General features: G+C 27.9%; 3 protein-coding genes and 1 long non-coding RNA gene across 9 annotated transcripts in view; 3 read left to right on the top strand and 1 right to left on the bottom strand.

The window, feature by feature from the left end:
• The window catches only part of LOC107445188 (AMP deaminase 2), a 35,765-nt gene extending 24,030 nt beyond the window's left edge, over window positions 1-11,735 (top strand). For all 4 annotated transcript variants that reach the window (XM_016059534.4, XM_016059533.4, XM_071180461.2 and 1 more), the window contains 6 exons: window positions 1,788-1,914; window positions 3,109-3,272; window positions 4,274-4,394; window positions 7,546-7,719; window positions 9,305-9,415; window positions 11,495-11,735. In XM_016059534.4, the coding sequence (XP_015915020.3) occupies window positions 1,788-1,914; window positions 3,109-3,272; window positions 4,274-4,394; window positions 7,546-7,719; window positions 9,305-9,415; window positions 11,495-11,650 (853 nt within the window). In that variant the 3' untranslated portion in view covers window positions 11,651-11,735. The remainder of the gene's footprint in view (window positions 1-1,787; window positions 1,915-3,108; window positions 3,273-4,273; window positions 4,395-7,545; window positions 7,720-9,304; window positions 9,416-11,494) is intronic.
• Window positions 11,736-18,488: 6,753 nt separating this feature from the next.
• Window positions 18,489-24,273, top strand: LOC147816647 (uncharacterized). The gene is made up of 2 exons (XR_015428591.1): window positions 18,489-19,498; window positions 24,130-24,273. It is a non-coding gene; the product is annotated as an uncharacterized LOC147816647 (long non-coding RNA).
• A 2,313-nt stretch (window positions 24,274-26,586) lies between these two features.
• mRpL15 (mitochondrial ribosomal protein L15) lies at window positions 26,587-42,096 on the bottom strand. Its single transcript, XM_016059536.4, has 6 exons — window positions 41,802-42,096; window positions 41,010-41,161; window positions 37,483-37,648; window positions 33,834-33,993; window positions 27,848-28,014; window positions 26,587-26,790 (listed from the first exon to the last, which is right to left on the bottom strand). The coding sequence occupies exons 1-6, from the start codon at window positions 41,904-41,906 to the stop codon at window positions 26,656-26,658; spliced, it is 885 nt and encodes a 294-aa protein (XP_015915022.1). The 5' UTR covers window positions 41,907-42,096; the 3' UTR covers window positions 26,587-26,655.
• Window positions 42,097-42,222: 126 nt separating this feature from the next.
• LOC107445191 (uncharacterized) lies at window positions 42,223-70,137 on the top strand. Of its 3 annotated transcripts, none has more exons than XM_016059537.5 (2): window positions 42,223-42,360; window positions 68,191-70,137. In XM_016059537.5, exon 2 carries the CDS (start codon window positions 68,301-68,303, stop codon window positions 69,537-69,539), a length of 1,239 nt encoding a protein of 412 aa, XP_015915023.1. In that variant the 5' UTR covers window positions 42,223-42,360; window positions 68,191-68,300; the 3' UTR covers window positions 69,540-70,137. The 3 variants fall into 3 exon arrangements, with proteins under 3 accessions (XP_015915023.1, XP_015915024.1, XP_087005772.1); XM_016059538.4 differs by having other exon boundaries at window positions 42,312-42,992; XM_087149646.1 differs by lacking the exon at window positions 42,223-42,360 and adding an exon at window positions 45,117-45,275.
• The last annotated feature ends 1,952 nt before the right edge of the window (window positions 70,138-72,089 follow it).

Here is a 72,089-nt window from a genome sequence, read left to right as displayed (position 1 = left end):
AAGTAAAATTATATAATAAAGGGTAAACTCTGGAGGCCCCGTTCAAGCCATCCCCTCCTAGAAAATCGGTAGTAATTTTAACATAAATTGCATATTCTGAATTTGAAAGACAACTGACCAACTATCTAACATCAACAAACAAATTGGTCGAACAAGAGCCCCAACGTGCTCACTCAAATCAATCATATAATGGAACAAGTTCTTACTTAGAAAACAAGATTTTAATTTAAAACCGTAATGTCTTGCTTAGGGACAATCGAAGCTAGAATAGAACATACGATTCCTCTCAAATTTATTGAGGAAAAGATCTAAAACCATTTTTTTTATTCCAACATGATTTATTTTTTGGTTGGGACTGTATATTTTTCCCTTTTGTTTTTTAGAAACAAAGAATTAAATAATATTTTACGCCCCAGGTAATTTAGTGCTGTGACAATTGAAGTTTTAGTGCTTTAAAGTTTGGTAATAGTGCTCTTAGAACATTAAAACATACTAAAAAGTTGTTAAGTCATTATAAAATATAAATACTGAGTCTTTGATATGACTAAAATAGGTTTGTTGTACAGTGAAACTTCTCAGGAGTGACCACTTTCTGTTCCACAGTAAAATGGCTGTTAATGGAAGTTCGTCGCTCTTAGAGGCTACCTCCCCTGACTTCAAAATGTTATCGAAGGTACATGATTTTTCGCAAGCTATTTTAATTTTACTAAGCGTTATTTTCTTGATGCAGAAAGATCACTTACGTTGGCGTCATGAAAACCAGATCGATGAATAAAAATTGGTGTCAGTAAAAATTACCGCTAAAGATATAACAGGGTGCATATCATTTTTAAAAAGTGCTTAAAGGTGCTTATTTTTGAATTACGTTTTTTAAAAGCCCTTAAAGGTGCTTTTTTATTCAGTGTTTGTAAAAAGTGCTTCATTTTATATCTTATAATAAAAGTTTTTTTCTTTGCCATGTCAATTGTTGTTCTAAATTACAAAAAATGCATGATTTTCACAATTTTCTCTGCAATTACTGATTTTGTGTTTATAAATTAAGAACTTTAAACGATTGAAAAAAAATCATCTTTATTGCTGCACAGATCGTAATTAGGATTTTTGTTTTTGGAAAGAGATTAAAAATATTTTTTGAGTGCTTAAAGAGTACTTAAAATGTGCTTATTTTTTGTTGAAAAATCTGGCTATGCACTCTGTATAATTATGTATAAAAGCAAATTTACTAATTGTGAATAAATGAACTATTTTGTTTTTTTGTTTAAGTTTGCTTTTAATTTTATATCATAAAAATAAGTTTCCTTTTAAAAATGAGAGGTGTTTGTTTGAGATGCTTAGGTTTTTTCTGAAATAACTTTTTTTTCTAATTTAATTTTTAACTCTTAAACTAAGTCATTAAACTTTAGTGCACTCTGACTGTAATATAAGAATGTCAATCTTTTCAGAGACCATCAAAAAAGAGCTTTCTAAATAAGAGCCACTCACAAATATTATATATAATTCACGCATATGCAGGCAGGGGAGAACTTGAAAGCCCCCCATTCTTGAGATACTTCTGCAGTCACTGGTGCGGAGGTTTGCTGGCTGCTGTGAGAGGTTTTGATAGTCTCTCCTAAAGGTTTTCTTCAACACAAAAACTATAGAAAAAATTCCATGCCTCCGAAAATTGGTCGTAAATAGAGGAGGTTGCTACACGGAGGTGGTTTTTCCTGGAGGTTTCACTCTATATTGCATTTTTATAATTAATTCATCTATTTGCTGCTTGTCTGAAGTTACATACTATTTTTCAGTGATGTGTTTCGATCCAACAATTTAGTTCAGAACTTTGAACAGATAATTGAAAATTTTTTTGCTCCTCTTTTCGAAGTTACTGCAAAACCATCCACACATCCTGAACTGCATTTGTTTTTACAATATGTAAGTTGATTTTTGCAATTTGTAGGATTTTCTGTTTAAGAGTTAGGTAGTTAAAAATACAAAAATGTCTGCAACTATAATGGTGAAATTGGAATGTTTTAAAGAAATTTCTATTTGATAAAATGTTTTTAAAAAAATATTTCATCATTTATTTTTTTTAAACGTATCATAAAATAATAATGTTGCATTATACTGTCTAATGCTTTGTGTGTGACTAAATATGGCTAAAAAGGTATGAATAATTTTGAATTTTCATATAAATAATAACTTGTCTGCTTTTATGTGTTTAAAGGCAGTGATCGGAAGTGGCGCACTACAAGTAGTGGAACTAATGTAGTTACTACCTTTTCATCTAGTTTCTAGTGTAATGTTAGTTTAGTAATGAAACACGGTTCTAACACAATTTTCCAAATTTGATGGGTAAAAATCTTTGAGGGTCCGTCAGTGGACGCGATAAAAATGACCCTGTTGCTGAAGCTGAGAGTTAACAGGAATGACGTATTTAGAATCATGTATAACTAATGTTTTAACTAGCCTTTGCGAATAATTAATCATTTTGGTCACACTTTCACACGCGTATGTACACTAGTAAAGATTAATGTTGTTTCAAGAGAAAGGAACATATTGTTGATGTACTTAATTTCTTGGAGGAAATATAAACCGTTAAAGAATTTTAAAAAATTGCAGATCTTTGATAGTTTTGCATTTCTTAAATTAAATATTTGCTGTCGAGAAATGCATTGAAAGTTGAAGTTTAGACGAACACATTCGAAAAAAGTTTTTTGGAATAACAAACTGGCTCATTTAAACATGAATTAAATATTTTTTAATTATTCTTTTGTATTTAATGTTAGCTCATTTCTTATTCAAAACCATTTTGAGCATATGTGTAAATTAAGTTCTCCAGCAAAATTAGTCTCCTTAAAGTAATGAAGTAGTAACTACAATTCCAAAGTAGTTTGTAGTCACTACATTTAAAAAAAAAGTCATTGTAGTTGTTGTTAGCTAAATTTGTAACAAAATAGTTACAGTTGGAGTAAACTACAAATACTGTGTAGTTTTTCCGACCACTACTGAAAAGAAATAATATACGCCTGATTCTTTTCCATCGTTTCTTAAATCATTTATGTCATTTCTCTCTAAAAAATTTATGGTATTTTAAATTAATATTAAAAACAAATTTTTCTTTTTCAGGTCACTGGGTTTGATTCTGTTGATGATGAATCTAAACCAGAAAATTTAGTGATTAACAAAAATATTCCTCCGCCTGCAAAGTGGAGGGACTTGGAAAATCCTCCTTACTCTTATTATCTGTATTACATGTATGCAAATATTTGTGTTCTCAATCACTTCAGGAAGTAAGTTATCTGTAGCCTTCTAGGTTCTTTTTTGAAATATATATTAAAACTTCTACTAGTTCATTTTTTTTTCTCTTGATATGGTGTAAAAATATATAGAGACAAAATTTTCGTGAAGTCAAGTTAAAACTACATTGGTAAAACTTATTATATATTTATAATTCCTAAACGGCAATTTTTTTAGAAAAATTTTTAGTTTTAGAAATTATTAATTTAAAGTGGTAATTCATTTTGATATGAATATAATTTCTTTTTAAGGTGTGTAAAGTGTGCATAAAACTTGAAGAGCAGTTTATAATAATAACCTTACTATGCAGAGGGTGACTCTGTGGTTGAAAAATAAATTAATGTTTGATTTTGGTGCAAATAGTGATATGCTATTTGTATAAATAAAGGGAAATAATAATGGCAATAAAATAATATGAGTATTGTAATTTTAATAAATGCAAATTTATTATAAATTTGCCATTAAAGTCTTGTGTTAAACTCAGTCAAATTTTCTTTATGGTGCTCTGTTAGTTTGTGTCTGACATAGGACCACATAGTTTATTTGTTATGTAAAATTTGTTTTTATTGATTTATTTTTATTTTAGTTTAAGTGCACCATTTTGTTTAAAAATTATTTGACAAGGAACGAGAATCATTTTTAAAAAAATGGAATTTAAAGTGTTGAAAGTTTAATAATTTTATATTATTCAATGCTTGATATCAATTCAATATTTCACGTCCATTCAATAATTCAACATAAGAACAAAATTAAATAATGAATATTCCTTTCTTTTTCTAAAAAAATTACACTCTGGGTGACAAAATATTGATAAATAGCCAATGATTAGGAAAATAATTGTAAAATATGGCATAAATCGCTTTCTGAAGATGTATGCCATATCTTACATTTATATGTGTACTGTTTACACACTATCTATATGTACGGTTTGAATTAAAATGCTCAATAAATATAAATAAATTATGTGTGTAATTTACGTTGTTTCTTTTTCCAGATTGAGAGGCTTCAACACTTTTAACCTTAGACCGCATTGTGGAGAAGCTGGGCCCATTCAGCATTTAGTCTCGGGATTTTTGTTGAGTGAAAATATATCTCACGGGTTGCTTTTAAGAAAGGTCAGTTTGTAATACCATTTTAAAACAACACTTTGAGAGGAATGCCTTTGCTGACAGTACTTAATAATTTGGATAATATTTCTTTTTCAATTATGATGCTCTTCATTTACTTCCATCAATACTTAATATATTGACCTTTTAGTTAGACCTAATACATTTTGTTAATAATGTGTGATTTATACATGAAATAAAAGTGTGGATATAGACATAGTACAATCTTTTTTTGACAGTTTATTAAGGAAAATGTAAAAAAATTTCAAACCCTGGTGTGTTGTATATTTTTTGTTAGTAAATTAATAATGGTATATATTTAGAAAAAGTATCGGGTTGGAGGGAAAGTTCTGTCGTATTTTAAAGAAAATATTTGAATTCATTTATAAAAATATGCGTTAAATATTAATCAATTTTATATGCTTCGTTATTTGTTACAACCTGTTGCCATCTTTCAGGTAACCTGTGAATTTCTGTTTTGTAGAAGTTCTCGTCCTTTGAATTGAAATAGTCAGCAACTGCCTTAGAAACACTTACAAAAGACTTGGATTTTTTACCCGTTAGATAATTTTGCAGAGATCTGAACAGATAACAATCTGATGGTGTAATGTCAGGTGAATACGGTGGGTGACTAAGGATTTCCCATCCTAACGCATTCAGTTTTTGAAGTGTCACCATTGCAGTATGCGGGCAAGCATTATCGTGGTGGAACACTATTCCTTTTCTGAACGCTAATGTTGGCCTTTTTTCTTTGATAGCTGCTTTTAATTTATCTAGCTGATTGCAATACAGAACCACGTTGATGGTTTTTCCCTGTTTCTGCAACTCGTAGTACACTGGACCTTTCCTGTCCCACCACAAACAAAGCAGTACTTTTCGCTGATGGATACTTGGTTTTGGAACTGTTGCTGACGATGTTCCTGGTTTGCAGTAGGATTTTTTTCTCTTAATATTCTCGTAAAGATTCCACTTTTCATCTCCAGCAACCAGCCTGTCCAAAAACGGCTCCACATTGTCTCTAATCAGATGTGATGAACACATTCTTACACGATCAGATAAATTCTTTTCCGTTATTTCATGTGGAACCCAAACACTTTGCTTTAACACAAACCCAAGAGATTTAATGTGATCTCCAACAGTTGTATGATGAATGCCAAACTTCTCTGCAATTTGTCGACTTGTTAAATGTGGATTATTTTCCAACATGGATTGCAAAACATCACTATTGATAGACGACAGAACTTTCCCTCCAACCCAATACTAGGTTGTGTTTGTAAGTACAGTGAAACTTCTCGGGAGTGACCACTCTCTGTTCCACAGTAAAATGGCTGTTAATGGAGGTTGGTCGTTCTTAGTAGTTACCTCCATTGGCTTCAAAATTTTATCAAAGACTCATAATTTTTCGCAAACTATTTTAATTTTAGTCAGTGTCATTTTCTTGGTTCAGAAATGTCACTTGAGTTGGCATTATGACAAGCAGATCGACTGTAGAAACAATTTTACCATATATGAATGATAGAACTTTTTTGTTTAAGTTTGCTCTTAAAAATGAGTTAACTTTATAAAATGAAAAGAGATTTATTTGAAGTGCTTTGATTTTTTCTAAAATAACTTTTTTTTTTTCTAATTTAATTTTAATTGATAGCCTTATCTTTAGTACACTCTGACTGCAACATGAGGTTGTAGATCTTTTTCAGAGATCGCAGAAAGAGCTCTCTAAATAAGAGCCTCACACAAATATTTTGAATACATTTTAATCTACTTATTTGTTTTATTAATATTTTTCCATTTTTGACCTTTTCTGCATTTGGTGCAGTGGTTTGCCCATGCACTGTGAGAGGTCTTGATGGTCTCTCCTAAAGGTTTTCTTCCCCACAAAATCTATGGCAAAAATTCCTGTGCCTCCCAAAAGTAGTTGCAAATAGTGGAGGTCGCTACCTGGAGGTTTCACTGTAGTATAATTTTCATTATGTAACTTCATGTCATGTATTGTAACTTCATGTTTTTCAGTTTAATGTAACTTGTAGACTGGTAAACCTAAGTTATGTATAAGTTACACCTAATTGATCTCAGGTGGCGAAATTTAAATCTGATCAGCCAGAACATGAGCCCACATATAGACGATAGTTTAATCATCCCATCTGGTCTTAATCTCAAAAACTTTTAGTATCAATTCGAAAGCAGTTGTGGCCAAATTAAAGTAAATAAATTTTTTTCAGAATGCAATATAAAATGGCTAGATTTTACTAAGATTATTTTGTTACAATAATTTTTTCTATTTATATTATATTCTTTTTTACTATCATCTTAATATCCTGATCTGTGTATTTTGCAGTTATTAAAGAGATAAGAAAATAATGATATATTTTTAATACAAAATTCTAGAACAAGTTTTAATAAATGATCAAATTAGGCTTGTTTTCAATGATTATACAAATTTTCAATTCTGTATTGATGAAAGTCAATTGGTTTTTGTGCAGAATATCTAGGGAGGATATGATTTAAATTTTTTTGTCTCTCAAAATGTACAAATGTTTTTTACTAGTGATCAGAAGTAAAAAAACATCTGATTGTGATTGTACACTATCAGATGTATGGTAGCTAATGGAAAGAATATAATGTCTATTTCATTAGTTTTTCAGGGCTCAATTTGTGTAAGGTTTGAATTAATAGCATACCTGCCAACATTGGAGAAATAAAATAACAGAGATTATTACTAGTGGCATTTTTTAGGCTAAGAGTATAAATTTGATACATCATGCATAACCATGTAAGTCAAAATTGGAAATAATATAAGCACTTACATTTAGATAAGTAAAAAATATGTATATAAATCTTAATCTAAAGAAGATTTTTCTAAACCATTATTTATAACTACTTAAACTATTAACACTCAATATCAGTACTGGCAGTAGCACCATCTGTTAAGGAATAAGAGAAGTATTTTTGCCATCAACAGATATTTTATCGCCAAAATTATTATTATTTTTTTTATTTCTTCAAAAATACGGATAAATTTGAGGATAGACATATAGGAGATAGTCGTATTTTTTAATGAAGACGGGAGTCTTCATTAAAAATTAATAGTACATATAATTTTACTCCATTTAGACAAGGGCTTTCATACATTTTATATTAAAATGATGAATTAATATTTTAGGTTCCTGTTCTACAGTATTTGTATTATCTTGCGCAAATCGGTATTGCCATGTCACCTCTCAGTAACAACTCACTTTTTCTAAACTATCACAGAAATCCTCTCCCAGAGTATCTTGCAAGGGGACTGTGTGTCTCTTTATCAACAGATGATCCCATGCAATTTCACTACACAAAGGTTAGTAGTCAAAGGTTCTCTCTGAAAAAATTTTAATTTTAAAAACATTTTGGTATATTTGTTAGGTTCCTCTTACCAACTGCAGTTGAAGATGCAAAAAAAAATCCAATAACTTTGTATGACTTTTGACAGAGAATTTTTTTTAAGAATGCATGATTTTTCCTATCAGCAGCTTCACAATTCCTAAAATCTTGTATAGAATAACATGATGCGTAGCATTTTTAAAAAGTCGTTTTTTAAAAGCCCTTAAAGGTGCTTTTATTCATTGGGTGTTTTTAAAAAGTACTTAATTTTCCCTTTTTGAAAATGAGATTTTCGAAAAGGGTTTGTCGATTTTTGTCATGCATTATGTAAAAGCGTACTTTTCACATTGTAGAATATTTTCACAATTTATTCAACCACAATCTATTTCAGTGTTTCGTCGGTCGTTAGCGTATGAAAGTGCCGATCATTTTACATGTTTGATGAAATACTTGTCAAGTCTGCATGCGTGTCTACTGAGCTGGGTTTGATGAGATCATTGCCCTCTCATGAGCTACTCTCCTGCATTTTGCAAGTTATTCTCAATTCCAGGCTTCATTTTCCACCCTCTGATATTGAACCAAATAATCTCTTGATCATTTTATAATGGCTAATATAATCAAGAAAAGAGTTCTTTGTCAGAAACTAGTTATTTTATCATGATCATGCAAAGTCTTTGAAAATAATTTTGTATTTTGTTAATGTGTACTTAAAAATATTTTTGAGTACTTAAAAGGTGCTTATTTTTTGTTGAAAGATTTTGCTATGCACCCTGAATAAAATAAAACTGCACCATCTAAGCCCTGAGGCAGGATTTTTTGGGGCTTTCTGCGACACATCTGTCTAGCACTAGTATCTTTCTGCAAGATACTTTCAATAATAACAAGTATATATGATACTAATTTAACATAACGACAAACTAAAAACCTATTTAGATAAAATAAATTTTACATAATTTTTTTTAAAAATAGAATATGCAATATTTTTTTATTCTAAAACTATGGGCAAATATTCTTTGTAGGAGAAAAGCGCTCTAACTATTTCCTTTTTCGCATTTTGTAAATCATAATCACCTTAAAAAAGAACTTATTAAAAATCGTTAAATCCATAGCAGTCACTACCGTAAAAAAGATAGGAGACAAAATCTTCCGAATCGGACTCTAAAAAGGGTTTACGTGCTTCGTTTTAAGATACAGTTGTTGCATTAAACATCATATTTAAAAAATTTATTAAACTAAAAAAATAATATTTAAAATTAAAAATATCCGATTTCAAAAACGGGTGAAATTCAATATTACTGTTGAAAATACAATCATAATACTATGGATTTTGAAAACCAAAATTTTTTACTTGAAACCCTGTGGTTGTTCCTTCTGAACCCCGTGGTAATATCACGGCGACAGTGTCACCGTGATTCTACCACGGGATTTAGAAGTAGCAATTACAGGACTTCCTTTTCCCTTGCATTATTTTTTAAAAAAACATGTAATGTGATTAAACTAATCTAATTTTGGATGTGTCAGTAATAAAATAATTAATGCATCTAATTGATTTCTCTTGGCAGGAACCTCTTATTGAAGAATACAGCATAGCAGCGCAGGTATTGAAGTTAAGCAGTTGTGACATGTGTGAAATCACGCGCAACAGTGTTATCATGAGTGGTTTCCCTGATGAGGTAACTAACTCCTTTGATGTAGATATTTTAAATTGAACCATCCCAATTAGCTTTTGAACCTCATAAAGGGCATATATACTGTCATGTAATGAAAAAAAATCAACCTAAGAGATAAAAAAGTAAAAATTGAGATTTTAATATATGTTGCATTTTTCTATGATTATCTACATATTGCAAAAATTAATTACTTTAAAAAAATCTTTTTATCAGTTTTCTGAAATTTTATTTTAACGTTGCTAGTGTCAGCAAAGGAAAAAAAATTACCAAGCCACTTTTCTTGAAACTTACAGTGAAGCACTTATTCAGTTGCAGGGCAGTATCCTTGAATTTTGACTAGATTGTTGTTCAAGCCTGCCTATGTCTGAGATCAATATGAATTTTTCTTGATCAAGTTCAATATTTTATATGGCAGATGAACGAAGTTCAGAAAAACATAATCTAAAATTAGACATAAACATAATCTAAAACTAAATCTAAAATTAGAAAGCTCTAATAAATTATATAATTGAAAATACTTAATTACAGATTACTAATTAATTACATTTTAATTGTAACACTTAATTTTTACTTTTTTCTATATAGTAAACTAAAACAGATTTTTATATATTTTAGTTATAAAATACTGAGGAAGTATATGTTCATAAGCTAGAAAATAAACATTGATCTCATTACCAATGTGGACCGAAAAAATTGGAAATTTTCTAAATCTGTCAATGATGATGAATAGTTATTAATTACCATCATTAAGGAGTATGGGAAGTCTTATAAATCTGAATTGATATTTTCTGCTATCTCATTGGGTTAAACGCTGGGAACACAAGACAGAGATGATTGTGCTCCGGAAATCCAAGGTCCAGAAATTTCAAGAAATCTTTCATCACATTTATGTATAAAAAAATTTCATTTCTTATTTAGAAACATTTAGAACTCGAATACTTGGCATCTCATTTGTAAATATTTTTTTCTGGTAGTATAATATATGTGATCAGAGATAAAAGTAAACTTATGCATAATTATTTATTTAAATTATGCTGCATATCATTTATTTAAAAATTTCATGTTTTGACTTAAAGTTATAAAGACATTAATTTTTTGAAATGTGTCATTAATAATTTTATTCAAAAAATTTACAGGATTTTTTAGTTGGGCTCACAATCACCCTTGATGAGACTAAAAATTTTTAAAATTCGAAAAGTGATTGAAAATTATAGATTTTGTTGATTGCCTGTGGCAGCGCTTTAAGAATACCATTTCTATATTTAATTTTAGAACTATAACTAAACATCTTCTGTCACTTCTGTGAACATGTGAATGTTCACATGTGTGTGAAACATTCAAAGAACCAATTTTGTGGATGTTCTTGTTCAGATGTGGTAACTTTAAAGTGCTACCACAAGCAAATCAATAAAATTAGTATATTGTTTTTTAATTTTAAGAATTTTTAACTTATTTTCACTATTTTTGGTCCAGTGAGGCAGCGAAAGATATTGGTAAAAAGTTATGAGATTTTGAATATTTTTTAACGATTTGTATTTGACATTTTCCCACATTACTACTAAAAAAAAAAGATTTAAAACTCTTAAGATTTTTCGAAGTGCTCAAATATATACAAATTAGAGTTTATGTTATAGCTGTTGTTATACGAAACCATATCCATTGTTAATATCTGTTAAAACTAACAAACTTTTTGTTTGCACTACGAAGAAAAAAAGAAAAAAAATATTTCCTGTTTTAAAAAAAATTAAGGTTTCAGTATGATGTCATGATTTTAATGTGATAATTGCGACTGAAACATGCTTCGAAATATATATCTTAAGATAATTTTGCCAAATCGGGCATTTTTATTCCAAAAATTGCTTCATACTTATTTTAATCCGATTCCAATTCAAAACAAATATTTTTCAGGAAATAGATATTTCCCCGCAAATATTAACTTTTGTAACAAGTAATAAATAAATTGTATTTAATTCAGAATCAAAAAAATTTAAAACTTTTTTTTTTTTCCTAATTTATTCTCCAAACTAAAACCAAAATTAATGAAAATTGCTTTTAAAAATTCATTCTTTTTTCCCTTTTAAGTGGAAGCGCTATTGGTTAGGTCCAAACTACATGAAGGAGGGTGTTGCTGGAAATGACATTGGAAGATCAAATATCCCAGACATCAGAGTGTCTTATCGGTATGAGACTCTAGTGGAAGAATTGTCTACCATCTCATATTCTACCTTACTGATGTGAAAAAGAGCTTATAAATATTTTTAGTTCATTGCTTTATATTGGACTGTTATTTGGATTATAATTAAAATATATAATTTGAAAGAGAGATGGCTCATTTCTGTATTTTGAAGTTTAATAACAAATGATAGAAGCAGGGTTGCAACAGAAAAAAATTAAACAAAATAGTTGCTTTAAGCATGAAAAATTTATCAAATATATGACTAAAGTTTTATTAAGTGACTGGTCATATATCATGATCCATTTAGCAGGGCTGATTGTGCTCCGGAAAAAATCCGGATTTCCGGATTTTTTGCTAGCAGTAATCAGGAAGTTTCCGGAGATCGAAGGTCCAGACGTTTCAAAAAATCATTGATCACAGAAGTTTCCGGAAATCAAATTTTCATAGGTGGAACTTAAAAACACAGTTTATTTATAAAGGAAAGCCAGAGAGATACTTTATAAGCTTATATTCGTGATTAATATTTATTTTTATCAGTAAATAGTTATTTTAATCAAACTCAAGGAAGAAAGACATATTTGTAAATTTTAATTACTTCTCCAGGTCCCCATAAGTATGTGTAAATGGTATAGGTATATGTAAACTAAGAAATATTGAGAAAAAGGGGGAAAAAACCTTGTTAAAAATTTTTTTTAATTTATCCCATGCAGCATGAAGGAGCAAATAAACGTTAAAAATACGTTCGTTCGGTATAAGGTTTTGGACTTAACGTTAAAATTACGCCAATTTCACGTGATGATTTTCACCATTTCTTCATTCGTTAAAACGTATGCGTTAAAATGACGGTATTTTAACGCTATCAATTTTCCCTTTAAATATTTCGTTAAAAATGAGTACTAAAAATACGTTATATTAACGTGTACATTTTACCCATTTTTTTACAGATTTTTAAAAACGTTTTATTAACGAAAAAGTTACGCTTTGTTGCATAGTTATGTTTACGTTAATTTTTTGGGATTATAAACGTAAATTCAATGGTAAAAATGCTTCTAAAAAAGAATGTGAGTGCCCAAGAAGGATATTACTTTACGTCTCTCTTAAATTTGAATAAACTGAACAGTGTAGATTTTTATTACAATTTGTATTCTATTTTTAAATACTTATAATTATTTTTGTTTATTTAAACTGGAGATAAATATTTGTTTGTTGATAATATTGAGTTTGCTCACTGTCAATAACTGACAAGGACGCTATGAGTTTTAATTCTTATGAAACTAAACTAAGATGTGAAATTAAAGAATTTCCAAAATTCTGAATAAAGTAAAAATTTGTTACAACTTGTCATGTAACGAACATAATAACGTAAAAACACATGATTTAAATTTAAATCTTCTTTGTCAGATTCAAGAGTCGTGGTGTAGTGGTTAGAGCGTTCGCCTCAAAGGTACCTTGTCCTAGGTTCGGTCCCACTCGGAACTTCGCTGGAATGTTGAGTTCCGGATCTTGCAATTTTTTTATTCAAAGATCATAAATTAAAAAACTTATTTTTTTAATTATGTTAAAATTGATTCATTTTTTTTATATTGAAATTATCGCTCTCCATATGAGTTTTTAAAAAATAATTATAATAAATTACAAAGAAATTTGTCTACTTTTAAATTCCATGTTCTTATTGCAATGAAAGATGTATTTACTTTATTTTAAAATAATGATTTAATGTTTTTTTTCTTACAAAAACTTCATAAATAGTAAAAATAAAATTAAAGTATTTTGAAAAATGTATGAATCTTGTTTCTTTAAAGTAGTATATATATTCATTACTGAAAGAGAAAAAAAGCATACGTATCAAAAGACAGATAAAAAGGAATTCTCATAATTAGTTTTCGTAATAAAATTTAGTGTAGGAAGTTTTAAAATATTTGTTGTTATTAAAAAACGTTTTTACACACAACAACATTTTTACAAATTTATTGAATTTTGCTTTGAATCTTGAATTTTATAATCTAGAAGTTATTTAAATATAAAATCTCAATTGCAATGAGTAAATTATTTATGAAAATCATATATAGTAAAAAAAAATATAAATTTATAAAATATAAAAAATAATATAAAATAGCATAAAATATAAATAATAATTGTAAGTTTTGTTGTAATGTCAGAAAAATAATTTTTTTATCGGAGCAAGTAATGATAATTCTTTATTTCTCCGCAAAATATTATTTATGAGTGAGTTTTTGTGTATGTGAAATTAAAGTTCTTTTTAAAATAGTTTGAGCGTTAGTTCGGTTTCTTTTTCCTAACTGTCAGTTTTAGGCTTTCTTGCATTGAATAGCCTGTTTTTTTTTGTTGTTTTTTTTTTTTTCCATATGGGGCAATAATGTTACATAACAGGGAATTTACCTAGGGATGCTTGGAGATGCTCACAATGCTTGGAGGGTTTTAAATAGTTAATGCAGTTAAATAAATTGTTTTTAATTATTTAGATCATATAAAGAAAAAAGAAAAAAATTTTAGTTAGGGAAAGAGAAAGTCCCTCAAAAATTTTAGTTGAGACCTAAATTTTGCAATGCTATTACATAGACCCTAAAAAAACAAACCCACCTTTAAAAAAAAAAAAAAAAAAAAAAAAAAAAAAAAAAAAAGGATTTAAATATTTGTCTTTTTGCATTTTGACATTAGTGCGACAATTTTTTTCTATGTTCTTTGACCAAGATTTTTTCATTTAAACTTAGTTCCGACTTAATAGGGGTTTTAAGGGCCATTCTAGTCCTTGACGGGGACGGTGCTCGATCCTCGACACCACCGAGTACATGCGATATATGTGCTATTAAAATCTGTGGAATCGAGAGGCCTGTGGTCGATCGCATTGCTGTGCCAAATGTACAGGGATCTAGAGAAAATTTCCTACCCCTTCAGATTTAAGTCTAAATGGATGATAAGCCTAATGTACAGCTCTAGTGCGACGCAACTAAAACTCCTACCTTCATTAGTTCGCTGACAAATTATCTGTTTACACTGTGTTATCTGGGAATACAATTTCAACAAAATCTTTTTAATATATACATACATTGCTTTTAAAAGGAAGGCAAATATCAGCAAGCAAAAAAACAGATTCATAAAAATTTCCTTTTTTTTATTTTTTATCTAAGACACTGAAGAGGAGAAACGGAACGTTCAACGAAAATGGATCCTTCCAGCTAAAATTAAATATAAAATTTTTGATATATTATATGAAAATAACTTGATCCACGGGGAATGTTAACAACTCGACGGCCTTTTTTACCCTTTTTGTTATAATAAAGTTTTCAAATCCATTATATTACCTCTTTTATTTCTTTTTTTCAATTGAAATCGTGATTTAAAACATGCTCTTTATTTAAATGTGCATTTTCTTATGTAATAAATATTTTAGGAATTTTTTCAAACTATTATTTTTAACACGGTCATCACCAACAACTAAAAATGATACCTAAATCATGAGACCATGCATTTATGCATGCCAATTAATGTATGTAAAATCTTTACCCACGCAGACGAGAAAAACAAAAAATAAGCACGAAATTTGAGAAATAACGTGTAATCGCGATATAATAATTAAAATTAACCAGAGATAAATAAATGTACGTGTTGATCCCATATTATGTTATTCGATAAAACTTTTATATTGGTGGATGTAGTTAGATTAAATCTTTTTGATTTGATGGAAGACCTAACGTAGAATGTATTCTACAATATCTTTCTTACTCTCATTTCAGATGAAATAGAAATCCTACAATTTATGGTTCATTGATCAGCCTATCTGATGCACAAAAAAATCAATGTACATTGTTAGTTTTACAGTTTTAAAATATAACATAGTTATGTCTCATTTAGTTAAGTTACTATAGTACGATCCTCTAACTATCAAATCTTCGATTGGAAATGAAGTTACTGGTTAGAGGAAGCAAAAAAGTGTTAAGTTTTAAAATAAATAATCACGTATTTTAAATAATCTTGTATGTCTTCCGGAGCAGTTATTTTAATTTATAATATTTATTCATGTTTTTCTTTTAATAATAAATTATTGTTATAAAAATTTTACATTTCCAGAGCATAAAACAACAATTTTTATGAATTCATAAAAATTATAAAAAGCAATAAAATCGGGTTTTTTTTATGTACAAGCTATTCAAATAATATTATACTAGTTAAAATAAAATACTATTATATCTCTGAAATGAAAATAACACTACATAACAAATAGTAATAATTTTTTAAAAATGTAAAATAGTAATAATTTTTTAAAAATGCTGGACAGTTTTATTTAACTTTATTAAAAATATTATATGAAAGTTATTCTACAATGTAGCATTTTATTCCAGGTTTAATTAGAATAATAATAAGAAAAATAAGATGAAAAATCAAAAATAGACGAGAAAAAAATTGATTCATAATGTAGATTCAAAAGTAATGTTCCACATTGCTTCCAGTTATTTGAGTTTTCGTTTTACAAATGCATTAAATGATACTGAGTTTCAACTTTTCACTCCTTTTCCGAGGGAACAATTTCTACACAGGGACTGCTACCCCTACACTAGACAACGCTTATTTACATTTGTTGCACGCGTGATTCTATAGTGTACTTACATACGCCGAATTCAATGGTAAGTTCTTTTATTCCTTACTTTAATTATTACTATTTAGAATGTTAATTCATTATAATGCTTCACTGTCAAAGAAAGTAAATAATTATTGTAGTTAATTCTGCTTGAAATAAACACAAATATTCTAAGCCTATCATTTGCGAAGTTTAACAAACTATGACAAAACGTAACGATTTTGGAAAAAAGCAAGAGAATTTGTTGATTCTCATTTACTGAGCATAAAATGTAAAGAGATGAAATACAGACCCTTATATACGATTGTTATGCAGTTGAGATATTTTTAATAAAATCATGAATATTTTAAAAGTATTCTGATGGCACCTAAGCTTAATGAAGGAATATTAATCTGAAATAAGTTAAACTAGTTGCGATCTTATGTAAAGAAAATTTCCGTTTTAAAGCTTTAATTATCAAAATTATTAAATTACTGCTGCATTATTTTATTCACCTGGCAAATTTTGTTGCTATAATAAATAACAATTAACAAAAAGTAACAATTATAAGCAATATTCTGAAGATAATACTTAAATGTTATTAATCATGGTTGACTTCACACACCAAAATATGAGTAGAGGGAATATTTTCCATCTGTGATTTGTTGCACCTACTATTGTGGATTTCAAACTTGCATACATTTAAAAAAGAAAACATGTAGAGGTTTGCCAGGGGATAGTGGCTACAAGATATACCCTTTGAGTTTCTACCCATGTTTTGTTTTCATTGTGATGATAGCCACTGGAAGTTACCAAGACTTGTTGATTATTCTGCCACAGGTGATGATAAACAAATTTTCCAGAGTAGAAAAGAATTTTAACTGGATTTATAATGTAAATTTTTCTGTTTCACTAATTTTAGGGGATATTTCCGTATCTTAATCTGTCGCACTAACTACAATAGCCAAGCTACAAAATAGATGTAAACTTGAAGTTTAAAAAAAAAAAAAACATAAATGATTGCCAGATGGTTACAAGTTATATCTTTCGAGTTGGTCCCTTTCTGTGATTTTTTTTTCTTTCTTTCAGTTTCTCCGATACCAGAAGTTGCCAACATGTGCTGATTATTCTGCCGTTGTTCATTTCATTTATCCCCTGATTTAATGAATCAAATAAAAGGGGATGTTTCCCTATTTGAACTAGTTTGTGCCAACTAAAAATGTTGAAGCAAAAAACAAAAAATAAGATTTTGTACTTTGCAAAAATTTAAAAAGAAGTATGTAGTAGAAGTTTTCCTGAGGGTTGCTACAACTTATATTCTTTGAGTTACTCCCATTCTGAGATATTTAATTTTTCGTGGATCGCTGGAAGTTTATGAATATTTAGCCATAGGTAACAGCATAGAAATACTCATTAAACTTTTAATCCCCTATTAGGGTTACTTCTGTATTGTGAGCAGTTATGCCAACTGCTAACTTTTTAAAAGAATATGTAAAGGTGTGCGAAATGTAGCTACGAGTTATACTCTTCAAGTTGATCTCCGTCCGTTAATTTTTTTTAGTTCCTCCTGGTTGCTGCATGGAAGTTGCTTAGAAGATATAGTGATTATTCACCGGCAGATTTTTCTTTCTGTTTTGCCTACTCAGTACGAGATGGCATTTTTATTAGCCAAGACGAGACAAGTTTTATGTGTGAAACAGTCCTGTCATATTGTTATTAATTTGAGCTGTCTTATCTACTTACCTACTATTGTCTTATAAAGTATTAAAACTATTAGTTGTTGCATTTTTAAAACAGTTGAGTAGTAGCAGTTGTGATTCATGGCAGTTTCTTTTAACTTTACTTTTTTAAAGAACCGAGGGTTAAACACGCTTGATTGGTGTAAATTTTACAAGAGTTTATAGCAGATGGTTCTTCAGCCAAAATGTCGTGGAAGTATCGTCTTTACAAGCTATTGCAAGAGAAAATCTCACATGGACAAAATAGTCTTTTGACTATTTGTTTTGCAACATGATATCTTAAAAAAAAAAAAAAAAACACCCAGTTGAACATTTACTGGAAATTTTTCTTACTATTTTTGAAACAGTTTTTGAAATTTATCAGCTAACACGATAAGGAAAATAATTGCACTAATTTTCAATATTAAATTATCTTTAGAATTATTCTTATTCAAGCTTTTATTTAAATTTACATTGCTGTTTAAAACTTTTTTAATTCTTTTATAGTTACTGTATTCTAAAAACATGCCTAGGCAGGGGTCTGTCTAGGCCGGATTTACTACCGTTTAGCGGTACCTTCACAAAATCAACTTTAGGGAAAACAGTAGTTTCACAAAATACTTTTTCTTATAATTTTATTTTTGTATTCCTTAAGAAACGATAAATCCATATTTTTGTGTTGATTTTTTAATATAGTTTTTAATTTTTCACAAATTATATCTAAATTTTCACAAAATAGGTACCTCTCAGAAAAACGTAGACAGACCCCTTGTAGGTGAAAAAGTTCAATTGAAATTTTTATTGCTAGATTTTTCTTTTAAACAATTTTTGTCTTGGTTTTTACTTAGCTTTTTACATTTCTAAAAAACTTTGTTTTTATTAAGTGTATGACACAGTAATTAAGAAGGTTTCTATTGACTTTATTCTTATCTGGAAAATATGATAATTGGAAAGCTGAGATGTAAAGCTTTAAAATTTTATTTTGAGAATTAAAATAGATTTTTCTGTTTTACATTTGTATATAATCTTTTGTTTTTGTTAGTAACACAGCATTTTAATAACATATTTCAAATAGATTATATTTTAGTTAATGTTGCTTTATGGATACTGCTTTGGAGAAAATATTATTCTTAGCATAGAAGCTTTGTTGTAACAATTATGATATTTTTTTTTCTTTCTATTTTACTTTATAACTTTAGTTTTTTTATAAGTATTTCTTGTTTAATTTTTTGTTTTCCCTTTAGCCCATTCCACTAATATAGATAAGCATGGAGTAATTTCCAATTATAAATAAACTTATTTATTCGTAAAAAATATTTATTAATGAATTTTTTTTAAAAAAAATTTTACTATAAATATATATTCTGCATTTCACCATTTTATTTAGCTAACATTCTGCCAAACCATTACTCCTTACCTCTCTAGTTCTGAATAATAAATGTGCCCGTATGAACAAAACAAAATATGTTTGAATAATTTCTGTGTTTTTAAACGTATTAACTGCATGAATTTTCTTTTTTATAATCTATTGATGTACTTCTGAGGAAGATCTTTGGTAAAGATCTGGCTTTGAGTATGAAGCTCCATCAAGTCTCATTTGAAGGTTCCTGAATTAAGTATGTCTAAAGAAATAACTGTATTTGAATTGTTTCCTTTTTTCTTGTTCTTAAAAATGGGTAAAAAAAATTTCTTGAAGTTATAAACATGAACAAATCAACTGTTAAAAATTATTTCAAATAACTTTTACTGATATTAAAAATAGTAATTAAAAATTGTTTACATAGGCTGCCCATGCTTCAATAACAACAAATAAAAGTACTCAAAAACTTGTCTCTTAAAATGAATTATCATATATTGTAAATATATTTTGCATGTACTGTAGAATCCTAATGATTTGATGCACAATCATCAGCATTTGCACTATTCAACTAATTTATAATAAAAGTTTCTGGTGTAAGATTCACCGTTAGTATCAAGTAGAATGGTAAACTGTTACTGTTTTTACCTCCACTATATTTGCTGTTCCAATGTTTTATTTCACTGGCACTTAAAAAATATGTGCTTTATCTGCATTAAATTAGTCTTTTTATTCGTAGTCCTCGATAAGTTTAAACAAATTCTGAAACTTCTATTTTGCTTTTATGAATTCTTCAGCGATCATACATGATGAATCATTTAAAGGCTGAGGCAAACCAAACATTTGGTAAACATTCAAATGAATTATAAAAGGAATAAACAACATCAATTGGAAATTCTCGGGGAATTAAGATTTATACAAATTGCTCAGCATTTCAAATCTCCGTGGCAGAATCGGAGCGACACGGCGACATTGTTGCAGAATTTTATATAGTTCTTGCAGAGAGATTTTCATAGCTGCCAACCCTTCTGCATTTTGCAGAAGCTATCCGCATATTTACTTATTTTAGCTATTTTTTTCTGCTTTTATGCTTAGAAGATAAGATCTTCTGCATTTTACCCGGTCGCCCGATAGCTAGTATTTTCTTTAAGTCAGACTGTATTGACTATACCCCACAGCAATGCTGAATGCGAAAGGGTGTTTTCTGTGGTAAAAAAACTAGGACTCAATTCTGCTCATCAATGTCTGATGAGCAGTCTGCTCGAAAAACTTTTAATAATTAAGTCTAAAGAAGAAATACATTGTTTTGAAAGAATTTTTAGTAAAAGCAAAAGGTGCTACTAAAGGATCTTTGCAAAAAAATTTCTTTTTAATGTAATTCTTTCTCCATAATTTCCATTGAGTTTATATATAGTGCATACTATTATAGTGTAATTAAACTAATTTTAATATGTCTTAAAATTTTATATATTTCCCTTTAATCAAGAATTAATAAATGAATATAGTACCCTCAAGTAGCTGGTCAAAATTTTTAAAATTTTTTTTTACCTTTTCTTATTTTAAAAAAAGGGGGAGTATTTTTTTAAAAATAAATTTATTAGTAATTAGTATGCAGTTGCGAGCCTTCTGCATTTTTCTTGTCTATCATCTGCATTTTTATAACTAGAGGTTGGCAGCTATGGATTTTTCTCTTGAAAAGAAGAAAATATTGCATTTCTTTTTTACAGAAATATTTGAACATGCAATATTTGAATCATGCATTTTTATAATCAGTTTTTTGGCACACTCAATTTTCACCGATAATATCATAAATCGACGTAACGTTTCGATGATATTTTCGGCAGTTATTGATACTGATTTTCATTTGGTTCTTAACCATCTTGATATATTTAAACAATATGGAAAACTCGAATCGTGCATTTGAGTATCTATTTTTTAAGGCTATCTATTTATTTTTTTGAAATTCTATCTAATTTTTGGAAGTTATAGATGTTGATTTCTCCTTAGTTTTTAAATCTAATATTTTTTTATACGATATTATTTATTACAACCTAATTTGAAAGTGTAACACGCTTTTGAGGAGTCCAATTTACGTAATTACATCATATATATATTTTTTTTTGGGGGGGGGGGGGGCAATTGCTACTACGGATTTCATGATATTTAATATTTTTTTATTGTGATGATTATTTACAAAATGCGAAAAAGCTAATAAAGTGTGTCTTCCCACCAACAAAATGTGAGAATATCACCCATAATATTAAAAAAAAATTATTTCATGTTAAATTAAGAAAATCATTATTATTATTTTTTGTTAACACAGCGTATTAGCCATTTTAAATTAGCAACATGTGTGTTTGTTTGTATTAAATGTATTTTGCAATTAGATATTAGTGCTGGAGAGTTTAGTCGCATATAGTTCAAAAACATTCTGCCACAAGATTTCAAATTATCCTTGTTTTAATTTTAAAAAAAAACAATTGTATATATGTTTATATTTATTTATTTATTTGTGTACATATGCAGTTTTCTACAATTCCGCATATGAGAAATTGAACTTTCAATATTGTTAACTTTAATCAATGATTTTATATCTATGACTATACCTATGATATTTTCTATTTATATGATATATCTGTCTATGATACTTTATTTTTATAAAGTATCATAGTATCACATTATGGGTGATATTCTCATATTTTGTTGGTGGGAAAACACACACTTTATTTGCTTCTTTGCATTTTGTAAATAATCATCACAATAAAAGAAATATTAATAATCACTTTTATTTTTATAAAGTTTTTTTTTCAATAACTTCTGCACTATATTATAATGCTTACATTAAATGAAAAAATTTTTGATTTCATACTGTTTGAAAACATCTTTTATCTAAATATCTTATTTTTACCAAGTGAATGTTTTTGTGTTTATTATTTGGTGTTAAAGTATTCATGATTAAAATGTTTTAAAACACGATTCATTGTGTATATCAAGGTTGCAAAAAATGCTTACTTTTTTCTAAAAGAGTTAGGCTGACTAGTCTTCATTAATTTATTATAATTTCTTGCATTATACTGTATACATTTAGCATACTTATGTTCAAACTTTTTATTTTAACAAAAACTATTAAGTAAAATTTATGTTAAATGTCTAATATTGCAGAAAACTTATATATCTTGTAAGTTAAGTAGTTCATGCAATGGAAATTATCATTACTACAAACTATATGAATTACAGTTTGACAAAAAAATATATATTTGTTTTCACATCTTTAAATAAGTTAAAGCTTTTTTTGATATATCTGCTCTAAACTTGTTCAAAAAAATATTTTTTTAATTTTTTTGCAAGGGTGTGGAAAGTTGGTAATTTTGTTTTGATCATATATATATATGCAGCATTAAGAACGATAATTTCTAATTAGTTCCAAGATTAAAATTATTATTTTGTTAAACAATTTTAAGTTTAAAGCTGTTCCTCCGAATTGTTTCTATAGTCCAAAATTGCTATACTGCATTACTCCAAACATTCTGTCATGTTGCTACAATTAACTAACACCATTGTGTTCCTTTCATTTTATCAAATTTTTCGACAAAATATTTATTAAAATATTTCTCCAAAAACTGTGTTTTGTGTGTAAAGTTTTTTTTTTTTTTTAAATTTTTTTATCCTGTCCTTTTAAAGTGGTTTAAACAAATAAGGTATTTACTGCCCCCAAGCAACCTGATAGTAACACACTAGGGTCAAGGAACACAGAACCTATTTTTCCCACCCTGGAAGTTAATGCCCCACCATTACTAAGAATTTCGTTGTGGAAATGAATTTCTAAATCTCCAAACAGCTTTCTAATGTATTTTGGAGTAAAGTGTTAAGTCTTAGCAGTGATTTTCCAGTAATTAAAGAACTTTCAAGTTAACCATTTTTTGTTTAAAAAAGCATTAACAGAGGCAATTGTAAAATGTAATTCTTCACTTGAACTAAATAATATATAGTTTAATAAATTACTGAATTTGTTAAAATTACTCCTTTTGTATATTAAAGATACTGTTTGTGTTAAAAGGCATAGTATTTTTACTGTTTTAATAAATGAGAAATTAAAAATTACATAACTGAAACTAATGGAATTGTGTTTCTGAACTACAAAGTTCTTGCAAAATATTCTGAAGAGGAATGAAAATTGCAGCTAAGGAAAGAGCAAGAAAAAAATGAGAGAGGAAAATAAAATTCTGATGATAAGTAAATAAACAGAAAGTATAGAGCAACTTTTAGGAGAACTTCACCTGACAACAGGCACGTGTCGTGGCAAGTACTGTGGTTATGAGAAAAAGTCATTTCAAATAGGGGTGTTTTGTGAATAGTTTTGTCTTGATTTCAGATCACCGGGGGTAAACCAATTGACACCTTTATTTCTCCATTGTTCCCCCATTAGAAATGTGCTCTTACTTGTTACCATAGCAGCCGACAACACCAGACTAAAAGCCTCGAGGAGTTCTCCTCTGAGCCACACAAAAAATAATTTTATGTTTTGTTTATAACTTACTGCTGGCTTCAATGTAAGATTTAGCTAGGATAAAAAAGTTTATGAAATACTATTCTAATTCAGATTTGTGCTGTATATGTATGTCATTTTGTCGTGTAATATGTGACTAAAATTTGTGAAATAGATTTTCTTATATCTAAATATTTGGATGTACTCAATCGATATATATTTAGTAGAAATTCCATGAAAATAATAAACAGTTTTAATAATTTTTTTTTTACATTTTATTTAACTCTGTATTTTATCTAGTCAGTATTGCTTCGTTTTAGAAATCTACTGTTGGTTGAAACATTTTAATATTATTGTCCGGCATATTTTTTTTTCACATGCTAAAATAGTTATTTGTTTTCCAGGTACATTGCAGTGAAGAGGTGATACTAACAGCGGGGTGGAAGAAGTTATGAATAGATATATTTCTGATCTGTGGCGATGTGTTATAATTGTAAATCTGTATATTGTATGATAGTTGTAAAATAAATAAAACTTAATAAATCTTATTTGATTTAATGTTTTTTTCTGTATTTAAAATTATTAAGTTAACTGTTCTTCTGGATTAAAAATTGTAATTTTTACGAACATATGACTTAGAAAAATTTTAATTTTTGTAAGTAAACAAATCAAATGGTAAATTTGGTTAATATATATATATATTTTTACTTCGTGTGTGTGTTAAAGTAAATTTTAGTTAAATTTTTCAAGCTAAAAACTAAAAAATATGCATTTAAAAAAAAAAAATAACCCAAAAGCATTCTAGAAGAGTAGATAATTTCAAGCAAGCAATTTGGAAACATGGATTTAAGGAGAGCAGTAGACTTCTTAATTATTAATTTGAACTAAAAAAAATAATATTTTTTCCATAGGGGTTTGGAAAATCATGTAAGTATTGAGTAATTTTTTCTCCTACAATTCTTTATATTACAAACTTTTAGGCATGAAAAATTTTAAAAATTCCTGAGAGACATGAAACTTCGTAAATAAACTAGTATGTTGCTGTGAAGAGGTAGTAAGATTTGCATTCCATATTCGTTGAGTTATAATTTGAATTGTAAAAATTTATAAAAAGTGTGAGATTAAAAACAAAAAGCTTTTTCTAGGATTCTTAAAAAAAAGCATTAATATTGGCTGTTTTGCTTTGTTTTAGTTTGATAAGAATTAAAAGTTTTTTTTAAATAAAAAATAAATGCTATATTTTTTAGTGTAATTAGTGCAGCGTAAACATTAAAATACGGAATGGTTTCTTCCCTTCTTAGTTAAAAAAATTAAAATTACGTTAAAATTGAAATTAATTTAGTTAAATTTACGCGAAAAATTTATTAATTCACCTAACTCAAAATAAGCGTTAAAAATATTGATAATAATACGTAAATTGTACGGATTAAATCCGTTTGTATTTTGGTTAAAATAACGTTAAATGTGCGTTATTTTAATAAAAATAAGCGTTAAAAACACGTAATTATTCATGGTGAAAGAAACGAATTTATAGAACCAAAAATAAACGTAAATAGTTGGTGAAAAAAGCGTAAAATATGCGTTAAAAAAGAAACCTGCTTGGTTAAAATCACGTGAAAAATTGGTCACGAAATTCACCTTGGTCAAAATAAAGGCAAAAATCAGTCATTTTTACGTTAAAAACAGCCCAAATATTAACGTTTTTTTAACTAATTCTAAACTACCACTTGAATCGTAAATAAAACGCTTTGAAAAAACGTTTTTTTGCTCTAAACCTTGTGGCATTTTAACGTTATTTTCACGTAATTAATACTTATCTCTGCTGCATGGGATTGTTTTTTTTTCAACTCTGAGAAATTTTCCAGAATTTTGACTTGGGCTCGCAATCACCCTTGATTTAGTAAAGTTGGTGGCAAATATGATAATATAAACGTTAGTGTTCTGGCACTAATTTTTTTATATTTGCAGAAAATTAATTACTAGAATTCATTCGAACAAAAAAATTTTCATTTTTTTAAAAAAAAAAAACACTTTTCTGAAAAAAATTTCCCTTTTATCAATAATTGATTTAGCAAATATATGTATGTATATATACCATATAGGTTTTCAACCAACTTTACGCTAAAAAATATCACAAGGAGTACAGAAAAGTCTCTTAGTTACATTTTAGTACACTATGGCAACCCTGTTAGCAAGCTGTAGTATTTTAGTTGTACAGTAAGTCAATAAATTTCCTTTACACGATAAGCTGTTGAGATATATATATTTCATTTTAAAGATTTATTTTCTAATGGATCAAACAAAATAACTAACAATAAAATAGTTAATTTTTTTTAAAGTTTAAAATGGTTAGCATTACATCTTTTTATTTCTTTATAAGTGGCATCAATAATTAATAAACAAATAATACACTTAATAACATTTAGTGGTTTTAATTACAAACAATGTTACTCTTACAATATACTCTAACCCATTATTATCTATTTTATAAAATCCATGTGAAAGTTATGTCAGTTATTTTCTGACAAAGTGAGAACTTTTTTAATAAGAGTTCGGACTGACTGATCAAGTTTTATATTGTTATATAATGCTAGAAAACTAAAGAATGACAAAAATATCATGTCTACAATTATTTATCTACATAAATGCTTTTTTTCTGAATCTTAGATTCAATATCTTAATTTATTTCTCAAAATTGTCACTTTTTGAGTTGTCATTTAATGTGTAGCTCAATTAGTATATTAAAAACCAATTTTTGCACATATTTTTCTTAATTTGTTTTAAAATTTTCATCTAATTTAATGGTTTAATATTAAATGAAATATAGAAATAAAGGGATTTGAAACACTGTAACAAAAATATTTTCATATAACAATTTCTTTTATTTATATAGCTAATAAAAACTTTTAAACAACAAGCACTCAAAATATTTAGGACTTATAATATTCTTGCAAAACTTGATCCGTTGGCCTCAAAATACATTTCTCAGCTAAATTAACCAACCAGCCAGGCTCTAATCCTAGAAATATCTGTCTTGGATCTTTGCGAATGGTAAGCATATCATACTGCATAAAAAAAAATAAAAAACAATGAGCAATAATAGTAAAATCGTCAGTGAAATAATAAAATAAACAGAAATTGTTGTTTGTGTTATTCCTTAAAATCTTTTAAAATGATGTTTATAAACGTTCACTTCTTCATATTTTTTGGTCGCTATTAATTAGAACAAATTGGTTTAAATAAATAGTTCAATGCTATTATCAAACAGTGTTAACGTTGTTGTCAACCATACTCAGGGGCGAAAACTTTCCACTCTTTTGGGGGAAATTTCTTCAAGTGGTAGCTAAGTTAATGTTTTAAAGTATGATTATCTGTTTTGTTAATTTGATAAAAATTTATTATCCACACCATTACATGTAATGATTCAAAAGTTCATATGAAAGGCCACTTTGTTTCAGCTATTTCGTTCTGTGGCATTTAAAATAAATTTTTAAGTGTCACCCACACAATAAAATATTCTATATTTGGCAGCCTTGAATCTCCAGCCAGAAATCTCTCCCATATTGATAAAATTTAATGCTAATCACTGATGAAAACTTAAAAGATTTGAGGAATATTTTATAAGAAAAAAATATATACAGTCAAATGCCATTTTAGAGAAATCTGAAATTGCAAAAATTTCAATGTAATGAATATTTTCCAAATCTCCATAGAAACAAAGAATTAAAAACACCGATATTATGAAATTGGTAATCTGATTTAACGAAGGTGGAAATATGCAACGATCTTCATTTTCTCTCATGATCAAAACACTTTTCAAAAGTAGACAATGATCTCAGAATTCAAATATTTATGCATCTTCAAAATAAAATGTTTCAGATATGAAAGGGGGATGTCAAAAAAGACTAAACCCAAGCCCATTCATGTTTGAAGAAGTAAAAATACATGTGGCTTTGTAAAGGAGTGAGAAAAATTCCAATGTAACAAAATAATTTTGTTACATTGGAATTTTGAACATTGGAATATCGATATAACGAATTTTCGTTATTCCCTAGGAATTCGCTAAAATGGGATTTGACTGTATTGTATACATAAAGAAGAAAAAGGGCATTTTTTACTAACATCTGGATCTTTCGAGATATCTGGGAGCTCATAACCATACTTTTGCGCCAGGGCTAATCTTTCATCCGCTATCTTTTCTGGATCAGCTAAGTAACCTCGGCATTTGGGATCGGTGTAAAACTCAACCGCATCCTCGGGAGGGAGCTTTCGAAATGGAATCGGATGACCTATAAAAAAAAAAATAAATGTAATTCCAAACTAACATAATAAAATATGGCAAAAAGTTATATTAACTCAATTAAAAAAATGCCTAATAAATGATTTTAAAAGATTCCCAAGATACACATGAGTTTGTATTGAATTAATCAAAATTTATTTAATCGAGTTATAAATAAATTTTATTATGGAATTTTATCCAAATGGTTATAACGGAAAATGAAAGATATTGATTAATTAAGATAAATTAATTCCTTATTTAAACATTTTTAGCATAACACAAATGGTTATTAAACCTATTTGACTGGAGTAACAAATAGGAGAAAGGTTTTTCTAAAAAAGGGAAAATTTTAACAGTTGTTTGAAGGAATTTTTCGATTGACCAGCAAGAAACAGAAATACATAAATAAAAACAAGTGATAAATTATTTAAAATTCATGTGAGAAATTATTTAAGAAAAAATTCTTTTAATATAATTAGTAAAGCAAAATTAATCCATTACGGTCCTGTTAGTTTGATTTTTTAAATAATATTTCACTCAATAATACTGATTATAGTAAAATCAACTGGAAACTTATTTACAAAAAAACTGCCCCAAAACATTTTTTTATTAAAAAAAAATGTAATAATTTTTAAAATTTAGAAACAATGCAAAATTCACAAAAAGTAATGAAATCTATTACGTAAAAGTAAAAAATAAAGCATTACACTTATAATATTGGGAAAAACTAGACTTGAAATTATCCCAAATATCAATTTTTTTTTTAATTATTTAAATAAAATTGCAATTACATTTAAAACAATAATGTTGGTCACTTAGAAAATAATTGTACAATAAAAATAAATGATTCATGGTACAGAATAAAATAATAACTTTTAAATAATGAAATAAATTGTTCAATTTAAAGATAAAAGATATCACTGCATCTTCTAAGGTTGAACACAAATCAAGCTATTGATAAGGCATCTGATGTCAGATAACTTTAAATCCAGCACTCTCATCACTTGAGTACTAATTTTTATGTGGTATTTATTAGATAAACAAGTAGCCGTACAATCCTTTAATCCATCAAACAAATTTTCTACTGATAAAATGTGTGAACAGGGATCTGTCCTGAGCAAATTTACTACCGTTTAGCGATGCCTTCACAGCGAACTTTACGAAAAACGGTAGTTTTACAAAATAATTTTGAAAATGTAAGTTCTAAGATTCTCCTCCCTGCATCTTAAAATTTTGTTTTTTTTTTGTATCTGATAACAAAACGATATAAAAACTATTAATCCTGGGTTAATTGCAAATTTTGATTTGCAATGGAACACCCCTGTGGATAGCTATTAAGACGTAGGTTCCTACGTTCCGTAATTGAGGTGGAAGAAAAGGCACTAATACCATGCAAACCCTGTTCATGTATTTTGTCAGATAGTATGATATGGTAATCCTAACCGATCGCTTAAGCCATTTATATTGAGCTTTTTTATCGCTGAGTTTTTTTTTATTTTTTTTTTAATGAAACGACAAAGCTCTCCCTCTGTAAACTTTACAGGAAGTTGAAATTCAAACCATTATTTTAAACATGATTTTAAATTTATTTTAATAGACTAGGGGTGCACAACCTTTTTGAGTGAAGGGCCACTTGCACAGCAGTTTGGCTAACGAAGGGCCGCACATGTATTTAGACATGTTAATGACAAATGTAGTAATGTTTATTTAAACATTAGCGCTCCATTTTTTTTATCAATAATCTTAGTAATATCAATAACTTAGTAGTGTTCCATTATTTGAATTCATTCAAAAATAAAAAAAAAACTTATAATTTTTTTTTTTTTTACAAAAAAAATCTTGCTATTTTTATCATATGAACTACAGATTTATCAAAATAAATAAACATTGAAGAAAATAAATGTTTTTTTTTATCATATCATGCAATACGAAAATTCATTTTAGAATTAAATTCTAATAAATAAAAAACAAAACTGCAATTCCCACAGAATGAAAGTAGGAAAAAGTTTAGTCATAATTAAGTAATATAAATTCTAATTAAATATTTTAATTGAAGAAAATTTATAGGTTTTAAACAAAAGCCTAAAATAAAAACAAAACTGTGATAGATCAAAATAAAATTCCATGCTTATTTTGTAATGTACTTTATTATTTTATTAATTATTAGATTTTTTTATATCGTAAACATTTTCCTTTTTTTTAAATCGAAAAAGATCACTTAAGCAACAAAAGATTGAAATCTAAACTACAAACAGTAAGCAGTTTAAAAATTAATGTTTTACGCCATTTTATGAATTTCTCCAGTTGCAATAACATTGCATTTAAATTAGGGAGGGATGTAACGAGTATTTGGCCCTTCTGTGAAAAATTCAGTTCGTTGAATGATCAGTCAAATATTCGGCAGAATATTTTTTAGAAATGTATTTTTTATTTTTGAATTTTTATCGATATTACTTTTTTTTTTTTTAAAAAAAAATTATAATCAGACAAGTCAATTTTGTCATTTTTTCAATACTTTGAGAATTGAGAAGGATTTTTTTCCATTTTTTGCTGTTTTTATTATAAACCAGCATTTTAACAGAGCGTCTCATACTATTAATTTATTATCACTCTTTCCCTGTACTGTAATAAAAATAACCAGTAACATAGAAAAGTGTGATTTTCAGTATTTAAGTTTTGTTTCAGGAACGAAGAAAAATTTGTTTTTTCTGTTTTTCTTTTTTTAGGCATTTTTATTATGACTCAGCATTTGTTTTAAAAATAAAGTTACAAATAAAATTTCTTTTATAGAAATTTTTTTTCTTCCAAAATTATGGCAATGAGAAAAATTTAAATTGAGATTTTCGGCATAAGATTTTCATTAAAAAAATTAAGGACGTTTTTTCTATCTTTTTATTTTCTTTAAATTAAAAAAAAACTTTTTTAGACGTTTTCATGTAATTTTTAATAGCATTTCTGTTGACTTAATTCTTCTTTCTTGGCATTTTCTGGTAATTGAAAAACTGAGATGTTCAGCTCTAAAAAAATTTTCAAAAATTAAGATTGATTTTTATGTTTTCTGTTTCGCTGTTCGATATTTTCAAAAACGTTCTTTATTGGCCTTATTTTTTAGAGTTAATTTATGAATACGTTTTTCCAGGAAATATTATTCTGAGCATTGAAATTTTAGTTTCAGTGTTGCTATGCTGCTAAAAGATTTTGCTATTTGGCCCCAAGTGTACAGCGTTCAGTCGATTTTTTTCCCTTTTTTTTGCCGAATATTTGGTTTTTGATCAAATCACAATTCATTACTATCATACCATCATCATATTACCACAAATCATATTCGTTGCGGAAATAGAAACGAAGGAAAAATAATTAGGATTTACGATAAAACTGTACCGAAATACCGTATCAAAAAGTGATTAATTGCGCGATTAACAATCACGTGTCATAATAACATCATAGTTAAATAACGGGATCGTCAAAATCATGTGAAAAAGTATAGAAATAATTGGGAAAAAATCTATTTATGCTGAACTCAGCACGAATAAAGCGTGTCAAATGCATGATTTAAAATTTGCATGTCGTAATAGAATTATTGGAATTTTTTATAATACGTGGGAACGCATAGCAATAACTGCCGAAAAAAGTTGTTGAAAAAAAAGAAAGAATTGCAAAAAAAAAAAGATAAAAAATCACTTAGATTTAAGATTAAATCGTCACAAATAAAGTGCACAAAAAGTGATTATTTAAATTTGCGATCTGAAACTCGCGTCCTAATAAAAATTCGGGATTTTCGAAATCACGTAGAAAAGCGGAAATAACTGTTTAAAAAAAATCATTTATATTTACGATAAAATCGGCTTAAAGAAAGCGCGTTAAACGTACATTTACTAAAGAATCTGTTAAAATTGATTGTGTCAAAACATGATGACTTAAAAGTGCGATTAAAAATTGCCATTTTTTAAATTTTTTTTAATTGTGTTTAGAAGCACTCGCGAGCCGCACTTCAGTAGTAGAAGGGCCGCATTTGGCCCGCGGGCCGCAGGTTGTGCACCCCTATAATAGACCTTTACTTTTTCTATGAAATTTTCTTTTTTGTATGACCCAGTTGAAACTGTTCTCATAATGAAAATAACTTTTAGTGATAGTTCTGTTAAATGCCTATTTTTATTAAGTTCAAGATGAAATTTAACTATGGACAATGACTTTTATGGATTTTTAAACTTGGATACAATACAATTTTAAACCCAAAATTTTACAATAGCAAAACTGTTTTTGAATGTATGAGGGAAAATGTATAGAAATTTACCAGTTTAATAATTTTTATTAGTAGTGACAGTTTTTGAAAATATTTTCTTACTTTACCTTATTTATGCGTTAATTTTTTAATATAATTTTTAATTTTCACAAAATAGGTACCTCTTAAAAAAAAAAAACTAGACAGACTCCTGTTGAATAAAAAGAACTCAAGAAGTAAGAACCTTATAGAGGTATATGAATCAGAGATTAGAATCCAATAGTCATCAAACTAGTAAGGAGTCTTCACATACATGTTATCTGCTACATTTTAGATTTTCAAATTTGGGACTTTCCATGACTATTCCAAGAATTTTTCATGACTTAACGAAGTTACTATTTTCTCCAACAAAAAAAAACACAACAATACATTTAAAAAAGCATTATAATAACATTAATTTAAATGATAGGTATAACCATAACTGCTATACTCTGCATCTTCATATTTGTAGATTTTAAATTTAAAAAACAGAGTAAAAAAAGAGTTGAAGCAGTAAAATAGTTGACGAAAATACAAAAGCAAAAAATATTTTCTTTTTCTCTGCAGAATTATATTCCAAAGATACTTTTCTTGTTTATCAGAAAGGAAAGAAATACTCCTGATTTTTCTGTTCTCAGTGTGGAATAAAAAAAATCGCCAATGACTGGCTTGCTTCAGCTAGAATTTTAAATTGATAAAATAAATAAGAGTAACAAAAAATCCGAAATCACAGAAGTTTAAAAGATAATTTGTTCTAGAAATGATTTATTTATTTTTTTCATTTTTTGAAAGATCATAATTTTAGGAAAGCATGCTAAAAACATTTTATTATTTTGAAAAAATATGACCGTGAGTGGGGATTTTGTTACTTACTCAGATATTCGGAACACCATGAAATTGAATGGGGGGGGGGATTCCATTTTAAAAATTAGATTTTTTGTCAACCTAAATCCATAACTTTCCATCATTTTTTTTAAAAAAATAGTAAACTAATGACATTTTATGACAAATTTTGTTCAACACCGAAATTCATGACTTTCCAGGTTCGCCGATAGCCAGCACATAATACTAATGTGAAACTTTCACATTACAAAATTTTACTTTTCTTTCTTTACCTTAATTTTATTTAAAAATAAAGCAAAACAAAGTAAATAAAAAAATACAGAAATGGATATAAAAAAAATACAGAAATGGACAAAATAATTTTGGTTCTAGTAACAAGAACTCTTCTCAGTGTCTTAACACTACTTTGAGTTTAAGACATCAAGGAAGGTTCTTGCATATAGAACCAAAACTAGAGTATGTCTATTTCTGTACCTTTATTTGTGCTTTATTCATGTTGTTTTGTTTCATTCATATGTAACTCAAAATATTGCCAATCATCATTTGTAGGTGGTTCTGCCCTGGCTTAAAATTTCAAATGGGTTTAAAATTACCAAGTTTCACCGGTGAATGTTATTGTTTTAAACTCACAACATGGATAGGAAAATGTACAAAAATTATAAAATTCAAACACATAAATAAACTCAGTCTAAAATTTCAGTATAACGAGACAATAAGAAAAATACCTCTTTCAAAAAACTTTTGAGGATTAACTTTGGCCAATACGCTATCAATGTCGTAATATGCATTGATTATAGTGCCTCCATTTCTTTCAATTGCGGCTATTACTGTTTCTTTTGCATGTTGCACTTCAATGTTTACTTTAGCTGTGAAACAATCTGCACCCTATAACAGAAAAAAAAGTTTATTTCCATGAGTAAAAAAAAATCAATTATAGTAAAGCAATTCAAAAATTGTTACTCCAATAGCTCCCAGCATGGGAAAAAAAAGGTTTTAAAAATAATACATAATTTTATGTGAATTATTGAGCAATATCATAGAATTAGCACATAGGAATTCATTATATTGAGTAAAAGGAAATGAATTATAAAAATTACACCAACTTTAAGTCTAATTTAGCAGCTATATTTTCTGATTATGAAGAGTTTAAAAAAATTTATAATAATTTTTTTACTAATGAAATTTTCCTAATTCTTGTACAGTATTACAGTCAACCCCGCTTAAAGGAATACCATCGGTTCCAGCCAAATCTATGCAATTAAGCGGGTTATTCGATTAAAAGGGCAGTGCAATATTCCTTCTTAAATTCTGAATTTTTGCACAATTTTACTTTTTAATGGTATTTAATGCATAGTACAACATTTTGATTAAATAAACTCAGTTTTATGATCAATAAACAATTATAATTAAAACTGTTTGCGTTAGTATCATAAAATATAAATGCCATGTAAAGTTACATAAAAATAAATGAATGTTAGTGAAAAGTAGTATATATGTGCTAAAATATTATTTGATCCCTTCCAAAAATTCCATAACATAAGACTATTTTTTTATACCTTTTTAATTCATCAATTTATCAAAATTAGACATTCCTTTTTAATTTGTACTAAAATTTTCATGACTTGTGCGTACCTATTCCTTTCAAACACACTAAGATTTTTTTTTTTTTAATCTTCGAAACTTGAGAAATTCCAAATTAATGTGATATTTTAGTTAAGGATTTCTTGAAATTTATTGTTTCTAAGATTCATTGTTTTGCTTTTTTCTGGCTAATTTAAATCATTCCTTTTTGCTCTCAACTTGCAACCAATTCAAAGTTATTCACTGGATTAAGCAATTATTCTATTTAAGAGAAAGACACTCTGTACACTAGTGTGTTATATTTTGGAAACTTTTTCTTATCAAAGCTAACATGCATCAAGTGGGGACCACAAGACAAAAAATCACTCTGCCTCTTTTTTACATTCTAAATTATGTGTGTGTGAAGTAAGTCAGAGGGGTAAAACCCCCTTTGTTTACTTCAATGTATAAAACTGGCAGCAAGATTTGATTAATTTTTTTAACTTTACCCCAAACACCTACTAATAAATAAGAAGTTCTTTTTGAAATGACCACCTATTGCATCCTTAAATTAACTAAAAAAGAAAAATTCAATTTTAGCTGGTGACACATTTCTCAAAAATAAAATAAAAATTTAAATTTCAGTACCACTTTATGCAATTAGGGGGTGGCAAAAAACAACAAAAAACCATTTAAATGGGGAAGTTTAACATTATTTTCACATAAAATGATTCGGTTCCATTAAATTTTATTCGTATAAGCGAACTACTCGATTATGCGATTAAGTGGGAACGACTGTACTATATATTTAACTTATATTTAGATAATGGTTAATTTAAACTTAAAAACATATTCTTGAATATCATATTGGTTATAAATTTTCATAATAACAAAAAGTAAATCTTAAGTATAAGATTTGAAAATAAATAAAAATTACGAAATTTAAAGAAAATGCTTCTAACTTATCAAATACCTAAAATTACCTATAAAACTATGTATTATCATCTTAATGATAACGGGAGATAATATACAAAATTTTTAAGATGATTGAAATAAAAAATTATGATTTAAATAAAAAAAATAGTTTGATAGAAATTAGAGATTTGATAGAAATGATTAGAAGAATTAAAAAAAAAACATGAAAACTAGAAGAATTTTTTATTAAATCAGCAGACCAGTACAAATTCAGAAATGAGAGTGATTCACTGAAAAATCCAGTCAAGTTTGTGGCTATAATCCTTAGTAAAACATAAACTTATGTTCAATCAGCAATAATTATTGTTTAGAGACGTTAATTCTTACCAAACAGGAATAATTTACCATTTAAATTAAATAAACTTGCTTGGATGGTATCAATAACACTAATACAGCATTAAAAAAATTTTTTTAGAAAACTTCAAAACTATAAATCATAGTCAACTGATTAGGATTACCTTTATTTATGCAAAGGGATTATAAAAAATTTCATTCAGAATAATATTATCAAAATTCTTGCAAAAGCATTAATAAATACTACACATAAGAGTCTGGGATACTCTTTATAAAACAAAAACAAGATGTACTTGGCCAATGGAAAATAAAAAATGTACAACTTAAGTATAGAATTGAATAATCTGCTAATGACTATCTATTCATTATCAATTATATAAATATATTTTAACAGCTTATGTTCTTATAATAATGTTTTAGCAGCATTAAAAAACTTTCTATGTAGTATAACATAATTCGAACAACTGAATGTAAATACCTTAGGAAAAAAAACACATTAAACACTCGATAAAACTTTTAATTCCTAAAAAAGAAAAGAAAAATTAGCAAGTAAATATTAAATTTATTTTATAATTGCCATTGATGTTATCAATTGTAACGCCATAGCCTCAATATTTGAAATTTTAAAAAAAATTCAAAATGGAAACCTCGAATCCAGCATTCAGAAGAACAAACCTCTATGGAAGACTTTTTAAATAAATTCACACCCACATTTGTATTATAAAAGGAAAAACCTCCACAGTCAGTTCAAAGGTAAAGGAGCTTTAATTACTAATTTACAATTGATGATATTTTACAACAACATTCTATCATTTATGCAATCGAATAACAACAAACAATAACTCAAACTTTGACTTAATCAGGGTACATAGTCAAATCTTTCAACAAAAAATAAGCACTATGTACATTAACAAAAAGCAAAATAAGTTTCTACTTTACATGATATGATAAAATAACCAGTTTCTGACAAAGAACTCTTTTATTGATTATATTAGCCATTATAAAATGAGCAAGAGACTTTTTGGTCTGATTTCAGAGGGTGAAAAATGGAGAATATCTTGCAAAATGCAGCAAAGTCGCACATGAGAATGATAGAATCTCACCTAACTCACCTCAGTAGATGCGAACTCGCAAGTATTTCATCAAACATGTTAAATGATTGGCGCTTTCATAAGCTATGAACCAACAGTATGCCGAAATGAATTGTGAAAATATCGAATAGAACAATATGAAAAGCACGCTTTTGGCGTAAATCAACAAACGTGGCGAAAATCAACATGGTAAAGAAGGAAAAAAATCTCATTTTCGAAAAGGAAAAATTAAGAATTTTTTAAAAACATTTAATGGAAAAAGCACCTTTATGGGCTTTTAAAAAAACGAAAATCGAAAATAAGCACTTTTTAAAAACGCTATGGACCATGTTAATCCTCCTAGCCACCTTGGTTTTTCAACAGATGCATTTGTGAATTTTTCAGCAGCTGAAGTTTGAAAAAAAATTAGGTTAGTAGGTAAAATTAAATAAAATACATAAATTAATGATCTTACTTCATCTGTTAAATGTACACCAAAATGTTTTTCAAATGGATAAATTTTATAGAGTTGTGTATTACAAATAGAAGTCAAATCTATTGGTTGAGATGGGTCCACTCTTCCAGTATCGATCAAAAGTTGTAGCTGCTCAAGACTAACAGGTGGATACTGACGTCTCAAACTAAAAAGAAAATAAGACATTCTTACTACTTATCAAATCGGTGCAAAATATTTTGTAAAGAAAATTATTTGTACAATGAAAAAACAATTTTTCTGCAAAAATTCAGTTTTTTGATCAATTAAGAACTTCCTGTAGCTCACAATCAGATCAAATTTTAAGAGGTTGTAGAAAAAACCTACAACTAACATAAAAATTAAATGTTTGGTAACTGTTTATATCACTTGTTTTATTGCAATGCAACTTCTGTTCATTTACATATTTTTTATTTTACTACTAGGGGTTTTAGATTGCACATATTTTTATTTCTTAACCATAAACAGGCTTAAAATTAAAAATTATCCAATTTAAATTCTATACTTTTAACTGTATTAACATAGATTTAATTTCCAAGTCACAGAGGTTGAATGTTTGTGCCTCCTGATATTTGATTTTTGAATATTTTGCCAAATTTCCAGAACTATTTAAAAGAAAATATATTTGTAAACCTAATTGTAAAAATTTGATTAACCAAAAATAACTGAATATAACAAATAATTTTTAAATAGTAAGGTACAAAAATATTTACATAGTTTTAAACCATGTAATTTTAATGAACAAAATGCATAAGTTGAATCAAATCAGGTGAGTAGTTTTTGGGAAAGGAAAATTTCAAAAAGTACCGTATATTCCGGCGCATAACGCGCACCCGTAATTTCTAATAACTTTTTTTAAATTTTCCTACTCTTCGTATAACACGCACGAAAATTTCGATTGTACATGTGCAATATCTCGTCTAGTATCAATAGAAAACCAGAAAGCCTTTTAGTGTGGGACATGTTTAGGTCCCACCTAACAGATAATACAAAAAAATTGTTGAAAGAATGTAACACCGATATGGCAGTTATTTCGGGCGGATTGACACCATTAGTTCAGCCATTGGACGTCTGCTTAAAGAAACCATTTAAAGCCAATTTAAAAAAACAGTGGAACACTTGGAAGTTGGAGGGCGAGAAAACCTTTACAAAAGGAGGACATATGCGTCATGCAAGTTTGGAAACAGTGTGCGAATGGATATTAAAAGTATGGGATGAAATTAAGCCTGAGATGGTTAGAAAATCATTCAAAAAATGCAGCATTTCAAATAATCTGGACGGATCAGAAGATGACTGTTTATTTATGGATGAGGGTAACACAAATGATGAAGACGAAACAGATTGTGATGATGTGCCAGAAGAAATAACGGAAGACGAATATAATGAACTATTTATGTAATAACGAAAATCAATAAAGTATATAGGTAAAGGTATGTTATTTCTTTAAAATAAAAGTATTTTTCTATATTTAAATTTTTTCAATCTATAATTTTTTATATTCGGCGTATACCGCGCACCCGTAAATTCCAATGTTATTTTTTGTATTAAAAGTGCGCATTATACGCCGGAATATACGGTACTTTTTTTTTATTTCCTTACTCAAAGGCTATTTGCTACAATTTTGTGTTTTGAAATTGGAATTAATTTGTTTAAAATAAAGCTAAAAATTGAATGCCTAATTCAAAGGGGAAAAAATATCATTATTAAATAAAATAATAAATAATTTTTAGAAACTATATTTTGCTTGAAATTATCATTGGATAAATGAGTTTTAAAATAGTGTGCAAAAATTCTTTTGATTAAGTAAACAGTTCTAAAGATAATGTTGATATAGTACAGAACCCGTTATCCGGAAATCAGAAAACCGGGAAACCAAAAAATCGGAACGAAATTTAATAAATTTTCCCGCCATTTAAAAAAAATATATATATTTTCCTCGTAAGATTTTAGAATTTTTCTTTCTTTTTTGAAAGATGTTTAACATACCATCATTTTAGAAATAATCATTACTGTATTACTTCATCATTTTTTCTTCTTTTTAAGATTATTTCCAAATATTTTTTTTTTTTTAGTTGGGTTTAACAATAAAAAAAAAAACGGTTTTTTGTAGGGATTCAGAAAACCGGAAAAATCAGTTATCTGGAATAGCAATGGTCCTGATCGTTCCGGATAATCGGTTCCCTACTGTACATGGAAAAAGTTAAAATTTAAGGAGCCTAAACTTTTAATCTCTCTCCTGCCTAAACTATTTTAAGGATATTTTTTTAGTTCAGGGCTATGTAGTGAGACTGCCACTACAATTCCAATTCACTAGTATTATAAGACATGTTAACTCAATTCGATGATGGAGTACCTTTTCATAGATGAAGGTTGACATTTTCGATAACACACTCCCCACAGGCTACCCTCATATTATGAGAATCGAAAACGCAAAGCTTCAAAAATAAAATTGGTCTATGGAGCCATTCAAATACAGTACAGAACCCGCTATCCGGAAATCAGAAAATTGGAACGAAATTCGATAAATTTTCCCTCATAAGATTTTAGGATTTTGTTTTCTTTTTTGAAAGATGTTTACTTTACCATCATTTTGGAAATAATCATTAGTGCATTACTTCATTGTCTTTTTTTCTTTTTAAGATTATTTCCAAATAATTTTTTTTTTTTAGTTGGGTTTAACAATAAAAAAAACGGCTTTTTGTAGCGATTCAGAAAACCGGAAAAATCAGTTACCTGGAATAGCGATGGTCCCGATTGTTCCGGATAATCGGTTCCCTACTGTATTATATAATCAAAGAGCAGAGGGGGGGCCCTTGATTTGCTTATTTTTGCTGACAAGGGGTGGGGGGGTTTCAAAATCAATAGAAAATAAAAAAATTAATAAAAAATGTCACATGGAAAAATTTTAAATGGATTTGGGAGAAGAAAAATGAGGAAAATAATTCCTTCGAGGAGTTTCAGAGGTACAATTATGAACAGAAATGGAAAACAAAAGATTCCAAAAAAATGTTCCACTCTAATTTTTATAAAATGAATTAATGTTTAAAAATTAAAAACAATAGAATCATTGTGTCAAGAAGTAAATACTCTAATATGGGATTTGAATTCCCAATATTGTCTGAAATATATCAAGATCTATAAAAACCGTGTGAAAATCTATTTCAATAAGTGTTGAAAAAACAATCAAAGTATATCAAATGCAAATAATGTCAAATGAAAAATACAAGACTTTTAAAAACCACAAGGGGAGCAAAAATATATATTTGAATAAGGATAGAAACATAGAAGTTTCTCTAAAATGTGATATTTTTATGCAATATTTATATGGTCCCTATTCAGAGGAAGTACAATTTAAGGTCTTTTTCCTTTACTTGAAATATCCTCTGCACTAAGTAATTAAAGAATTAAAGGTTGCAGATGCATTTTAGTAAAGATAAAATCTGGCCATTAAATAAAAAATCATTAGAAGTATTTTTACACACTGTACAGTAATTGAAAAAAATTCTTACTGATGTCCTCTATAATAAAACTCTCTGGGCACTTTCAAATAAAAAGGTTTCTTTCTTCCTTCAAATCCAAGTCGTGGATAAGAACATCGCTGCTTTGCACCTTTATTTCCATGCCCATGAGTGGTTCCACCATGCTGCCCCCTAGGACGATTCTAGATGAAAACAAGAATTAAAGAATGGTGGAAAAAATAAAATCTTATTTTATAGTCAAGACAAATAAAAATATTTGCACAACAAAAACCATTCTTTGCATACTGAATAGGAAATATCTATACTTTTTCCTAGTCTAAACTTAGCATGATAATTTGAGTAATGAAGTGTTTCTGAATTTATACAACAATATTTCAGCAACCCTCAGGTAATAGCCTAATTTTCAGAATTATTAGACTTAATTTTTCCTTTTAGCTCATCAGAACATTGATTTACATCATGTTTTCCAATGAAAGTCAACTTTATTCCTAATAGATCTTAATCCTTTAATTATTTTTGTATAAAACTTTTAGGTTTTGAAACCATGATTGACATTTTAAAAAACCTTTAATCTCAATACTTGAATTATTTTTATATAAAGCATACAGGTTTTGAAACCATGATTGCCATTTTAAAAAAAAAAAGCTTTTATTCCTAATACTTCAATTATTATTGTATACAACGTTAAGATCCAGATACATATGAGATTCAAGATTTGTCTTTTTATTATTTTAATTCGTCAAAAATATAAAGAAATTTCTTTTTCACAACACACGTTAATCAAGCAAACTCCAGTATTATTACATTTTTCCCAATACTTACCTTCTTTTTGAATTCGCCGGGGTTGTGTAGCACATTATACTGACTAACTCGGGGCAAATATCGTAATAGTTCAAGGGCAGTTTCAGTGCCTTTACTTCTCGCCATTAAGAAAAATTATATTTGAATAAAAATTAAATTATCTTTAATAAAAAAAATATGCTTTCTGAAAATGTCCTTCTTGTGAGTTCACTTGCTTTAAAACGATTTTGGCTGTCTATTTCTTCTTGAAAATAATCTCTACTACAACTTGAAGAAAGAATAAAAAATTCTAAAAGTTTCTTTTTACATGGCAACACGAAATAGCGATTTTAGCGCTCTCTTTGCGGACACAGTGATTTAAAAAATTTATATACAAATTTCTTTTTAAACTAATTAAAATTTAACAAACTTTTAACAAAACTTTATTGAGTTTAATAACTTAAATTAATATTTTACTTATTGCATCCTTACACATCAAAAATTAAATTTAGCATTTAGAGCATAACAGAAGCGACACCATTCGCATTCGTCACGTCACATGGCATGGCCGACGCGCAAGGATGTGTCGGAAGGTTCGGAGGTAATATTTAATGTTTTCAAATTGATTATGCTTAGTTAGCGAACCCAAAATGTCTTAAAATCATTTATATTATGCTACCAAGTATATGCAGTAAAATGAATGGAACAATGTATTTGAAATTGATCTAGATTCATTGAATCTATGTGTGGTATCTAGCTTATAATAGGATGTGATACAATAAGGGAGACCGCCTGTAACATACATGATGAATAAATTAATTTCAATTAATGCTTTCAGCTATATTTAAGGACAATTTTATAGTTCTCTTTTTTTCGTTTTTTATAAATTAATGTAGGTGGATCTGATCTTTTTTGTAGGAAATATAAATAAAAATATCAATTTGTTTATTAATTGAGGTGTGACGAGTTCATAGCTTATTAATTAAATAAATATTTTCATATATATCTTCCATTGTTCTAAAATTTATTATCACTTTTTAGCTTGAAATTAAGTAGAAGTTAATATTAATTTCTTTAAATTGCGTGTGATCGTGGCCGAGTATGTTTACAAAAATGCTGTTTTAGCTTGATTTCGCCAAATGTTTTGATATGTTTGCTTTTTTTGTGCGCTGTATTTTTAAAGTGCATTGTGTCTTATTTATCTTTTGGATATATTGGATAACCATTTATGAGGTAAGTCAAATTTTATTTGTTTTCCTCCGTCAAATCAGATGCTTTTTAATTATTTCTTTATTTTGATCTTGAGGCTTTTTCCTTAAAAGTTTTAACATTTATAAACATTCAATAGACATTTTATTTATAGTTTTTTATGTTTAAGATGCACTAAATGTGGTCCTCAAATAGTCCTGTGTGATAATAAATCTCAAATATTTACATTAAGTGTTCAAAAAGCAAATTATTTTTGAAGCGTTAATTAAAATTATATATCCGTTTCTTTCATATTAGGATGCACATTTAGGGGGTTAGAATGGATTATGTTCTGCACTACATTCTAATTGTTCATATCTCCTTTTTATTTCAAAATATTATGATTAAATCTTATTAAAAAAAATACTTGTTAATTACTTGCCTATTAACCAATCTACCATTTTCGTCAAATAAGAAAATTAATTTGGAAGTGATTCAAATTGGATTATTGATCACAATTTTGGATGCGATGAATTATATCTCTCAATTTTTTGTGATCATTTTATTATGTAAAAACAAATTTATATACCCTTTACTTGCATTTTTCAGAACTTTTCCCATCTAAATGTTTTCAAAAAATTAATTCCCTTTTATGTGTTTTTTTTTTTGCAAATTATACCTATAATAATTCTTTTTTATAAAAAAAAATAGTTTATTTTATAATTTTAATGCTTTGTTAGTTTTCAGAGGAATAAATTTAAGAAGCACTTTTTCACTTTGTTGTGGCAATCGAAAACCTAAATTTTAATGAAATTTTATTGAAAGCCAAATTTGTAACTGAAGTGGGTTTTTTCTGCTTACTTAAAGAAAGTATATTAAAAACAATTTAATGTTATTAAGAGAGATGAAGCACAATCACTTAAGAAATTAATTTAATCCTATAAAGTTTTGTTTTTTTTTAGTAAAAGAAATTATTTTTTTTAAATTTTTGCAGTTCATTCTTTTATTTGTTTAAAATAATTTATTTCCTTTTTTTTCAAAATGTTGAGACTTATCTCTTCACATGTGTCGCAATTAATTATTATACACTTTTTACTCAAATTAAATTTCGGTCTTTACTTACATGATTTGGGGAAAAGATAGTGGTATCACATTATTATGCGGCTATTTGAGTCTTTTAAAAATTATTTTAGTCTTTAAAATTTTACTATAAGTACTTGTGCCAAGAAACAAGTTATTTATTGATATATATATATATATATATAATTGCGTCGAGTTGTATGCCTTCAAAATCCCAACAATTCCATAATAAATTGTGCACCCCTAATTTACTTAATAAATTTGACTTATCAGCTGCATGTTATTCAACTTCCTGATTTATTATAAGGTAATGTTTCCTTTTCTTCTTTTATATAGTTATACTGTGTTTTCTATTGTTATTTTCAATAGAGATTTAATTCGCTATTTTATGTAGTTACATTTTCTGAAACTTAGATTTCATTGGTTTATTTGATAATTTGATTGTTTCAGTTTCAAAATTTGCATGGAAAAAATAATTGTATTGTTCAATTTATCAACAAAAAAAAGAAAAAAAGGTTTTTCAGTCATAGGGGCGGGCACAAGTAAATTGAACTTTTTTCTTTGATTTTTGATCAGTTGATTTTTATGAGATTAATAGCTTTTTGGTTTCTAATAATAGTGTAAAGGCAAGCTAATAACTCCTTCAAAATCTTAATCTTTAATTTAAAGTTAATAAATATAATTTAAAACTAATCATTTCACAACTAGTTTTAGACATGACAAGCATGAAATCTGATTTTAACTGATAGATGAGACTGTGAACTGCATTGTTTTATTAAAGGAAAATTTATTTATGCCAAAAATCGGAATATTCAATTGAAATAATTTTACAGTAGGTGTGAATTAATATCTCAATATTTGCCAGCGATTCGTTACTTCTGACTGATTTAAAAATTTGGGGGGTATGAAAATGTTTTGGAATAGTTTTAACTGGAGATATGGCTTTATTTTATTTTATAACCATTGTTGAACAGCTAACCCAATTTTGAATTTAGGGCAACAATGTTCAACTTCGTATCCTTGTTATTTTGCGATAAATTTGCCTTCGTAGAGGACTTATTTATGTGGCTAATGGCATTTGTGTTATAGGGAGAAGAAAACCTCCCACGGTTAGCCTGATGGCAAGGGGACCCTGATCCATCTGCCATTAAGGATGTTTTACAACCGCACTCTGGTTTGTTGTGATTCGAACCTGGGTTGCCTCATTGGGAGGTGAACGCTGTATTCTCTGAGCCACCACAGCTCAGGGTATGGCTTTATTTTATTTTATACCGTCGTTGAATAACAAATCTAATTTTGGGTTTACGACTACTAATATTCAATTCCGTAGTCTCGTAATTTTGAACTCTATCCAGGAAACAAGGGAACTCCTGGATCAAGTACTGGGAGAAATTTTTGCCTTCGTAGTGGACTTTTCGATTCTATTTTCAATTCTTAAATCATTCTAGTGAATTGTTAATAAGTTTAAAAAGTTCTGTTCTGTAAGACATTACATGCCAACAACATTTTGATAAACACAACCACGTATAATATTAAAACGAATGTTGCAAGTTTATTCCAACTCAAGTAAAAGAAACACTTCAATTCTTATTAGAATTTTAAATAGTCTATAAATGCAGGCTTGTTCATCTAATAGTAATGTCCTCACCTTTTAATAAATCATTTTTAAAATTGTTAAACCAAAAAATTATCAATTTTGTGAGACAATTACCTTTAATGAATTTTTTAGTAAAATTGTTTTATAGTCATACATAATACATGTGAATAATGTATTCAAAATAATTGAAATGGAAATTTATCGTTAATAACTGCTGAAAAACTGAAATTTAGAACTCATCTCATTTGAGGCTATGTGAAATGAGTCCTATGCCACCTTCTTTTGTTTGAAAATCTGATTAGAATTTAAAAGATTTTAAATTTTTAGTGGTCGGAAATTACCCCTGGACTTTATCATTTCTGGGGTAATTACTGATCACCAGTTTTTATTGTAAAGGGGCTGTTTAAAAATAGTTATATAATGATAATTAACAAATAAGACATCAAGATCAAGCAAATGAACCAAAAAGATATGTTTAAGCAGCTAATAAAACGATTTATTTAAAAGCAAGAAGAAAGATCAACACTTTAAATTTTCCAAAAATCTTTGCATCGTGCCATACATTTCAGGCAATCAGCCAACTCATTCTCATGTTCTGCTGAAATATGAGAGAGTTCCCACATGGATGCTGAATTTTTTAACTTCATTAACGGAAAGTGTAAAGTTAAGTAAGGTATGTCAACAGCTCTGGCAGCAGCTCTCACGCTGAAATTTTCAGTTTCAATCATTAAAAGAAATTCACTAATTTTGCTTTCTAGAAGCTTAGTATCCTTTTTAGGCTTATAATTTCTCACCATATTTATACTAGGCTAATTTATAAACTTAAAAATTATTCTAACAATGTACACACATAAAATTAAGATAGGAGCAAGGTAAGACAAACCAGAAATGATGTAAATCAAAATACAGTCTTGTATACAGTTAAAAACAAATTTTGTGATGACAGTTAAAATATATTTTATAGTTTTTCCACTTAATAAATATGAACTGTTATTTAAGAAAAGACAATTTAGCTATTTTATATACATACTATTGACGAAATGTCAATGATCAGGAATTACCCCAGTAATCAATAATTACCCCATCTGTAGAGGGCAACATTTGATATAGTTTCTTATAATCAATTATAATGTTTACAGTAGATGTGAAACAATTAAACAAAATCTTACACTATTTTTATATCAAAGAAAAAGAAAGTAACTCAAAATATTTATTATTAAGAGAAGGAGGGGGATCTTTGCAGAAATGTGCACATTTTGAAACCCATCTTTGAAATGGAAAATACAGAGAGCAGTTTAAAAGATACTTATTTTGTTAGATTAAACAAAAAACTATTATTAAGTAAATGTAGTTATACTTTAGTAAAGTGTATAAGCACTCGTTTGTAAGTCTCAAATTTAAAAAAAAAAAAATTTAAATAAAACTTAGGTGATCATTATTTACCCCAGAAACAGAGTGATTGTGAATTACCCCGGGTCACCCTATTGCTTTAAAAAAATTAATTAATTAACTAGATAGAATAAATTGTGTTGCATTACACATTAACTGCAGGTTCAGAAATATTTAAACATAAAATTACTTTCCCATTTATTAAAAGTAAATCACACTGTGAGAAAAAGGAAATTTGAACTTCCTCTTCAACTGCTTTTTTTTTATGCCTTATTAATTTCCTTTTAATTTTTTTTAATTTTACTTTTTTTTGTTTGTTTTTGTTTCATATTCTAAAAAATCTAAAAGAAAACATTTTCGAAATGTTATTTCAAAAGTTCTGTAATTTATTACACATCAACGTAATTTCACTAATTGAAGTTAATTGACAAAGTTTTGAATTTAATTTAAAGCAGCAAACTTTAGTAAATCCAAAGCAGAATTCTTTAAAGCTATTGAGATGTGAGGAGAAGAAAAGAAAACTTTTTTTTAAATTTGTGTATTTTAATTTTATTGTGTTATTTTTTATTTGGAAACTCACAAGTTTTATTTAGAAATTCTTTGTGATTGAAAATGAAATAAGCTTTATTAAAAATACTTTGCTTTTTTTTAAATTATAATTTCATGATTAGGTGTGTAAAATAAAATCTGAATTAAAAATATTTATTAATACCTTTAGCATACTACCTCAGAATTGTTTTAAGTAAGACATATGTAGCGTTTTGTTTCAAAAATTTGTATGCTATTTGCATGAGTACCACTCTTCAGTACTGAGAACTGAAATCAGTCTGGAGAAAAGATCCAATGTATTAAATTCAGTCTTCCAGTTAGATTACCTTTCCAATTAGTTTTTTAAGTTCAATTTTTCCTTGCTTCTGAAAATTTAACTATTTTTTTATGTTAAAATAAATAAATAAAATATATTCTTGGAAAACATTGCTTTTTTCATAATTTATGAAAAATAATCAATTAGTGATCTCACACCACAATGAAAGAGTGAGATCAGCTGAACTTCAACACCTATTTGGGAAAACACTATTTGTATTGTTGATTGTGCTTGAGTTCTTATTTTTTTTCTCAGTATTTTGAGATGCTGTGCAAAGTTAAATTGGAATTTTTTTTTAAAATTATCCAGGACAAAACATTGATGAGTGAAAAACCAATAGAGGTATGAATGGCTTCAAGGAAAAGTCATAATTCAGCAATTGGTGTAAAGAGATATGCAAAGTTATTTTTCATTTGTTTTCTGTAAAAAAAATAAGTTAATGAAATAAAATCAAGATCAATTTAGAAAATGAATCTCTATGTTTGATTTTAAAATTATGTGAATACGAATCTCATTATTTTATTTCAAAATTGTGTGAATACTGATTTCGACATCTGATTTTAAAATAGCGTGAATACAATGAAAATCAATTTAGAAAAAATAATCAAGTCATTGTCATAATGTGTGAAACATTATCATGGAAAGTGAGCTACAATTAATTAACAGAAAAATCTATTAAATAACGCTTGGCCGTGTTAATTGGTCCAAAAATAAGTTCAGTCTTGAATTATTATTTTTAGACTGGCACCGTTGGCTATTTACAATCATGAATACAATATGTGATTTGTAGTATAATACAATGCATAATTTTATTACAATAATTAAAAAGTTCTTTGTGTAATTGTAAAATAGCTCTTGTGTACTCCTTTATCTAAAACATTGAGCGAAACTTCAGTTCCTTGATTTTCTTGAGTCATTCATTACATTTATTTTTCCAATTTTTGCTTTTATATAATATATTTAAAAAAAAAAAGATTTATAAACTGTACCATTTAGTACTTAATATTTCTTTTAAGTTTCTTCCTCTTTATTTGAAGAAACATATCTTTCGAAGCAGTTTTTTCCACTGCCATCCCCTGCTATCGATAGACATAGTAATGGTGGTGCCTAATTTTAAAAAAAATATAAGTTAATTGCAACTATAAAATGAACCTAAAAATTTTTAGCTTTTATGAAATGCTATAATCACAAATAACTGAATTTTCATTTTCTTGTCAATGGGTACTTATTTACAATTTCAAATAATAAAATAATGTAGTAATCAACTCAAAAGCTTTTTAAAATATTTCATCTGAAAATCATGAAAATAATCATAAACAATTTTAATTCAAATGTATTTGTTTTAAAAATTAAAATTAGTAAGTTTTTAAATATATTATAATCATACACGCTATAATATATAATAGCAAAGGTTTTTTTTTTTGTCTCCCCACATTTTGATAGTTTGAGTATTTACTAATATATCATCAGGATGAAAAATTAGTTATTGTTATTTATTTTTCTGTTAGGTAATATCAATTTTTTAAAGGGGAAAAAAACATTATTTACATCTACAATTACTAAAAAATATATTGGCATTAGAAATTTGCAAAAAAAAATTAACAACATAATTTAAATATTTTAGTATTTTTCTAATAGATATTTTATTAAAGATTTTTAGATAATTCGATGTCAAGAAAATATTATAAATAAACTAAAAATAATGTTAATTCATCAATAATAATAACAAACTGTGTAAAAATAATTAATTTTTTGAAAAATTAATTTTATTTGTTGAAAATATTGTTCACTATTTATTTCAACAAATTTTGTTGAACAATAGCTTTAGTCATTTTGACCAGTTACCATTAACGCGATTTTAAAATGAAACATCGCGATTTGTATTTACGTGAATTAAAAATCAAATATGGACATTCGTATTCACGCGATTTTTAAAAGAAATGTAGAGATTCGTAAGGTAGATATGCGGTATTTAAAAATCACGCATTGAGATTCATATTCACACAAATTAAATAAATAAATAAAATCTTGCATCGATATTTTTATTAAAACACCCATCACATTCTGTGTGTAAATCTTCCTACCTTCTCTTTTTTTGTTGCTCAAATTTCAGATATTTTTTCAATTATTTTAAAAAAGTAAAAACCTAAACAAATAAACTTTAATTTCTCTATTTATCTTTTTTTATTTTTTTTAAATCCGTAGTTTTTAAACAAATTTGTTAAAATGAGGTGGCGATGAAATTATAGAAACTAGTTACAAGAGATAATGTGTGCTTAGAAGTCTGGCTTTGGATTAAAGATTTCTAAGTTTTGAAAAAATTTAAATTTCAGAGTTTTAATATTAGTGATCTTGGTGTTTGAAGATGATCAGAGACTAATAAAAGTTGTAAAATTATTGGAGCTAAGAAAAATTCTAAGGGGTCGGTCATCGCATTTGCTGTTGATTTAAAACTACCTTCACATAGACAATTACGTGACAATTTTTTAATGATATAGGTCGTGTGTGTCTTGTTGCTGTAGCGGAGTTAAATATTCAATTAAAGGATCAAATTCAATAAAGATTTTAAAGGGGTCTTTTAAATTGTGATTCCTATAATTTAATGAAACAAAGTGTGAAATCAACACTAAAGCAGTAGATAAGCAGTTATTTACCTGTAAAACAAATATTAAATGCGTGATTAACACTGGTTTTGAGTTTTAGCTTTTAAGCACCGTCCATCAATTGATTGAATTTGCCGACAATGAAAAAGCTGAAAATTTTGACTTATTTTTTTCCTGATCACTCCTCCTGCTTATAATAAGTTAAACATAAGTAGCAGAATATTAGGTTGAAAAAATTCGTCGCCAAAAAAGTTTTTCTAGGTACCTGGACGATCTAGTGCACAGTTTTAGTAGGGGCCAAATAAGTCTTAGAGAGTTTTTGATTGAAAAAGGTTCGAAGTGGCAACAAACAGTTTACATAAAAACTAAGACTATTTTTTTGTTGTTAAATTACTAATTTTAAATTTTAAAAAAAACTGAAAACGTTTTATATCTTTCGACAGCTGTTGATAATCTTTTTTCTTTTAAAAAGACTAATGAAAATGCATATATTCAGATCAGATTAAATTGTACATTTATTAGTAGCTTTTTCCTGAGACTTTTAAACACTTCAGAAATTCTAACGTTAACTACTGCCTGAGAAGTTTTTTTTGGACAAAGCCTAAAAAAATTTGATGCTGATCTTTGATGCATTGTGTTTTGAAACTAAGTTTTTTAAAATCTCATTTTAAAAAATATTTTATCCATTGAAGAAAAGTAAAAATTCTCTATAAGTAGCGTATACAACATACAAAAAACGTTAAAAAAATCGTCCCTTTTAAAAAAAAAAAGATTTAAGTCTTGTCAATATGAGAATCCTGGAAGAAAACCTATTTTTTCCCCAAAAAAAACTAGATTAAAAATTAGAAACTAAAAAGATGACAATTGAAATAGTTTAACAATAAATGTTTTAAGAATAGCTTGAATTTAAACATTAAATTTCCAGAAAGAACTTTTTTTTATTTTAAAAATCTGGTCAGCTTGAGTATTTGTATTTAACAAAATTAAATTTAAATAGTATTAAAAATTATTTAATTATAATTTTCACTAATACTGAGTCAGATGAAAATAATAATTTTTTGCGAACACGAATCTCTCTTCTTATCGACTCTTTCAACTAGTTTCAACCCGTTCGTCACTACTTTAATTATGACAGAATTCAATTGTTTGTGTTTTTAAGTTTTAACTCTATATTAATACCAACATATATTTCTTTAAATGAAGCAGTTTTTTTTTATTATGTATAACTAATTATTGTCCTGCCTTGTTTTAACTTATACTGTGCTTTCTCTGTGTATATAAAATCGAAGCTGATCAGAAATATTTCTATCAAAATCACTTTGAAAAAGTTTTGCTTTTTTTGCGCTACTCATTGTACTATATTTAATAATACAAAAATAGTTTTCTCTATTTAATTTTTTTACTTACTCTATTTAATTTACTTAATTTTTTTTTTTGGATTAAAGACTCCTTAATAACACTAAAAAGAAAGGAAGGCTTGATTAACTAAATTTTTCTGCTGTGAAATTTGGACCGGGATAGTCTGTTTGGTAGGGCACTGGACCAAGAGGTCGTTGGTTCGGTGCCCGCCGGCAGAAGACTCCCCGTGTAATAAATGGTGACTGGTGCACATAACTATTCATACCTCTGGGGGGCATTGATCCAGCAGTTTCCTTGTCTTCTAGAGTTGTTCAAAATTACAAGGCTACAGAGTTGAATATTAGTAGTCGTAAACCCAAAGATTGGGTCTGCTGTTCAACGACTGTTTATAAAATCAAATATAGCGATATTTTAAAGTTTGAATTAGTGGGTAAAACTTATTTACTATGTATTTTGAGTAGATAAAATCAAACCTTGTAGGATGAATATTGATTCTTTCAAAATTTAGATTTCATCTAATTGTGCAATTTATTTTCAAATGGTTTTAAACCAATTAACAATTCAGCAGGGTTGGCATGATTTTTACCTCCGTCTATACAGAAAAATTTTCCCTTGGTATTAACTGTTTTGAAAAAAAAAACATTTTATAAATTTTCAAAAAAACAATTTTATTGTTTCTGCTATTTCTGTGAACATTTTAAAGCGTACATAAAGGCAGTATTGAAACTAGAATTTTGAGCTTTTAAAATAGTCTTGTATTGTATTGTAACATTACAGTACAATGTATGATCATTTTAAGGACTAACGTTCTAAAATATTTTGTCTTGATTTGCCCTTTTTAACCGTTTTCTTTTCTTTTTTTCTTGAGTTTCTCTGTTATAGAGTTATATTATAACCAGGGGTCTGTCCAGACATTTTGTGAAAGGTCCGTTTTTGTAAAATCGTGAAAAAATTTACTCGTAATTTGTGAATATAAAATAATTGTTAAGTCACATTCTTTCAACCAGGGTCCGCTTTTGTGAATTTGTGCAAATGGGTCCGTTATTGCAAAAAAACTTTTTCAAGGAGTTTCTAAATTGTAAAGATTTACAAGATTATGCTCAACACTGTAAAATTATAATTAAAGAAATTAAATTTTCAAAAATAAACAGCAAGTGCAGCTACTAAATTAGCGATGCACCATATAAAAATTTGGTATTTAGCCTATATACTGCTGAACGCAGAATATTCATTTCGGAGGAATAAAGGAAGAAGCGTCTGCTGAAGACAAAATTTAGTTCGTTTAAATCTGTCTTTCTTCCCCCCCCCCCTTCCTGGGAAGGGTTTATTCGATTAACGAAACTGATGAAAAGATAAAAAAAAATTGTGAAGGGTCCGATTAAAAGATCAATTATTTTGTGAAGGGTCCGTTTTTAAGTTAAAATATTTTGTGAAGAGTCCTTTTTTATAAAAAGATATTTTGTGAAGGGTCCGTTAACGGGTCCAAATTTCTTCTAAACAGACCCCTGATAATTCTTTTATAATACTCAATATAACAAGTACGACATGTTCTGAGATTCCGTTTAAAATGCTAACATTAAATTTACAAAAAAATTAGGTTTGTAACTAGTTAAAAATTACAAGCCACCCTCTATTACAATAATTTTTTTTTCATGTTTAACTGAGTAGTATTACTTGAAATAGAGAAAAATAAAAGATATTTAAAAAAAAAAAAAGTTCTGGTATCAATATAGAAAAGTGAAAAACAAGCACCATTTTACTTTGTTTTCTTCTTACAATCTTAGCCCGAAATGTTTATGATGCTAACAGTTGTAGGCGGCCACTAAGTAAGTAGTCTTAATCCCTAAAAGAAAAATACGTCTGCTATTTTTGGAAATTCCGCTGCACACTTCAAGCTAACTATCATGCCTCCTATCAGGGGTCTGTTTAGAAGAAATTTGGGTCCGTTAACGGACCCTTCACAAAATATCTTTTCATAAAAACGGACCCTTCACAAAATATTTTAACTTAAAAACGGACCCTTCACAAAATGATTTTTCTTTTAATCGGGCCCTTCACAAATTTTTTTTATCTACATTATTGTTTTTTTAGTCGAATAAACCCTTTCCAGGGTAGAAAACAAGAAAGATGGATGTAAACGAATTAAGTTTGTCTTCGGCAGACGATTCTTCCATTATTCGTCCGAAATGAATATTCAGCAGTATAGGCTAAATACCAAATATTTGTAGGTTGCGTCTCTAATTTAAAAGCAGCAATTGCTGTTTATTTTTTAAAATTTAATTTTTTTTTAATTATAATTTTTCAGTGCCGAGCATAATCTTGTATCTATTTACAATTTAAAATATCCTTGAAAAAGTTTTTTGCAATAACCGGACCCTATTTGCCTAAATTCATAAAAGCGGCCCCTGGTTGAAAGAATGTGAGTAATTTTTTAACAATTTCACGAAAACCGGACCCTTCACAAAATGTCTGGACAGACCCCTGCCTATTTTCCACCATTTAGCTAACTACTATTGAGATCAGTATTCAGCGTTATCAGTGAAGTCAAAACTCATTGCACTTAATTTTATTTTTTCCTCGCATCTTGCAAATGTTCTTTATGTTTTGGTAATTTGTTGTTAGTTATTATTAACTTGTTTGAGTTTTAATGCTAGTTTTAAGTATAGTGTGAGGAAGTGAATACAGTATTAAGGAAAAACAAGAATATTCTGCACTAAAATTGTCTTAGATTTTTGTCTAGTCTTTAATTTCTAGTGTATACATCATTGATATTCATTTTTGTTGTACCATTGATTTTGAAATCTTCATACATAAAAATATATTTTTTTAACTCATTTGAACAAATGATTATTTTGGAAAATTTTGATCTTAAAAGCGCGAAGAAATAAGTTTTAAAAAAATTTCCTTATCTAATTTTATAAAAATAAATGACAAAAGATAGGTAAGATAAATCCTCAATTTGTGAAGGTACCGCTAAACGGTAGTAAATTTGACCTAGACAGACCCCTGAATACATTATCTAATAAATTACTATTAACTGATTACTAATCTTAGGTATAATATGGAAATAATATATATTGCTATCAGTTATAAATAACAAACCATTATATCTGTAAATAAATAAGCCTGGGTTTATAGTTTTTTTAATATGTCCTGTTAAAACCTGTTTTTTTCCTGGTATAAACTCAGTTCTGCAATTCAGTAATCACAAAGTTTTTTAAATGGTGAACTGAAGACTCGCTCACAAATTATTATGTTTTTAAATCTTAAATTGCATTTAAAATTAGTAAATTCTACTAATTAAATATATTAAACCAAATTTCAATCGTAAACAACAAATTAAATCTTCTAATTAGATTTTAAGAAATGATTGAGTGGAAATGACATTTTGAAAAAACTAAGATAAAAGTCATAAAACTTAAAAAGAAATTTTTTAAATATTTGTATTTATAAAAAAAAAAATTTTAATTATATTTTAATATAATTTTTGTAAGTAGTGATTTGTAAATATGCTTTTAATATTTAATTAATGGTTATCAACTGGTATTGAAAATCTAATACATTCATCAGTTTTCTAAGTTTTTAATGCTTCAACTGGTTATGAAAAAAAATTAGTTTTATAATTATACAATTTAGGAGATAGCTTACGTCATATCACTTTCCAATGGTTTGCTACTTGCTCATATACAAGTATATAAATATAATATATATTATCTAATATTCTTACTAAAATATATATTCAGCTATAACATGGAAATTATATGTATCCCTGTCAGTTATAAGTAACAAAACACTATATCTATAAATAAATAATAATATTAATAATATAACTGTAATAATAGTATTTACCAGGTTTTTACAATGTCCTGGTAAAAACCAAACTCTGGTTAAATCCTTTTTAATAGTCAACTTAGCAATATTTTGTGAAAATAAATATTTTTAAATATTCATTCATCATTGATTTTTTTTTTTTTTTTCCAAAAATATATACTCTTAAAGGGGTCTGTCTATGTTTTTCTGAGAGGTAGCTATTTTGTGAAAATTTAGACATAATTTGTGAAAATTAAAAATTATATTAAAAAATCCGCCCAAAAATATGGATTTATCATTTCTTACGAGACACAAAAATAAATTTTTAAAAAAAAGTATTTTGTGAAGGTACCATTAAACGGTAGTAAATTTGATTTGGACATAAACATCAAAAAACAGGTTTAATGAAATAACTATGAACATTAGGAAAAAGTAATGATGTCACGTAATGCAAAAGGTCATTTTAAAATAAATTCCAACAATTGAAAAAAAATTTAATGCTCATATAATAAAAAAAAAGTTACATATTTTATTGAGTATTATAAATGCAAATTAAATACTTAAAATTTTATAGTTTTAATTTAAATGATAACAGCCATTATAGTGCAAAATAAGATTCGACATGTGCTTCAACTTTTTGACATTTATATTGAATAAATTATTAAGAGGTTTTGTGACTAATAAGTAACTGAATGTAAAAAATTCTTTATGGATTTTATTACATTTATATTTACATTTCATTATAATAATATTGTACTAAAATATAAGGATTTTAAATACTGAGTGAAAGTTCTAATTATCATAAGATACGATAGAATAAAATTTGAAAAACATGAACTGTTCTTTGTTGTGTATTTTTATAAAGTTATCAAAAAATGTGTTGCAAGAATTTCTTAAAAAATAGCTAAACAAAGCAGATGAAAAGTCAGTGGTTTATTTGAGTTTTATTATTGTTATTCAAGGTAATTCCAGACATCATGATCATTTTATGTGAAATGTATGTGATACCTGGAAAATTGGCCGAGGCTATATTAACTATTTTTATAAGTTACTCGCAATTTTTTACTTTTTCGTGCAGACCCATAAAGAAATTGTTTTTTTTTTTTTTTTTTTTAAATTATGAATTTTGTTTCATACTCTAATATAGTCCTATATAATATAATGTTAGGATTCATTATGTCTTTTAAAAAAATCTTCCCCCTCCCCCCTAGAAACACGTTTTTAAAGCACAACTGTTTTTTAAAAAGAAAAACGTTCGATTTCGAATTTTAGAAAGACATGGTTGCCACTCCACAGGAAAAACCTGCAGAATTCAGGAAATTTAAAAATCACCTAAAATACAAAGAATTTTGTTTCTTATTTTCGTCTTTAAAAAAATGGTGACCACTCAAAGGGGTGACATATTTAAGGATGATACTTCATCTATACTAAACTATTTAATTTTCTCTAGCATTATTTATTTGAAATATGTTCAGCTGTACCTTTTTTATCTAAGTTTCTCCGGTAATTAAGTTTAGTATAGTTAGTGCAATATAGCGCGCACAAAAGTGCAGTGGTAGTGTGTTTCCTCCTAATATATTGTGTATGATATCTACAGGGAATTTTTTTTTTTTTTTCGGATTAGAGTGGCAACACTGAAATACTAATTCGGTAACGTACTACCGATCCACATGCCCTTCACTTTTATGACGCTGAACTTGAAAAAATAATAAATTAAACATAAAGGAACGTGTGATAAAGTCATAAATAGAATCGTTTAAAATTTTATTTATTATAATGTCTAATGTTGAACTACTGCAAAAAAATTATCTTAAACGGAATAATTAAAATTTTAAAACTATTTTTTGGATCGAGGCCAAAATTTCTACTCGTAATCGGATTTTATTGCGATAGATTTAGTAAAACTCGAAAATAGCTTAGCGTCAAAATATCGTTGATATTATAAATATGATGTATTAGAATTTTTCAAACCATGTAGAATTCCATATGAATAAACCCCGAAGCAGTTGAAAGACCGCATTTTTACGATGAAATCTGCGCAAATTGAGCGCGTCAAAGAGTGATTACTCAAATACGCCATTTAATATATCTGGCGATTTTTTTTTAATATTAAAAATAAAAAATATATATAATAAGAAAGCAAATAATGTGCCATAAAAGTTAAAAGGGGATAGAGCGTTCGTCTTCTAATGAGGCGAACCGGGTTCGAATCCCAATCGATACGAATTCCGCATCCGGCTTGCACTGACCACAGTGCTGACGTGAAATATCCTCAGTGGTAGACGAGAGTCTCCTTGCCTTTAGGCTAACTATTAGAGATTTTCGTGGTCTTCCTCTCCATGTTACGCAAATGCAGGTTAGTTTCATCAAAAGTCCTCCATGAAGGCAAATTTCTCCCAATACTCGATCTAGAGTTTCCCTTGTCTTTTGGATCGTGTTCAAAATGACAAGGCTACAGAGTTGAACATTAGTAGTATTAAACCTATAAAATTGGGTCGACTGTTCAACGACGGCTATAAAATAAAATTGCTAGTATATTTATCAAACATCTCATTATTCAAGATGGAACATAATTAAAATACCCTTATAATTTTTTTGCTGGAGTCAGCCAAAGATTCTCAGATCTTCATCCATTAACAGGGGTCTGTTTAGAAGAAATTTGGGTCCGTTAACGGACCCTTCTCAAATTATCTTTTCATAAAAACGGACCCTTCACAAAATATTTTAACTTAAAAACGGACCCTTCACAAAATAATTTATCTTTTAATCGGACCCTTCACAAATTTGTTTATCTTCATTATTGTTTTGTTAATCGAATAAACCCTTCCCAGGACAGAAAACAAGAAAGATGGATGTAAACGAATTAAGTTTTGTCTTCCGCAGAAGCTTCTTCCTTTATTCGTCCGAAATGAATATTCTGCGTTCAGCAGTATAGGCTAAATACCAAATATTTGTACGTTGCATCGCTAATTTAGTAGCTGCAATTGCTGATTATTTTTTAAATTTTAATTTTTTTAATTATAATTTTACAGTGTTGAGCATAATCTTGTATGTCTTTACAATTAAAAAACTCCTTGGAAAAGTTTTTTTTCCAATAACGGACCCTATTTGCACAAATTCACAAAAGCGGACCCAGGTTGAAAGAATGTGACTTAACGCTTATTTTATATTCACAAATTACGAGTAATTTTTTCACAATTTTACAAAAACGGACCTTTCACAAAATGTCTGGACAGACCTCTGATTAAGCATAATAGTTCGTGCGAATAAGTCTGGTTGAAATAGTTTGAACATCTTAAGTTATATAAGGAAGCTATCCTTCTGGTTCACCGACACAAACTCGCAGTTTCTCGTTGTTTTTCTCCTAAGGAGTCACCGCTTTGCTGTTTTCCACGTTGATTTGGCAGCACTGATTCTGTGGCATTGGTATTTTAGAAACAAATTAAAAGAATGAAGTAGAAGTCATACCCAGACTCGCCGCTTTGCGACTCCCTACTTATATTATCGCCTCACAAACTTTCCGCTTCGTGATTCCACATTGACCATTTGAATTGGTGCATTTATATAAAAGAAAAGTTGTTGTTGTTTTACTTTAAAAGTATTTAAATTTCTACCTGAGTGTTCTTTGCTTTAACATTAAGCGCTGTTTACAGTAAGGGTATATGTATGATTCTTGCAACTCTTTGAAACACATTTTCAACCTGAAATATAAAAATATTTTTCTATTCACTCAGAATAAATCGTGCTGTAAGTAACATCTGCTGTGAAAAAGGAAATGTCATCCCATTCGGTATCGTGAGCCTCGTATTTGCCTAAACTCCCTGAGGGAGGAGGGGAAAAAAAGACAAAAAAGAACACTCAAAATTTTCAATTAATGCGCTATTGCCAATTTATTCTTTTATTTACCAATTTATGTGTTATAACTTCTTTATTCTGTGTGTTATTATATTTTGATTTGAGAATTATGGTACACTTAGTAGTCTCATTTATTAAATAACTAGCTGAATTTCCGTTCTTTTTACGGGTTGAATTAAAAAAAATGTTAATTACACTGAAAAGAAAATTCTTTGTTACATTTATACAAGTACTTGATTTTGTCTACATCGGGTGTGGGGATTTCAAATATAAGCTAAGTTTTGCTCCTAAAAGCTAGATTTTTTTTTTAAATGACTTTTTACGCTATTTTATGTTGAAATGTACAAGTTTAAGAACGTTATATGTAACACTGTAAATGTTTCGACAAACTTCAAAGGCAGTTATGACACAACCATCAGAATTAAAATAGCAGGGAACTCGTGCCCTGAAATGTTGTCCTATGCGGACGTTTTCCTATTATGACCTGTTCAGAAACACCAAAAAACAGTTTAGAACAGTATGTTGCTTGATGTTTTCTCGATGAAATCAAAATTGTATAGGCTCTTTTATATTTTTAATGTAGACAACTCAATATGCTGACCTAAAATCTACTGTAAGCTCCATAGTTAAGTTATTTTTAAAAAGACATTAGAATATTAGAGGAAGAACTTCAAGCCATCTAGTAAATAGTTACGCTCTCGTTCACTTGTATAAAAAAAAAGTAATATTAAACTTTAAAAAACAAAATAACTGGAAACACAAATCTCTCAGAGTCATTCAATATTAATTATATTAAAATTCCTCCTTTTTTATCCTTGCTATTTTCCTTTGATAATTGCTTACAAATTAATTTATTATAATTTTTGAAATTATGCATTTGTGAAATTCAATAATAATTGCAAGTTATAACATCAAAACCAAATATATCTATTTCAATACCAATGACTTTGAACATAAATAATTCAATTGTATTTTTGATTTCATTGAATCTATTAAAAATTCCTTGAAGATGGTAGGTACTTAATTTGCCTTTCACTAGAGTTGCACAATGGGCTATTGGAGATGATCTGGGGATGATCCGATGACATACCATCCCAACCTCAACAGGGGGGGGGGCATCTCATTCGTGAGGCTAGAAATTGAAGATCAAAAATTTGAAATAAAATGAAAAAAATAAAATAGTTATATAAATATGAAGTGAATTGTTATCTTTTGCTCCAAACAGCTTTTTTTTATTTTAATATAATTATTAACTATATTTATATATATATATTAGCATATATTCCAAAATATCTTGATATTTTAATTTGATTTAAAAAATATACTGTAAAAAAGACAGTGTATTTTGATATCGTAACTAGCTCTTGTAATTTTTGACTAATTTGACTTTTTAAATTTTTATCATGGATTTCTCTTAATTGAAATGTTTTTAACCTATATATTTTTTCATTATGTTTTTTATTACGATTATTATATTTTTGAACTATCTGAGCTGCATCATACATAAATTCTAACCGAAAATTTTTTTTAGTTTGTTTAGAAAATGTAATATTTCAAACTAAATTTTAAGAACGTTCTAATTTGAGTGACCTTAAATTTAAATGTTATTAGGAGTGGGAATCCAGTGGCTAAATGAAATTAGTATTAATAGTTAATGTAAAAACTTTATTTGGAATAAGTTTAGAAATCAAGATTGGAGGATCTTACTATAAAAAACAAAGTAAAAAGTTACTAATAAACATCTGCTTTTTACTGAAAATGCTTGATAAGACGATAATTTTACGATTCTAAAATAAGTTTTCCATCATACCGAGGACAAACTAAGAAAAAATTAAAACTTTTTAATCTTCTGATTACCTATCGGTATAAAAAAAAAATTTTTTTTTGAGTTATCAGTACTAAAAAATTTAAGGTTTTACCATGTTTTATGGTATGGCGTGGAAGACAAAAAATCTAATATCGTAAAATTATATATTTGATATGGAATTAAAGAATTATTTTGACAAATTAAAATTCAAACAAAATTTCTGCATTAATCAGGGATGAGATTCTTTCGCGGATTACCGCTTTTTCTCAGATTTTTTCCGCTAATTTCCGCTGAAAATTTTTTTTGCACAAGTTAAAATATTTTATGAGGAATTTAATTTTCCGTGGAGCGAAATTATTGAAGTCCTCATTCCTCCCTCTGAAGTTTCTCTAAGAATAATTTCCTTGGGATAAAACTGGTTGACCTTTATACGGGGATGAGATTTTTTTCGCTTTTGTCTCTCGAATTTCAGCCTTTTTATCAAAAACTCAAATTCTCTAAAAGTTTCGTTCTTTTTTTTTTTTTTTTTTTTTTTTTTTTTTTTTTTTTCTTAAATTCAGTCGTTGAAGTCAAATAATTATATTTATTTACGATTTTCAAAGAAAAACAGAAAATTCAAACTACGTCCTAGCTGCTAACCCACCCTTCCGCATGTTTACTTATATTAGCTATTTTCTCCGATTTCACGCACAGAAAATAAGATTTTCCGTATTTTTTATCCGTCGGCGGGATAGCTCGTATTTTCGTAATTTAGACGTCGCTGCTTCTTGTATTCTGGAGTGAAAGCAAACAAAAAAAAAGCGAAAAAAAATAGAGGTGGATTTGCGGTGAAAATATTTATTTGCTCATTCAATTAATCTTGTAAATTTTTATTCAATTCAAACAATTCAAAACAAGCCTTTTAGAAATCCCAAGTCCAGACTCTGCAAATATCTCGATTTTTATTCGCGCGATTTTAATATCAATAATCGATTTTCGTATTTGCCTGATTTAAAAGTTGCACATTGCAATTCTTATTTACGCTTTTTAACTATCGTACATTATGACTCGTATTTACGAGATTTAAAAATCTAATATCGTGTTTTGTATTTTTGCATTTTTAAAATCGCGATTTTATTCAGGCCATTTAAATATTGTGCATTGCGATTCTTATTTACGAAATTTAAAAAACCAATATCGCGATTTGTATTTACGAGCTTTTAAAACCCTATGTAGCTACGCGAGCTTAAAATCCAATGTCGTGATTCGTTTTTGCGGTTGTAATATCGCGCGATTTTAAAATTATGCATCTTGATCTAAAAATTACGCATCATGATTTGTATTTTCGCATTTTTTAAATTCGATGTAGAGTTTCATATTCACGTGATTTAAAAGCCTCATATCGGGATTTATAATCACATGGTTTACAAGTTTAAAAATCGCACTTTTTTTGCCAAAATTTTGTTTATTTATAAATATATATTCTTGGATTTCCTCTTTTTTTCTTTCTGACTACTCCCATCCCTGATTAATAAATCAAGCCTACGTTTATATATCTATGATTCATAATATAAAACTAGCAAAACATATCTGACACTTTAAAAAAATTGGAAAAAAGTAGCTGAAGCAGGGTTGGTATATGTATTTTATATGCACGTGGATGTTTGCTTTTAATCATCTTGATTTAATATTTTAAAATATCATTTATTTAAAAAATATTTTATGATGAAAATGTTTAAATTTTTTTTATTGATTTTTCATTGTTTTGTAAATAATAGTTTTTTTATTCAATTAGACAGTTCAGGAATCTGTTTAGAAGAAATTTTGGTCCGTTAACAGACCCTTTACAATATATCTTTTCATAAAAACGGATCCTTCACAAAATAATTTATCTTTTAATCGGACCCTTCACAATCTTCATCATAGTTTTGTTAATCGTATAAACCCTTCCGAGGAGGGGGGGGGAGAGAAGACAGATGTAAACGAACTAAATTTTGTCTTCCTTTCATCGCTTCTTCCTTTATTCGTCCGAAATGAATATTCTCCGTTCAGCAGATTGCAATTGCTGTTTATTTTTTAAATTTAATTTCTTTTATTATAAATGTACAGTGTTGAGCATAATCTTGTATGTCTTTACAATTTAAAAACTCCTTGAAAAGGTTTTTTTGCAATAACAGGACCCATATTTGCTCAAATTCACAACTTTTATTTTACAAATTACAACGTTATTGACTTAACGTTTATTTTATAATCACAAATTACGAGTAATTTTTTCACAATTTTACAAAAATGGACCTTTCACAAAATGTCTGGACAGACCCCTGTAGTTTCAGGATTTGTTGATAACTATCAATCGATACTTATCATGATTATATAACGCAATTCTACGTAAACTACATTAGCTTTGTGAAGACAATTAAATTTTTCAGTAAAGAAATGTCTCTAACTAAGCGAGAACTTTTTACATGATTTGCTAAGAGGTTTAAATTTCAAACGTTACACGAACCAAAATTGATTAATTTGTTTTTACTAGTTCTAAAGCTGCAGAAAATTTATTTTATTTATAAATTTTTTTTTTCTTCAAATAATGAATGCTTAAAAGCATATTTTGAGTTTTTAAGTATTTGTAACTAAAAATCATTTTAAGAGTAATCTATTCCAGACTAAGATTGCCATATTTAGTAGATAAGTTTAAAAACTATAATTGAATGCAACACAAAAAACGCAAAGCCCCCTTAAGGAAAAAAAAACCTATGTTTGAAGAGGAGTTATTGATTGTTTACTAGAACATTGGACTATTAAGTTTAAAATTGTTATAACATTTGAGATAATTTTTTTTTTTTTTTTTTTTTTTTTTTTTTTTTTTGCATTCATGTGAGTACAGAAGACATATATTAAATAAAAAGTTAGAAACTAAAAAGAGGCAAAACGAAATTTTAAAGATATGTATGATAGGAAAAACAGTAGGGGAGAGTGGGGTCAATTGTAACAGGGTACGATTGTAACAGAGCAAAAATTTCGAGTGTCGGGTTCTAGATTTGGTTCCTCGGTGGCGCACAAGGTGTATTTAATAAATCTACATGTACACCCCTGATGGCAATCATTTTTATGTATTTTTGAAAGAGTTAGATCACAATAGATATTTTCACGCCACGCAAGTACTTTTTTTTATATTAGAATATTATATTGTAACAAAGTAATTTTGTTTAAACAAATAAAAATTAGTAACCGAATATGTAAGTGGACACCTTAATTAACATTTCAATAAAAAAAAATTAGTTTTGCTAATTAACTAGCATTGTTTTTAACAAATGAAGCTGAAGTGGCGTCTTGGGGACAATTGTAACAATAAGTAAAGGGACGATTGTAACAGCTGAAAATAAATAATCTTACGTTTACAAACCATTACTTAAGTCTTTAAGAACCACCAATAGTTTCCTATATCATTTATATTATGTTGCATGTGCATTATTTTATTTGTCACCTTTCACAGTATAAATTAAAATTTTTAACCCCTTAAAGTTAAAAGCTTAACCCTTTAGGTCTCTGCTCATTATTATTTTTACTCCTAAAATATCACTACTATTTTGATCAATAAAGAAATATATCACAACTATGATACTATGTATAATTAACTATGTTTTAGTTGAATTTATGAACTGTTACAATTGACCCCGTAAGTGGGGACAATAGTAACAAGTGCTCGACTGTCAAAAATTGTTAATAACTAATATAATAACATTTAAAATTAGGTATTTATTTTTTTTTCTAGTGGAGGATAGTCTACTTTACTCGTCTGTCAATTAATACTAATAATATATTTGATTTTTTGTTAGTTAAAAATAGTTAAGTAAAAAATGTTACAATTGACCCCACTCTCCCCTACTTACTCAGGGACTATATTTAATAGCTGAGAATAGTCATTTTATTTTTTGATCTTGGATAAAAAAAATTTGTAAATGCATAAGGAAATTCAATTTAAATTATAGATGCTTCTTTAAATAAATATTTTTTATATTCTAATATTTAAAACTTGCCTGAAAATATTTATCTACAGTCAGGTTATCCAGACATTTTGTGAAGGGTCCAGTTTTCTTGAAATTGTGAAAAAATTACTCACATTCTTTCAACCAGGGTCCGCTTTTATGAATTTGTGCAAATAGGGTTCAGCAGGGGTCTGTCCAGACATTTTGTAAAAGGTCCGTTTTTGGTAAAATTGTGAAAAAATTACTCGTAATTTGTGAATAACGTTAAGTCACATTCTTTCAACCAGGGTCCGCTTTTGTGAATTTGAGAAAATAGGGTCCGTTATTGCAAAAAAAACTTTTTCAAGGAGTTTTTAAATTGTAAAGACATACAAGATTATGCTCAGCACTGTAAAGTTATAAAAAAAAAAAATTAAATTTTTAAAAATAAACAGCAAATGCAACTACTAAATTAGCGATTCAACATACAAATATTTGGTATTTAGCCTATACTGCTGAATGTCGAAGACAAAATTTAGTTCGTTTATATCTGCCTTTATTCCCTCACCCCTACCAGGGAAGGGTTTATTCGATTAACAAAACAATAATGAAGATAAACAAATTTGTGAAGGGTCCGATTAAAAGATAAATTATTTTGTGAAGGGTCCGTTTTCAAGTTAAAATATTTTGTGAAGGGTCCGTTTTAAAGTTAAAATGTCTTGTGAAGGGTCCGTTTTTATGAAAAGATATTTTGTGAAGGGTCCGTTAACGGACCCAAATTTCTTCTAAACAGACCCCTGGGGTCCGGTTATTGCGAAAAACATTTCCAAGAAGTTTTTAAATTGTAAATAGATACAAGATTATGCTCGGCACTGAAAAATTGTAATAAAAAAATTAAATTTTCTAAAATAAACAGCAATTGCTGCTTCTAAATTAGAGATGCAACATACAAATATTTGGTATTTAGTCTATACTGCTGAACGCAGAATATTCATTTCGGACGAATAATGGAAGAATCGTCTGCCGAAGACAAAACTTAATTCGTTTACATCCATCTTTCTTGTTTTCTGCCCTGGGAAGGGTTTATTCAATTAAAAAAACAATAATGAAGGTAAACAAATTTGTGATGGGCCCGATTAAAAGAAAAATCATTTTGTCAAGGGTCCGTTTTTAAGTTAAGATATTTTGTAAAGGGTCCGTTAACGGACCCAAATTTCTTCTAAACAGACCCCTGGGTTAACTTTTTCTCTAAAATATTTGTTATGTATCAAAATATTAGGTATTTTTGGTGCTTTTTTATATTTTAGAAAATGCCTTATTTAGGATCCCTGGCACTACATTAGTACTTGAAGTATAATAATCTCCAGTACTTTTGAAATAGCATTTTAAAATTCATAATTCAGAATGCACTAAGTGAAGTTAAAAGTAAAAAATAAATGCAAATTTTTTTTTTAATTGATATAGCTGTATAAATTTGTTAGATTAACTATGGGTTTTCCCACAAATATATATGAACGTGATGAAAATTGTACCATTTATTAATTTTAATAATTATCTTCTAAGCAATTTATTTCAATATTATCATTGGCATTAAGTTTATATCTTAAGAAAATTATTTTCCTAGTATGGCAAGGAAATTAAATTTTATGTGCTTATATAGCTTTTTTTTTTTAAAGTTTTTTTTAGTAGTAGTTAATGATACATTTTATTCCTTTTTCATAAGATATGAATCTTGTATTGTATTTGCATGAATTAGTTCAATGAATCTATTGTCATCCTTTCTTTTTAAAAATATTTCTTATTGTTAAGTTTAAAACATTTTAATTGTAAACAAAAAATTTATGGTGATTTTTTTTTTTTTTTTTTTTTTTTTTTTTTTTTAATATCAAAGCCAGGCATAGCATTGAAAAAAACTCAATTATTTTGATTTTTTTTAATCATGATTTTATGAACCTTGTTTGTTTATGTATTAAGAATGTTTGGTCTCAATGTGATAAATGTTTCATGCATTATTACATTTGCTATAATATTAAATGTAAAAGTAAAAAGCCTAATCTGTTCGCATATTCTCTTTATTTTTTAAGAATATTTGTTATCATTTGAGTTACTTGTTTGTCTTAAAATCCAGATGAGAAAATTAAAGAAAAGAAAAAAAATAAATTTTTTTCTTTCTAATATCAAAAATATCACGTCTTTGCTCATTTATTTTAAAAGGAAATTTTAAATTATTAGTTCTTATAAGAATATACCAAGGCTCTAATTTTTATATGACATGCGTGAAATACTTGTTAAAAATGTCAAAAGAAAAATTATATCATTCTGCATAGGAAGTTTTTTACAGTGTATTTAAAACTATTAATTAATATATGATATGTTTAGGTCACAATAATAATAATGGAAAGACCACAATATTATAACACAAAAAAATCCTTTTATGTTGCTTTATATGAACACTCATCTTATTAAAAGTTTTCCATATTATTGATATGGAAAATATAGCGTTTTTTTTTTTCATTCATTATTTGCATGGCGGCCTGAGATACGTGGGCCCCGGCCTTCTCCAGAACATTTCTCCATTTTGTTCTCTTTGTTGTGTTTTATTATAGTGGGCATTTTTTTTCTTTCAATTAAGGCTTTAAATCTGCAAAAAAAAAAAATTCTAATTAATAATATTTAATTAATTTATATAAAAGTTGTCTAAAGAGAAGATAGTTTTTTAAAAAAAAATTAAAAGAACATTAATTTTAATATAAATATATAATTTTAAATGAATTAAAATGAAACTTTTTTTTTATTTGACTTAAACATGTGTGAACTCAGACCGACCCTACCTAGCCTTATAGAATTAAAATCTGCATTATTAAGTACTTACTTTTAATAATAACATTTTTTGCCTTGTTCTATTTTAAATTGTGTCTTTTTCTCTCTTTTTAGGCATGTAAAAAATAACTTCTATTCGCTGTTCCAGTTCACTAACTGGAACCCCTGAGTGAATGGGTTAGATATAATTGCATGCGTTGTGGCTGGCAGAAAGCAAAGCTTGAATGAGCAGGATAGGAATGCAAGATTCTGATGGCGAAGGGCAATCCAGAAATGGTACTGCCATTCAGAATCACTCGCCATACGGTTTTGAAAATTTTGATGTCTCTAATGGGCAACTACGAAGAAGGGCCAGGAGAAGCCAGCTACAAAGGAATGAAGATGGCATAGAAAAACCTGAAACAACCAAGACATTCATTTGTCTTCATCAAGGTTGTACTAGGGTTTTTTCTTCCAGGTTTAAATTGGTTAGGCATCTACACATTCACTCAGGGGACAGACCATTTCAATGCAACAATTGTGGTCGTCGTTTCCACAGGAAGGACCACTTGAAGAATCATCTGCAGGTGCATAATCCTAACAAAATTCAACACAGCTGCAACTTCTGCCAAAAATCCTACTGTTCTCTGCTTTCATACCGCAAACACCTTGCACTCCATGCTGCTGAATCTGGTGACTTAGAATGTAAGCTATGTGGGAAAGCTTTGGAGGATCGCGAAGGCATATTACACCACCTAAAAGTGCACACCGGGTCTAGAACTTTGCGAGGGCCATCTGAAAGAAAGTATCCTTGTGACCGTTGTGATAGATCCTTCTTCACAAAAAAAGATGTAAAACGCCATCTAGTTGTGCATACTGGAAAGCGAGATTTCGTTTGTCAGTACTGTCCTCAACGATTTGGTCGCAAGGATCACTTAGTCCGTCATACTAAAAAGAGTCATGTTGGTACTGCTAATTCCAGTCCACCTGGCAACGAAGCAATGCGAAAGTATGAACCACCGGCACACATGCCGCCTCCAGAAAACCATAAAAATAATAATTCTATGATGGGACCTCCTTCTATGCCTGATATATCTGGACTTGTGATATCACCAACCACCGTTTCCCCATTGATAGAACATACTGTTCTGGAGCCTGTGAAACCAGATCCTACGTATGGAGTGCCTTCCTCTAACTTAGTACAGTCGAACTATGGTTTAACTCCCTTAACTGCTGAGAATGGGCAGCATATGGGAAGATTTCCAGATCCTGCACTGCTCCCTGTATCTCAGTATCTTCCTATGTCTCCCTCGTATCCTGGTGTCTCACCAATTATGTCACACCCCTATCTTAACATGTCCTCCTCGGGCAATATTCTCTCTGATCTCCTACCTCCTATGTCGATGGCACCATCTTTCTCAGCTTCTCTGTCTCTGGATGTGAGCAATCCTCCACTTCCTCACTTCAGTCAAGCGTTTCAGTGAGCTCCTCACTTCAGTCAAGCATTTCAGTGAGCTCTCTCACTTGTTCTAAGACAGGGGTTCTCAACTTGGGAGCTGCATCTTTGGAGGAATATGCGAAATTTCAGCATGAATCTTAATTTAAATGTGGCTCATTCTTGCAGTAAAATTTGATCAATTTATTATTAAGTTATTTAGTTAGAGATTAGATTTTAACTTTGAAGCTGAAGTATTTTTCCCGGTAAACTGCTAAATTTTTCAAATTATTCCTGACTTAATCAGAAACCAGAATTCTTCTAGTTATTATTCACATATATATATTGATAGATTGATTGTCAATAAAAAATTTTAAGCCATCCTTAAACATGTGTCACAAGTGTTTAAAATGTATTGAATGCTTTTTTCCATTCACCTTTATAAATTAACTAGTTTTACAATACACATTAAAGTAGTCTTATTTTATCATCTGGATTTAAAAAAAGAAAAACTAAAGAAAATATATGCACGATTTCGTTAAGTCTGTTCAAATTTAGAAGGGGAAAAAATTACATATTGAATGATATTCTCTAAGCTTTAGATAATCATTTACTTTTATTTTGATTCATTGCAAAAAAAGAAGAAATTAAAACATCAAAATAACAGGATCTCATCTCCAAGGATTACAGCAAATAAAAAAGTTGAGAATTCTTGCTCTAAGATCTAACATATGGTATTTTTAATGGTGCTTTACTATGTAAGAAATCTATATTTATTGATATATTCGATATTTTTGGATACTAATGTTTATTTCAATTCAAGGGTTTTACAAGTGCCTATGCTTATAGATAAAGAGTTATTTTGAAAGAATATTTATAATTTTTAAGTATGAATATAGATGTTAGTTGATATGAAATAATTTTTTACAGTATTAAATGCTATCAGATAATATATTGTTTATATACAAGAGTTCTTTATCATTGTTTTGTCTTAAATAATTTTAATGTGCATTGTCCATTTAGTTATTAAAGAAAGTCTTATTAAGCAAGAGTTAATACTGAAAAACGTTTATAGGTATTTATTTTATGTTTTTATCAATATTGCCAAATAGTACCTGATAAACCTGTGATAAATATAAGCTCAATTAGTCATACCTCACTCTATTTTTTCAAAGCTTCATAACAGTCATATATTTGCGAAATAATTAAATGTAATTTCATTGAGAGATTAACAATGTTGAGCTTAGTTTAAAACTCAATACTGTAAGAATGTTGCGAGCATTTGCATTAAAACGTTATCCATCAAGACCAAGTGCCAAGTATTTTTTAAGCTTCTACTACAGCCACTCTAATTAATGGTAGTCATTTATAGTCAGAACCATTTCATTATCATATTTTTTTTAATCAAACGTTTGTTTTTGTCTTACTAGTTACTAGCACTTTCTGTAACATTTAATCTTTTATTAATTAAAAAGAAATAATTCTTTTAATTTAAAAAAAAACTTTAAATTTATTAGAATGAAATAATTAAAATGTAAGAAAAACAACTTATATCAAATTTTTATTGTTTAATAATAGTTCATTATATGACTCAGAGAACCCTAAAATGAAATGCAAATTTCAAGGCGTAAGTTTCATAATTTTTTTAATTTTTAACTTACAATTAAATGAATTTAATGTAGAATTGTTTTTAAAAAAATTTGAAAGACTTAAAACTTTGATATGTATTTACATTAGTGTTTGTAATAAATTTTAAATGAACAACTAACAAATCTTAATAAGTGTACAATACTTTTTTTACCCACCAATGAATTAAGAATCCTAAAAAAAAAATTTTAAATTTTTTTTTATTTAAGACAGCTAGTATTTAGTAGTTAATTTTTTGAAATGCAATTTAACAACTGATGATTACGTACTCAGTGTATTTAATAAGTGTTATTAATATTATGTTAGAACTCTTTCTAATTATTTAGGGTATTATTTTTTATGTTGGTAGTTCCCACTTTTGATTTTTATCGCCACATGTGTTCATTTTGGTTTGAGGAGTGGTTATTATTTTTTTTTTATCTACATTTACTTAATTTTATGTATCTGTCACAATAATGTTCACTTAATTACTGGCTGCTGAAGGGGAGATTATTGAAAGCAATTAAAAGAGATTATTGAATGTAGTTGTGAATTTTAATCACAAGTGATGATGATGATGAGTGATGTGTATATTACGTAATATAAAGTGGCCTTAAAAATGCCTGAGTGTTGCCTTAAAGACTATTTACAAGGCTGAGATGATAAACTTTTTTTCTCTGATGATTCCAGCTGGATGTATTGTATAGATTGTTAAATTGCTTAGATTAGAATTTTGCAGCAGCTAGTATGGCCTATTTCTATGTTGTGCACAAGGGTTTTTCTAAAAGACAGACTAGCTTACTTATAATTGAAGTTTGATTTAAATTTGAGATTTTTATTGATGCAAAGATAGATTTTACGAAAATTATCTGGCATAGTTGCCAACTCCTATTGGTCTATACGAAATATATTATATATTGGTTATACGAAAACCCTTTAATTTCGTCCTATTTCAAAAAGTGTGCGAGTACCA

Source organism: Parasteatoda tepidariorum, chromosome 1 (assembly GCF_982258835.1).
Source record: "Parasteatoda tepidariorum strain Cologne lab strain chromosome 1, Ptep-v5.0, whole genome shotgun sequence".
NCBI lineage: Eukaryota > Metazoa > Arthropoda > Arachnida > Araneae > Theridiidae > Parasteatoda > Parasteatoda tepidariorum.
The sequence above is the reverse complement of the archived record's forward strand: the minus strand, read 5'-3'. Positions and strand labels throughout refer to the sequence as shown.

Bases quoted from the DNA above. Each gene is read 5' to 3' on its own strand.
- mRpL15 (XM_016059536.4), bottom strand. From the start codon at position 41,906: ATGGCGAGAAGTAAAGGCACTGAAACTGCCCTTGAACTATTACGATAT. The intron at 28,015-33,833 runs GTATTTTTCTTA...TTTTTTTTATAG, and splicing joins TCAAAAGTTTTTTGAAAGAG to GTCATCCGATTCCATTTCGA. The intron at 26,791-27,847 runs GTTAGTAAAAAA...TTTTTTATGCAG, and splicing joins ATATCTCGAAAGATCCAGAT to TATGATATGCTTACCATTCG.
- LOC107445191 (XM_016059537.5), top strand. From the start codon at position 68,301: ATGAGCAGGATAGGAATGCAAGATTCTGATGGCGAAGGGCAATCCAGA.